The following is a 72,089-nucleotide window of genomic DNA, read 5'->3' on the forward strand; positions in this document are numbered from 1 at the left end:
GATGTATAAAAAGGGGCCATTTTCAGATAAGCTCTCACTTTTCGGCCATAGAAAATTCAGAGATACATTTAAGCCATATGAAACTTCTGATGTGTTAAACCACATTTACAGAGAAGAAAGAAAGCAAAACAAAAATGAAATTACTGACTACTTACGATAAGTAGTGTAAACATTACATTTAATGTTTAAGTCACTAGCTTACACGTAGAGTGTTTGTATCTTGATAAATCTGCATTAGTTACTTGGAAATATAGCTCAACTAGTTGTCTTAACAACATATTGCATACCGGGGTGCCTGGGTGGCTCAGTCGGCTGGCCAGCCGTCTGACTTCAGCTCAGGTAATGAACTTACAGTCAGTGAGTTGGAGTCCCACATCAGGCTCTGTTGAAAGCTCGGAGCCTGGAGCCTGCTTCACATTCTGTGTCTCCCTCTCTCTCTGCTCCTTCCCCTCTTGTGCTCTCTCAAAAGTGAATAAATGTTAAAAGAAATTTAAAAACAAAACAAAAAAAAAAAAAAACATATTGCATACCAATTTGAAACTGGGTTTCTTAATGACTTTAAACCATCCTATAATGAGCAGGACACATATTGTAATTTTTCATATTGGTAGAATAAATATACACTTAGGTACGCAATTTTTTTACAATCATTATGCAAATGCATGCATTTTTCTCATTTTGAATATAGTAATCATGTTTAAAATTAGATTTCATTCAGGGCACTGATTTGCACAGAGGATGACTTAACAAATATTTTTAATAAATGATAATAAATATTTTGGAAATAACTTGCAGGTAATGAAGATTTTACATACTTTACTTAATATGCAATTTAATAATAATTATTATTAAATAATAACTGTGAATTAGATATTATTGCTATGTCCACTTTAAAATAAATTTGTTATATATTATGTCAGGTCACATAGTCTGGGCATGAAACTCACCTCTGCTATTAGTAGCTGTCTGATCCATTTTTGTACTTCTATATGCCTTAATTTTCCCATCTGTATAGTGGGGATAATAATAGTATCTATCTCATTACTAATATGAGAATTAAATAAATTAAAAGATGTGAAATTCTCTGAACAACATATTTGCATACTAAGCACTCACTATATGTTAACTTCTATGGTGGTGGTGGTTAGTGTCATAGGTAAGAACCTGAAGCTTAAAGAAAATAAGATGGCATAACTAGAAACCAGCTGAACAAAGACACAAAATCAACTCTCTTACCTTCAAATCTTTTACCTTTCCAAAGTTCTGTGTGACCCATTACAATTTGGATGATTGAAAAGTTGAGTTTGTCCAGATGTTGAAAAAATGTTTATAGGTGTATGTGTGTCATTGGGAAGCTCTGTAAAATTAAAAGTCTATTTCAGGGGTACCTGGGTGGCTCAATCAGTAAAGCGTCCAACTTCAGCTCAGGTCATGATCTCATGGCTTGTGAGTTTGAGACCCATGTCGGGCTCTGTGCTGACAGCTCAGAGGCTGGAGCGTGTTTCAGATTCTGTGTCTCCTTCCCTCTCTGCCCCTCCTCTGCTTGTGCTCTCTCTCAAAGATAAATAAACATTAAAAAAATAATAATTTAAATTTAACAGTTAATTAAAAATAAAAGTATATTTCAAAATTTAATTTTACTTGGGGCACCTGGGTGGCTCAGTTGATTGAGCATCTGACTCTTGGTTTCAGCTCAGGTCATAGTCTTGCAATTTGTAGGTTCGAGTTCCGTGTTGGGCTCTGTGTTGACAGTGTAGGGCCTGACTGGAATTCTCTCTCCCTCTCTTTCTGTCCCTCCCCCACTTGTGCTCTCTCTCACGTCTCTCTCAAAATAAACTATAAAAAAGCATTTAAATGTAATTTTACTTGAAATTTTTCTCATCTTTTGAGAAATGATTCTTTATCAATTTAATTTGCCTGTGCCTTTATTACATCATTGTTCCATCACCTTTGGTAAATTGGATTCAAGTATGTAATATTTTAACAGAACAGAATAAACAAAGAAACATCACTATATATTAAATTAGTCTTACATATTTTCTTCATTTGGGTAAATTAGAAATGAACTCTGAGACCTAGAAGCGGGTTGACATGAGTGTAATATACACTTTCCTTCGTGTACTTCTCTTTGATTTAATTTTTGGCACTATTTTGTGATGAGATGTATCCAAACAGAAGACAATACCAAGAACTCACCATTACTGACAAGCATTCTGACCTTCAAAGAGTGTGAGTGGAGTAAAGGAACACAGGACAACACACAACTCTATTTCCACTTTCCCATCTTTCTCTTCCACAAACTGACGGCATGACAAACCAGCTCCGATTCCTTCTTTGTCAATCTTCCTGACTACTTTTATTGACCTGGGTTATACTGAGTTCTGGTTCACAAAAGTAGACGATATACAACAGTTCTAGAAAAACAGTGGTCTAAATGCACAATGCCCACCCTGGGAAGGTACATGAACTTCTGAAGACTTTACATTTCTTTTCACTAGTGATATCTGACAGATGTCTACCTGTAAGATTACCCTGCAAAGTCTCACAAATTTATTTCATAGCTAAGGCTTCTACCTGAGTCCTCTTAAATGTGTAAAGTTTTGACTCTAAGTCTCTTTATCTTGTGAGGCCAATTTTTATTATACAGAAGCAATAGTATTTTATTAAAGTGTGGAGCATCAACTATGATTTATAAAAGTCACTACTTGAGGGGCACCTGGGTGGCTCAGTGAGTTATGACTCATGATCTCCTATTTCTTGAGCCTGAACCCCATATCAGGCTCCTCACTGCCAGTGTGGGATTCTCTCTCTCCCTCTCTTTTTGCCCCTCCTTTGTGTGCTCCCTCTCTCAAAATAAACTTAAAAAAATAAAAAATAAAAGTCATTACTTGAAGATTTTAGTAAAATCTTCAAATGTAAATTACATTTTATTACTTAATTTAATCTGACCAGTGTCTTTGGTTGTTGCCCCTACTGAGGGACATGAATGTGAGAAAGAAGGATCATAATTTTAAATCTATATGACAGATAGTTAGATGATAGAGAGATAAACAGATCTTGCCTTATTCTTTAAACTTTTCTCCAATCTATATTTCTAGACAAAGCATACAAAATTTTGGATAGATTTCAACTCCTGTCTTTCTTGTCTCATTTCCTCTCTATAATCGGTCAGCAAATTTACCAATTCATTGTTCTTTGCACACTTTTGCATTACTGATTTGTATACCCTTTCTTCTTCTGACTGTATAATTTTGTTCGTGACATTTTCCTTTCTATCTTTTCTTCCAGCACAAAATGGCTTCGTGCATACTTTTACTTCAACATTTGTCTCAACTATTAGTTTTTCAAGTTGTCCTTCATAAATGTTGCCCACTAAAATCCCTTTTTTAGTTCATGTTTCCTTGGGCATGTTCTCTCACCACTCACAAGCACAGTTTATATTATGTTGTCTTGTTCTAACTTGATCTTACTTTTAATTGATTTGAAGGTTGGCAAATTCTGGGCATGTCGTGGCTTACTACAGTGGGCAAATGAAGCCTTAGAATTCTTTCCACACATCCTCTGATGCGAGTGGGCAGTGGCAAGGCTGATATTCTTGCTGAAAGCCAATCTAGCAACTCAAAATTAACCACTCTGTAAAGCCCAAGTCATATTTCCCTCTCCTGTGATACATCTCCTCAGCTAAGTTTCAACTTCCTTAGGGATCCCAAACTATAATGTGTATGAATGTAAACTGTTTTATAAATATCTCTTTAGACATCTTTTTTTCCCTCTTGAATGTAGACTCCTTTTTCAAATTCAGCCCCCAAAGCTTAAACAGCATCAGGTATATGTTGTTTAACAGTTGGTTGGTTGTTGGACTATAAAGTCTGTGGAATTAAAGCACAAATAAAGATCCCTCTGGCAAGAATATTAACTTGGTGACAAGCCCCAAAATCCTGAGTCAGAGTTCCTTGAGTTCTTCTGCCCAATACCAGTCTGAGATCAGGCTGAGTTTAGAATTAGCTGTTCTCCTTTATACGGGAAAAACACTATAGAGCAGTTCTCCTAAAACATATGAGGAAAAAAATGAGGAATAAGGCTACAAATTTGGGAAAATATTGAGAACAAAGGAAAGGAAAAGAAAAAGTAGTCTATAGCATCCCAGAGAGAGGAACACACATGGAGAGATGCTTAGTCACATGGATGATAAAGCCTTGCAGATGCTGCTGAACTATCCTGGAACCCCAAATGTGGTAAAAAGCTCAGGAAGCCTGGCTGCAAGGCAGTCTCTGTGTTTCCATCAGGTCTTTATTGTCCTGTTACAGCTCATATCCTTACAATAAACCATCCTTTATTTTTTTTTTAATTTTTTTTAACGTTTATTTATTTTTGAGACAGAGAGAGACAGAGCATGAACAGGGGAGGAGCAGAGAGAGAGGGAGACACAGAATCTGAAACAGGCTCCAGGCTCTGAGCTGTCAGCACAGAGCCCGACGTGGGGCTCGAACTCACGGACTGTGAGATCATGACCTGAGCTGAAGTCGGACGCTTAACTGACCAAGCCACCCAGGCGCCCAACCATCCTTTAATTAAGGTATCCTTAGAGAATTTCAACCGCTCACCAGGCTGAGAAAAGTGTTAATTTATTTAATCATTTAATAAATAGAACTACATATTGTGTTGGGTTATGTAACGGTTGCTATAATGTGCATGATGTGTTTCTAATACCTGCCAGTTAGGTCATAATTACAATTTTATTCTCCTTGTTCAAAAATATAGTATCTAATGTTATATAGGCAGAGGATTAACAAGTTCTTTTTCAGTAAACTATGAGAGAGCCATTGATTTACTATTTTTATAACCCTCTTTCTCCAAATACGACTTGAAGACCCTCTTTCTCCAAATGTGGTTTCTGATGGCAGCAACCATTTTTATTTATGCTGATTTCCTCATTTAAGCAATTCTCAAAGTATTATTCAAAGATACCTTCATCAGAATCACATGGAGTGCTTGAAAAGATATGTATTTTGAGACTCTGTGCTGAACGAATCAGAAATTTAGGAAAATGGAACCTAGGAATTGCATTTAACAGACTCCCCAAGTGAAACTTACGCATATCACATTTTGCAAACTCTTACCTGAAGATATTGCCCACAATACTTTAAAAAGAGACAAGCAGAGTGACGCCTGGGTGGCTCAGTCAGTTTGAGCATCTGACTCTTGATTTTGGCTCAGGTCATGATCTGAGGGTCGCGGGATGGAGCCTCATGTCAGGCTTCATGGTGAGCATGGCGTCTGCTTAAGATTCTCTCTCTCTCTCTCTCTCTCTCTCTCTCTCTCTCTTTCTCTCTTCTCTCTCTCTCTCTCTCTCTCTCTCTCTCTCTCCCCCTCTGCCCGTCTCTCTCACTCTGTAAACAAACAAACAAACAAACAAACAAATAAAAGACAAGCAGGGAAGCACTCAGTTGCTGGGCTGTACAGTACCATTTCAAACAAGATCACTTACTAACAAACACTGAGAGACATGACTGCCTGAGACTGTCTCTCCAGTTTAGGTCACAAAAGGTAGGGAAGTTAGATCTCTGCTATTTCAAAGGTATGAGATTTGGGATATAAAAAGTAGATTATATTTCCAGAGCAGATTTACCTCACTCTACTCTAATGGGGCAGAGTGCCCACATAGTAGAACGCGATGTAGAGCCCCCAGATAGGAGTTAGTTGAACGATGTATCCCAAGACAAAAGTAATCACCAATGGGAGACTATTTATAAATGAATGTCTTCCCAGTAAGGTTTTTGCTTTTCTTATTGACTCTGTAAACCACAAGATAGATGAGAGATGATGACCATCTTAAAAAAAGACCACGACCTCACCACCCCCAATGTGTGACCGGCTGCCCATGTTATAAGTCAAGGAATCAGCTAAATTGCCATGGACACCCAAAATCAAACAGTCTCCTTTCCCTCTTCTTTCTTGTCCCATCTTCCCCTTGGAGTAAAGACATATGAGAGAGACAGTTAAGAGAAGCAGACCAAATTCACCTATCCCATGATATGAGCTACTGGGGCCTCACTGAAACTACAAATGTAGAAAAGCAAGAGCTCTAAGTCCACTACAGAGCCTTGTTTTATGACACTAACGCTCTGCCCACTGTGCTAACAAGGTACCTTAGATCTGTGTTTCAAAATGTGTAGAATAGATTCTCACTAACTGAATCAAACTGTCTTAATAACCCAAGGTGAAAAGGAACATCTGGAAATAGAGTAAGATATCAAACAATAATCTTGATGCCCAGTAAAAATGGTAGTAATAGAACAAAGTGGAAAGCAACTATAAATAAAACCATTTTCTGTTTATACCTTAGATGAAACTCTTTACAGAGCACAGCAAAAAATTTACAGAAGCATACCATAAATGAAATGGTTTCATTATCAGGCTTAAAAGCTGACTCATGATCCATATAGGCTACCCTTAATGACAGCAGCATGATAGACACCATATCTCTAAGGGTAACAGCAGTTTCCAAGCAGTTCTAAGTCACCAATTAAACACAGCCCTCACCTCAATTCCCCTCAGGATTATAGAGGCTGGTTTACTTTTCACTGGCTAATTAAGAAGTGAATACCAGGAAATTAGGATGCCTGAAAACACATCCTGAATTCTGCTGAGCTTTTCGAATTGGGATGTGGAGGGTGAACTGGATCTTGTGTAACATTTGCTTACGCTTGGGAAAGTGCATGTCTTAAAGATGCTTCTTCTCAAGATTGTTACATTGACAAAGGCGAATCACAACTGTAGTGAGAGATAATGGGTGGCTTTAAATGAGCCATAAAGCCAGTCTATTGACTAAAACTAATTACTTGGCACCAGTGGTTGCCTATGATAACAGAGTATTCATTGAGTACAACATAGAAAATTAGAATTATGTGATTACGTCTTCAAATCAGGTAAGAAACTAACCATTGTTTTTCTATTAGAAAAACTGATACCCACTTTAACACTGTGGATTGAATAATAACTTATTAACCCCTTGCCAACCAAACTGTTAAATTCTTTACTGTGCCTATGCTCCAGAAGACTACATGAGGCTTTTAAAGTAGTAATTTGGTTAAACATGAGAAGGACATGAAAATACAGCAATGATATTCTAGAGTATATGTATGTGGTTTCTCTTAATGCAGGGAAGAATAAACTTTTAATTTTGAGAAGGACCAAAATCTTTGGCAGCATCTTGTGAAATATTCATTATTTAGTATTGGATGACAAAAGGGTTTATTATAAATTTAAGAGAGCCTATATAATTCTAATGGCTAACCAGGTAATTCTTTGGGCACAAATTCTTTCTTTATAATCATTACTATGAGAATCTGAAAGCAAATGTACTACTACCTCACTGGCAATTACAAGTGCCAAATTATTAAGCGCATTAACGATTTTAGGCAATTGGAGCCCCACTTAATGCACTGGAGTAGCAATTTACTAAATGGACTTGAGTGGCCTGACAAATCTAATGCACCCCACAAGGGTAAGCACTCAATCACTTTATTTCCATTTAGATCATCTCTATATTCAAGAAGAGCAGTATTTTGGGAGTTAAAAATTATCACTGAGAAATGAAAAGGAGAAAAATATACCATAACATGAGCAATTTAGGAGTTGCATTTTCTTGAGAAGTCAGAGATTTTAAAAGGCTCTTTTTAGAATATTAAAAATTTTTAAGTCAGTTGTGACAAATTATAGTCAACAAAGCAAAGATTCAGAGTAAAAACTATCTTGAAATCTTATCTGCAAATGATAAACACTGGAATGTGAAGTTGCTCAAAGGGGGAAAAAAGTCTCTCATAAGTAAATAGCTAAACATTCAAGGTCATTCAATTAACAAGCAAACAAAACATTTGACCTTATGAACCTAACACAACAGTTAACTTTTGTAAAAACATGCAAAACACAAGACTGTAAATATAGTCTATGTATTGACTATTTAAGAAAGTTTTTTTCATTAATTTGGTTGGTTTTAATTTGTATTTCAGTTCAGACTTCAAAGAGAACACTGCATACAATCTCCCCTGAGTTGCTTTTCTAAGTGAAAGTAAGTTTACTCTAAGAATTCTTGATACAGAATCTTGCAACTAGCTATGTTTATGCAAATATTTTTTGAAATGCAGTTATAATTGATGAATGCCAATGGATACATTTAATAATCAAGTCTCTTGTATGAGTATTCCTTAGTTATGGTTGTACAAGTTCACCATATATTAAGTGAGGTCCAAAATGATTTCAAAAGTAGATTTTATCAATGCTTCATTTCATAGTGTGGAAAGTTTCTTGTGTTTTTGCTACACAATGTTGATCATAGGAAATAAGGACTCACATGGGATATTTCAGGTAGTGAAGGATAAGAATAAGGACAGAGATCTCAGGAAGATGGCGGCGTAGGAGGACGCTGGGCTCACCGCGCGTCCTGCTGATCACTTAGATTCCACCTACACCTGCCTAAATAACCCAGAAAACCGCCAGAGGATTAGCAGAACGGAGTCGCCGGAGCCAAGCGCAGACGAGAGGCCCACGGAAGAGGGTAGGAAGGGCGGCGAGGCGGTGCGCGCTCCACGGACTGGCGGGAGGGAGCCGGGGCGGAGGGGCGGCTCGCCGGCCAAGCAGAGCCCCCGAGTCTGGCTTGCAAAAAGCGGAGGGGCCTGACGGACTGTGTTCCGACAGCAAGCGCGACTTAGCGTCTGGGAGGTCATAAGCTAACAGCTCTGCTCAGAAAGCGGGAAGGCTGGAGGACAAAGGGAGGAGAGCTGCTGAGCCCCCGGACGACAGAGCTCAGTTTGGTGGGGAACAAAGGCGCTCGCCAGCGCCATCTTCCCCGCCCATCCCCCAGCCAAAATCCCAAAGAGAACCAGTTCCTGCCAGGGAACTTGCTGGCTCCGCGCGCAAACACCCAACTCTGCGCTTCTGCGGAGCCAAACCTCCGGCAGCGGATCTGACTCCCTCCTGCTGCCACAGGGCCCCTCCTGAAGTGGATCACCTAAGGAGAAGCAAGCTAAGCCTGCCCCTCCTGCCCCTGTGCACCTTGCCTACCCACCCCAGCTAAGACGCCAGATCCCCAGCATCACAAGCCTGGCAGTGTGCAAGTAGCCCAGACAGGCCACCCCACCCCACAGTGAATCCCGCCCCTAGGAGAGGGGAAGAGAAGGCACGCACCAGTCTGACTGTGGCCACAGCGGTGGGCTCGGGGCAGACATCAGGTCTGACTGCGGCTCCGCCCACCAACTCCAGTTATACACCACAGCACAGGGGAAGTGCCCTGCAGGTCCTCACCACGCCAGGGACTATCCAAAATGACCAAGCGGAAGAATTCCCCTCAGAAGAATCTCCAGGAAATAACAACAGCTAATGAGCTGATCAAAAAGGATTTAAATAATATAACAGAAAGTGAATTTAGAATAATAGTCATCAAATTAATCGCTGGGCTTGAAAACAGTATAGCTGACAGCAGAGAATCTCTTGCTACAGAGATCAAGGGACTAAGGAACAGTCACGAGGAGCTGAAAAACGCTTTAAACGAAATGCATAACAAAATGGAAACCACCACGGCTCGGATTGAAGAGGCAGAGGAGAGAATAGGTGAACTAGAAGATAAAGTTATGGAAAAAGAGGAAGCTGAGAAAAAGAGGGATAAAAAAATCCAGGAATATGAGGGGAAAATTAGAGAACTAAGTGATACACTAAAAAGAAATAATATACGCATCATTGGTATCCCAGAGGAGGAAGAGAGAGGGAAAGGTGCTGAAGGGGTACTTGAAGAAATAATAGCTGAGAACTTCCCTGAACTGGGGAAGGAAAAAGGCATTGAAATCCAAGAGGCACAGAGAACTCCCTTCAGACGTAACTTGAATCGATCTTCTGCACGACATATCATAGTGAAACTGGCAAAATACAAGGATAAAGAGAAAATTCTGAAAGCAGCAAGGGGTAAACGTGCCCTCACATATAAAGGGAGACCTATAAGACTCGTGACTGATCTCTCTTTTGAAACTTGGCAGGCCAGAAAGAATTGGCACGAGATTTTCAGTCTGCTAGACAGAAAAAATATGCAGCCGAGAATCCTTTATCCAGCAAGTCTGTCATTTAGAATAGAAGGAGAGATAAAGGTCTTCCCAAACAAACAAAAACTGAAGGAATTTGTCACCACTAAACCAGCCCTACAAGAGATCCTACGGGGGACCCTGTGAGACAAAGTACCAGAGACATCACTACAAGCATAAAACATACAGACATCACAATGACTCTAAACCCATATCTTTCTATAATAACACTGAATGTAAATGGATTAAATGCGCCAACCAAAAGACATAGGGTATCAGAATGGATAAAAAAACAAGACCCATCTATTTGCTGTCTACAAGAGACTCATTTTAGACCTGAGGACACCTTTAGATTGAGAGTGAGGGGATGGAGAACTATTTATCATGCTACTGGAAGCCAAAAGAAAGCTGGAGTAGCCATACTTCTATCAGACAAACTAGACTTTAAATTAAAGGCTGTAACAAGAGATGAAGAAGGACATTATATAATAGTGACAGGGTCTATCCATCAGGAAGAGCTAACAATTATAAATGTCTATGCGCCGAATACCGGAGCGCCCAAATATATAAAACAATTACTCATAAACACAAGCAACCTTATTGATAAGAATGTGGTAATTGCAGGGGACTTTAACACCCCACTTACAGAAATGGATAGATCATCTAGACACACGATCAATAAAGAAACAAGGGCCCTGAATGAGACATTGGATCAGATGGACTTGACAGATATATTTAGAACTCTGCATCCCAAAGCAACAGAATATACTTTCTTCTCGAGTGCACATGGAACATTCTCCAAGATAGATCATATACTGGGTCACAAAACAGCCCTTCATAAGTTTACAAGAATTGAAATCATACCATGCATACTTTCAGACCACAATGCTATGAAGCTTGAAATCAACCACAGAAAAAAGTCTGGAAAACCTCCAAAAGCATGGAGGTTAAAGAACACCCTACTAACGAATGAGTGGGTCAACCAGGCAATTAGAGAAGAAATTAAAAAATATATGGAAACAAACGAAAATGAAAATACAACAATCCAAACGCTTTGGGACGCAGCGAAGGCAGTCCTGAGAGGAAAATACATTGCAATCCAGGCCTATCTCAAGAAACAAGAAAAATCCCAAATACAAAATCTAACAGCACACCTAAAGGAAATAGAAGCAGAACAGCAAAGGCAGCCTAAACCCAGCAGAAGAAGAGAAATAATAAAGATCAGAGCAGAAATAAACAATATAGAATCTAAAAAAACTGTAGAGCAGATCAACGAAACCAAGAGTTGGTTTTTTGAAAAAATAAACAAAATTGACAAACCTCTAGCCAGGCTTCTCAAAAAGAAAAGGGAGATGACCCAAATAGATAAAATCATGAATGAAAATGGAATGATTACAACCAATCCCTCAGAGATACAAACAATTATCAGGGAATACTATGAAAAATTATATGCCAACAAATTGGACAACCTGGAAGAAATGGACAAATTCCTGAACACCCACACTCTTCCAAAACTCAATCAGGAGGAAATAGAAAGCTTGAACAGACCCATAACCAGCGAAGAAATTGAATCGGTTATCAAAAATCTCCCAACAAATAAGAGTCCAGGACCAGATGGCTTCCCAGGGGAGTTCTACCAGACGTTTAAAGCAGAGATAATACCTATTCTTCTCAAGCTATTCCAAGAAATAGAAAGGGAAGGAAAACTTCCAGACTCATTCTATGAAGCCAGTATTACTTTGATTCCTAAACCAGACAGAGACCCAGTAAAAAAAGAGAACTACAGGCCAATATCCCTGATGAATATGGATGCAAAAATTCTCAATAAGATACTAGCAAATCGAATTCAATGGCATATAAAAAGAATTATTCACCATAATCAAGTGGGATTCATTCCTGGGATGCAGGGCTGGTTCAACATTCGCAAATCAATCAACGTGATACATCACATTAACAAAAACAAAGAGAAGAACCATATGATCCTGTCAATCGATGCAGAAAAGGCCTTTGACAAAATCCAGCACCCTTTCTTAATAAAAACTCTTGAGAAAGTCGGGATAGAAGGAACATACTTAAAGATCATAAAAGCCATTTATGAAAAGCCCACAGCTAACATCATCCTCAACGGGGAAAAACTGAGAGCTTTTTCCCTGAGATCAGGAACACGACAGGGATGCCCACTGTCACCGCTGTTGTTTAACATAGTGCTGGAAGTTCTAGCATCAGCAATCAGACAACAAAAGGAAATCAAAGGCGTCAAAATTGGCAAAGATGAAGTCAAGCTTTCGCTCTTTGCAGATGACATGATATTATACATGGAAAATCCGATAGACTCCACCAAAAGTCTGCTAGAACTGATACATGAATTCAGCAAAGTTGCAGGATACAAAATCAATGTACAGAAATCAGTTGCATTCTTATACACTAACAATGAACCAACAGAAAGACAAATAAAGAAACTGATCCCATTCACAATTGCACCAAGAAGCATCAAATACCTAGGAATAAATCTAACCAAAGATGTAAAGGATCTGTATGCTGAAAACTATAGAAAGCTTATGAAGGTAATTGAAGAAGATTTAAAGAAATGGAAAGACATTCCCTGCTCATGGATTGGAAGAATAAATATTATCAAAATGTCAATACTACCCAAAGCTATCTACACATTCAATGCAATCCCAATCAAAATTGCACCAGCATTCTTCTCGAAACTAGAACAAGCAATCCTAAAATTCATATGGAACCACAAAAGGCCCCGAATAGCCAAAGTAATTTTGAAGAAGAAGACCAAAGCAGGAGGCATCACAATCCCAGACTTTAGCCTCTACTACAAAGCTGTCATCATCAAGACAGCATGGTATTGGCACAAAAACAGACACATAGACCAATGGAATAGAATAGAAACCCCAGAACTAGACCCACAAACGTATGGCCAACTCATCTTTGACAAAGCAGGAAAGAACATCCAATGGAAAAAAGACAGTCTCTTTAACAAATGGTGCTGGCAGAACTGGACAGCAACATGCAGAAGGTTGAAACTAGACCACTTTCTCACACCATTCACAAAAATAAACTCAAAATGGATAAAGGACCTGAATGTGAGACAGGAAACCATCAAAACCTTAGAGGAGAAAGCAGGAAAAGACCTCTCTGACCTCAGCCGTAGCAATCTCTTACTCGACACATCCCCAAAGGCAAGGGAATTAAAAGCAAAAGTGAATTACTGGGACCTTATGAAGATCAAAAGCTTCTGCACAGCAAAGGAAACAACCAACAAAACTAAAAGGCAACCAACGGAATGGGAAAAGATATTTGCAAATGACATATCGGACAAAGGGCTAGTATCCAAAATCTATAAAGAGCTCACCAAACTCCACACCCGAAAAGCAAATAACCCAGTGAAGAAATGGGCAGAAAACATGAATAGACACTTCTCTAAAGAAGACATCCGGATGGCCAACAGGCACATGAAAAGATGTTCAGCGTCGCTCCTTATCAGGGAAATACAAATCAAAACCACACTCAGATATCACCTCACGCCAGTCAGAGTGGCCAAAATGAACAAATCAGGAGACTATAGATGCTGGAGAGGATGTGGAGAAACGGGAACCCTCTTGCACTGTTGGTGGGAATGCAAATTGGTGCAGCCGCTCTGGAAAGCAGTGTGGAGGTTCCTCAGAAAATTAAAAATAGACCTACCCTATGACCCAGCAATAGCACTGCTAGGAATTTATCCAAGGGACACAGGAGTACTGATGCATAGGGGCACTTGTACCCCAATGTTCATAGCAGCACTCTCAACAATAGCCAAATTATGGAAAGAGCCTAAATGTCCATCAACTGATGAATGGATAAAGAAATTGTGGTTTATATACACAATGGAGTACTACGTGGCAATGAGAAAAAATGAAATATGGCCTTTTGTAGCAACGTGGATGGAACTGGAGAGTGTGATGCTAAGTGAAATAAGCCATACAGAGAAAGACAGATACCATATGGTTTCGCTCTTATGTGGATCCTGAGAAACTTAAGAGAAGCCCATGGGGGAGGGGAACAAAAAAAAAAAAAAAAAAGAGGTTAGAGTGGGAGAGAGCCAAAGCATAAGAGACTGTTGAGAACTGAGAACAAACTAAGGGTTGATGGGGGGTGGGAGGGAGGAGAGGGTGGGTGATGGGTACCGAGGAGGGCACCTTTTGGGATGAGCACTGGGTGTTGTATGGAAACCAATTTGACAATAAATTTCATATATAAAAAAAAAAAAAAAAAAAAAAAAGAGAGGAAAAAAAAAAAAAAAAAAAAAAAGAATAAGGACATACATGGGTACAAGAGACCCTGAATTTCACATACATCTAAGAGGAACTTACATGTGACTGAAAACTAGAATTCTTTTTGCATCCAAGGCTTTGGCAAGCCCCTGGCCAGCAGGACTTCAAGGCGTGCATAATAATGCTCCCCACTTACAGTGGCTCAACTCTTCTGTATGTTTCTGTATGAACCTATCTGTGTCTCCTTCTGTTACCAGTTGGCTCCCTTATTCATGCAACAAATACTTATGAAGTGTCTACTATATACCAGAATCTGTTCTTGGCATGTAGAAACATCAGTATAAAAGTATAAGAACATCAGTGAACCCAACAAATAAATACCTAGACTTTCTGGAATGTCTATGCAGTTGCAGCAACACTGAGAATAAACAATAATTTTTAAAAATTAAATTATATAGCATATTAGAAGATGATACACATTATAGAAAAAGAAGAAACATACTATACATTTGGGCAAACCATTAAGAAAGCTTGGTGCTCATTTTTTTGGCATGGATGGGTAGTTCAAGCCACATAATCCCTGGCCTACATAAAGTAATCTTCACCTTGGCTCTACCCTTTAACCCCAATAAAAGCCAAGACTAGTCACCCCTTCTTGCTAACTCAAGCAATTTTTAGACATACTTGAGAGCCTCGTTTTGTTAGCAAACTCTATGTATCCTTTTAGTGTGTGTGTGTGTGTGTGTGTGTGTGTGTGTGTTGTCATCAGTCTTGACATCCTACCAATTTTGGATGGAGTTCCATCTCTCCTCAGAGGAGTGAACATGACACCATATGATCAACCAGGGACATGCTCAAATGTCTTACATTTATGACTCACTTTCCTTTTCACTTCAGGCAAATTAAGCATTCTAGGTCCTTATAAATATCTGTGATGTTTCTTCTAGGCTAGTAAACATGATCAGGACATTGTTTTGATTATATTTATAACTTAAATATATCCTATTAGATGTTATCTTCTACTCTTAAAACCATCTCAGATTATACTCGGTAAAGTTATCAAACCAATTTATTTAGAGAAGACTACAGAATGTGCTAAAGAATGGAATACTTGCAATGGAAACTGTGCCCAAATACACACCCTTCTCTTAATAACTGCTAACATTTCAATGCCTTGCTTCCAAAGAAATATGAAAATTACCAGATATTTGTAAAGTCATTTTCTTTCCCACTTTTTTCTCAATCCCCTGACAGAGCAGACAAAACAAGAGGGATTTCTCAGATTCCTGATTAGAATCAAAGTTTTGTTTTGTTTTGTTGTTTGCTTTCTTTTCCCAGTGGTTGAGGGATGACACAACTTCCAAGAGAACTAATGCTGTCTCTTCAACATGCACCAAGCTAGAACAATTGGTCTTAAATTATCCCATGCATTTCAACATTCCAGATTGCCAAGGAGAAAACAGAATGCATAAGAATATTATATCAATCAACATTCACAACTTTAAAATATCACAACCATATATGCAGGTCAATACCACTCAGCACACTACTACTAATGGAAAAATTTCATAGCAATATACAAACATAAATTATTATGAGTAGTAATTTTTGTTATTAATAAATATGTTATTAATAATTAGCTATCTGGAGATTTAAAAAAAAAGAAGCTGAAGTGTCTATTCTTCCAAAGACTCAAATGAGCAAAAATTAGTTAAATTAAGCAAGCTGAAGTCATATATTTCAAAATACCACTTTAGGGGGTGTCTGGCTGGCGACTCTTGGGGTCATGAGGTCAAGCCTTACATTGGGCAGAGAGATTACTTTAAAAAATACCACCTGAAAAAAAAAATACCACTTAGCAATCATTTTAGAAGTTATCCTATTTCCAGCATATATAATATTTGACATATTTTGAGGAACTGAGTGAGCTCTGTTTTAGGAAATACTGGATTTTATTTCTTTCTTTTTTTTTTCATTGCTTCCCCAAACTGATAAGTTGGATTCTTAAAGACAAGCACATTATTCAAACTGTTTCTCATTTTTGACATGATGATACAATAAAAAAAAAATCTTCCCTATCATTTATGATAAACGATCCTAACCACTTTTTTTTTATCCATGCCTATGGTAAAATAGAAAATACACATTTGGGGGCTGCCTGGATGACTCAGTTAGTTAAGCACCCAACTCTTGATTTTGGCTCGGGTCATGATCTCACAGTTCCATGGGATCAAGCCCTCTGTCAGGCTCTAAGCTAGCAACCCAGAGCCTGCTTGGGATTCTCTCTCTCCCTTTCTCTCTGCCCTTCCTCCACTTATACTCACAACAGAAAGAAAAGAAAAGAAAAGAAAAGAAAAGAAAAGAAAAGAAAAGAAAAGAAAAGAAAAGAAAAGAAAAGAAAAGAAAAGAAAAGAAAAGAAAAGAAAAAAAGAAACAAAAGAAGGAAGGAAGGAAAGAAGGAAGGATGGAAGGAAGGAAAGAAGGAAGAAAATACATTTGGTCTTTGTCCCTGGCACACAGCTCCTAAAACTCCTGAAATATCCTGAGTAATAAGACTGGCTTTGGTATGCTAATGAGATAAACTTAGTTGAGGGACTATCAGTAAACTGGGAATTCCTCAACCTGATGAAGGATGTCTATAAAAAACAAAAACAAAAAAAAACCTCTACAGCTAACATTATATATAATAATGAAAGTCTATTTCTTCTAAAATAGTGAATAAGGAAGGGATGTCCAATCTCACCACTCCTATTCAACATTGTGCTAGAGATCCTAGCCTGTGCAACAAAGCAAGAAAAAGCAATAAAAGGCATAAGTTTGGAAAGGAAGATCTAAAAACTGTTTTTATTCACAGCAATATGATTGTCTACATAGAGAAACCCCCCAAAATATACAAAAATAGTTGTTAGAAATATATAATAATTCAATTATGTTTCTATATAATAACAATGAAAAACTGGAAATGGACATTTAAGAAACAGTAAGATTTATAATAGTACCAAAATATGAAATTTAGCTATAAATTTCACAGAAGATATCTATTTGCTGAAAAGTACAAAACACTGGTGAAAAAATTCCAAAAAGCTGAAATAAATGGAAAGATTTTTAAGTTCAAGGGTTGGAAGACAATATTTTGTAGATTTAAAAGTCCCAAAATTGATCTGTGGATTTAATGCATCCCAATAACAATCCCATAAGGATTTTTTTTAGTTGACAAGCATTTCTATAAATTACATGAAAAATACAAAACAACTATAATTTTCAACACAATTTGAAAAATGAAGAGTAAAATTGGATAATACAGATCTTTCTTGACTTGTGATAGGGTTACAACCCAATAAACCGATCACAAATTAACGAGAGTGTAAGTCTAAAATGTATGTAATACATCTAACCTACCAAACACTGTAACTTAGCCTAGCCAAAGTTAAATCTGCTCAGACACTTAAATTAGCCCATAGTTGGGCAAAACCATCTACTACAAATTGTTTTGCAATAAAATGTTGAATATTTCATATATTTTACTGAATACTATACTGAAAGTGAAAGTCAGAATGGTTGTCTGGGTACAGAATGGTAGTAAGTATATTGCTTGTTTACCCTGTGTTCACATGGCTGACTGATGGCTGTGACTGCCACTGCCCAGCATTACCTGAGTACAGTATCACATATTGCTAGTCTGGGAAAAGATCAAAATTCAATATTCAAAGTACAGTTTCTACTAAATGCATATCACTTTCGCACCACTGTAAAGTTGAGAAATCATAAGTTGAACCATCACAGGCTGAGGACCATCTGTACACAGTATTTGATTTCAAGGCAATGTTAATTAAAAGAGTGTAGTATGGTGAAAGCATGGGTACCGAGATCATTGTAACAGAATAGAGTATTCAGATATATACCTACACATCTAAGGTCAATTAATTTTTGACAAAAATGACAAGGTAATTTAATGAAAAAAGACAAATCTGTTTAGCATATGGTGCTGTTGCCTGATCATAAGTTATTTATAATACTATGGCATGCAAAATATTTCTTCCCTTTCTAAGTTTGCCAAAAGTCTCATCCCATAATATAGCCAGCAAAAAAATCCATAATCTTGCTTTCTGTATCAAATCCAGATGGACAGGACTCTCTCTATAATTAAGTTACTTAGATACAGCTACTAAAGTGTAACCTAAGACATAAAGAGATGTGCTGGCTCTCTACCCACACTCAACATACAGTTGTGGGACAGTTGTAGGACAGTTGTAGGACAAGGTTGCTACTAAAAACATCGTCTATCCATACTAATTCTGAAATCCATGTAAATAAATGTTAGAAGTTCCTCAATACCCATAAGCTTCTTTAAAACTCTACAGTTTGATTCAGAAGATCCATCAGATGATCCATTAAATTCTTCAGAGGGCCTTTTGTGTGAAGCACCACAATTGATGTTTCTGAGGCCCTAAAAAAGGCATTTTGCATTTATATTCTTGGTTTCATATGTAGACAATGATTTCCTTGCAGTGCCCTACATTTTGTCTTTCCTTGGAAGCTTTTGCTTAATTTTACCATTGTTTGTCTTCTGGAAAGCCTGAGAATTCTCAAAGCTATACTCCTGATCATTCACAGGGAACAGTCCCTCCATTGTTTGTTCCTTTCACATTTTACTGTAAGCAGCAAGACACGACCTAGGCTGTATGTCCATCATGTCAGCTAGCAACTTCCTTAGCAAGACCATTCAGTGCATTAAGTATATTTTATGATGCTCTCACCCATAACAAGTATCTGCTTCCCTTTGATTTTTAATAAGATTTTCTTCACTTTCTTTTAAGTCCTCACCTATAGCCTCCTCAAAAGCCATGATACTTCTACAAAGGATAATCGACTATGATAGTTTTTCAAAATGTCTACAACATTTTTGACTGTCCTGCAACAAATCTAATTACTCTTTCCTTGAATAAAAACTTTTTTTTTTCAACGTTTCTTATTTATTTTTGGGACAGAGAGAGACAGAGCATGAACGGGGGAGGGGCAGAGAGAGAGGGAGACACAGAATTGGAAACAGGCTCCAGGCTCTGAGCCATCAGCCCAGAGCCCGACGCGGGGCTCGAACTCCCGGACCGCGAGATCGTGACCTGGCTGAAGTTGGACGCCTAACCGACTGTGCCACCCAGGCGCCCCTAAAAACTTTTTTTTTTTTTTAATGAATAGGAGGCAGTACAATTGATACAGCATGGTTTCTTGGGCCAGATTTTAAAGATCAGCGCAGTTTCTGCCCAGCTCTGTCTCAGGACTATCAACATTGGAATTCACTCACTGGTGTGGGGAAGCCCAAATCCCATGGAGAAGGTTTCCAGTGGGTGTTTTAGTTTCCAGTCTCTGCTAAAGCTGCACCTGATAACCAACATCAACTGCCTTGCATGTAAATGAGAAAGACTTTGAGGAGACTCCAGCCCTGGCCACCATCTGACTGCAACCTATGAGAGGCTGTGAGCAAAAAACATCCACCTGTGTCATAATCCCCTTGAACCATAGAAATAGAAATGGAGGATTTTTATTATAGCAAATCTAAGTCTAGGATGGTTTGTTATGCAACAACGGATTAGAAAATCACTTAGTTCAAAAAATCAATTACTCCTATGCATGACATTAATAGAATAAAGGACTATGTTCATTTGAGTAGACAAAATGGTTCAAGATACAAACGTACCTAAAGCCAAAGAAAGAAGCTTATTTTCATGGGTTTTTTTCAATGGTATCTGGGAGAAAAGAGGCCTTTTATCATTGATCACAAAGCTGTGAGTATGTGATCCTAGAGTTGCAAAACTGAATGCATGTAGTTTTTGAAGAAATACAGTTAAAGAGAATACAGCCAGAATACAGATGGGTACAGAAATAAGAGCTAGAGAGACAGCTCTGAATATATTTTAATCTGAAGTTCTGATCACCAGTGCTTTTCCTTTAATTTTCTTATGTGTACCAATAAACTATCCCCTTAATGCTTTTCCACCAAAGATAGCTCAGGTTGAGTCCTTGCACTTGCAAACAAACTTCATTCTTTCTCATGATCCTTTCTAATTTCAATGTCCTGTTTTATTTATAAATATATTCTATATAAGGACAGAGCAGAATATTTTAAAAAATGACAGTATTTGATCGTGATAATGTAATCTAATATTGTTGTAGAAGAAAAAGACATTATCAGAGGATTAAATAAATTTTGCACAGAAAAAAAGGAACACAAAACTGGTACACATTTTCTGTTTTGTTTTTTTTCTGATTTGAAGAAGGCAAGCCAGAGAAGGTCTGGGCCCTTGAAAACATACAATGCTTAAGATTGCTTTTCTTCAGACATTAAAAAAAATCCTATGTAAGAATTTTAGACATATTGGGGGGCCTGGCATAACCTTTTACTTCTTTTCCCCCAAAGAGAAGCAAACATAGATGAAAAGATAATTTTGTGAAAGCAACAATAGAAGGGGAGGCATGGTGAAGACAACACAGAAACAGAGGAAGAAATGGTGCCAAGGCTTTAAGAGTCTCACAAACGTGCTGTAGTAAAACTTAGTGGAAGGTTCACAAACAGGTGAAGAAGCCAGAGACTTCAAATGGACAGGATTCACACTCTAGAAGCAGGAAGACTTGACGAAGAATAGCATAAGTGTGAGGGATCTATAAAGTCTATAAAATGAATTCCTTGCATATTGAAAGATGGGCTTTCATATTTGTTCTTGCTTGTTGCAGTTTTTCTGAAATGTCACTTAAAATACACACACACACACACACACACACACACACACACGTATTTATATAACAACGCCATTGATCCATTCGAAAAAAATAAAAGTTTACAATGTAATATTCACCTTCTCCCTGGACCAACCCCCTGAGTACAGATTATGGCTCTTGAGTACTGGTTCCCCTCTGTGTTCAAGGTTAACTCTTATCAATGATTTCTCCTGGAAATAAGATTTTAAAATGTGCTTTTTCACTCAGGGTAGAATAGCAATCCATCGCTATGTCCTGTTATTGTGCCAATGTTTAAGAAGAGGCACACTATGTGGGAGCTATGAGTCCATTAGTTCTTCATAGTTAATTTATGCAACAAAAAAATGACAACACCAGCAGTAACAGGCACCACAAAGATGATGTGTGTCCAACGGCCCCTACAGAGATGCAGTCATGAGGTTGTGGGAACCAGAGACAGCTGTGTCTTATAAAATCACGAAACTCTTTAACCTAATGAACAGTTAGATCTCAGTTGAAAGCACTTCAGATTGACCTGATATTGCCTCCTTTATGCAAGGGATTGAATGGACCCCCATGGCATGCTCCGTAGCCTATACAGCTGACTATGACAGCAGAGGGTGCCTTTCTCTGGAATCTGTTGTGCAAGTATCTGCTTCAGAATGGAGTCTAGAACCCTTGATGGGAAGGAACTCAGCTGTCTGTGCTTGAGACCCATCATTATCCTTGATGAACTTTTCTGAATACTGCCTTCCCTACTACTGTCATATCATGCTTAGTGCTTTTCTTTGGACTCACTTTTTATAACTGAAATGAATATATTTTAAAGCAATATGTTACTATATCCAAACTTAAAAAAAGATTTATTTATTTTTGGGAGAGTGCAAGTAGGAGAGGGGTAGAGAGAGGGGGACTGAGGATATGAAGTAGGCTCTGCACTGGCAGTCTGACAGCAGTGAGTCCAATGTGGGGCTCAAACTTACGAACTGCGAGATCATGACCTGAGCCAAAGTCAGGCGCTCAACTCACTGAGCCATCCAGGTGCCCCAAATTTTTTAAAAAATTCCCTAACACCCTCCAATGTAAAGTTGAACAGCACTCCTTATATTTACTCACACTTTTATCTTTTACTTGTCATATTGCTTTGCAATTAATTTTACATTCTACTGTATCTGACTGTGAGAGGCTTATGGAACAGAAATTTGTCTCCTTTCTTTCCCTCTCTCTTTCTCTCTCTTTTAATCTGTGCGACTTCAGTGCCTGTTGGAACTTAATAGGTGCTTAATAACTATCAAAAATTACTCAGAAAATATTAATTAATAAGACTAAAGACTCAATTTATTCTGTCAAAAAATGGGTAAAGACAATAACTGGTATCCTAACAATGGAGTGTTAGCTGTTGGATTGCAGATCTTTCTGAGGAACATCTGATTGGATAAGATTATGCATCTTTCATTTTTTTGACTAGGCTATTTTATATCCTGAGGGATAAAGCAGCTTAGATTGTAGAAAATTGATGGCAATGGAAATGCTTCTGATATGTAACAGTCTTTTTCTTATATGTAATGTTATGTCCAATAGAGAATATATATATCCATATATGTGTTAAATTTTTATTTGAACTCATACTGGTTCTCCCAATAATTAAGAAGACAAAATTTTTGACATGCATTAATTTTACAGTACTACTTTTATCATTTTGAAAATAATACCATATCAACTCATATATAGGGGAAATCATTCTCAATAAAGGTCCCAACTCCAAAAAGAGGCAAAGGTGAATCTCATTAAGGGAAAGCTCAAAATGTTTTTTCAACAAAAAGTAATTGCTCTGTTTAGCCAAGTTTGTGGCTGACAGGATTAGTGACTTCCGGAGAGTGCTTAGGTGGCTGATTGCTGACTTGTCAACTCTTAAGGGATGATTTCCCCAAGTACACTTTGTAGCAAAAGCACACCAGAATAGTCAACCAAACAAAGGGGGAGTTCATTAGGGTGGTTAAATACGCATCTCTTAATTTTTTCTAATATGAGTTATCATAGTATATCTCTCCTGTCATGATAGAAAACCACTTTTAAGAGCAAAGAGTGTAGCTAGAACTGAAATTTTGAAATTTCAGCATAAACAATACAGAAAAATAAGTATATATTCTTCTGTATTAACTACAGGGAGTTTGGGAATCCAGAGGATAATCAGCCCTTATATTGTCAGGCAAGATTTTATGCAAAAGATAGTGCTTAATTGAGTCTACAAAAATGGGATAGACAAGTACAGGAGGTGGTATTTTATGGAAAGAAATATAAGTAGGATCACAGCGACAAAGGATGAGTTAGCCTAGAATAGCAGACTGTGAAGCCAGAAGCCTGCGTATTCTTATCAGACTTTCTGGGATGAAAGAAAACCTGGGGGTAGAAAACGGATAGTTTCATCAGAAAAACAATGGAAAGTAGCTAAGTGTGTAGGCATAAGGCAAAGAAGTAAAGGAGATGTTGGGAAAAGCAGCCTGGACTGATGACTAGAAAGATAACATTTAAAAAGCGCAGGAGGTTTCTTTTTGGGAGCAGAGCATGGAGTTTTTACACTAAAAATCTCTGCAGACAGATGAGAGTAGAAAATCAAAATGAGTTGATGCACAGTAGAGGGAAACAGTTTGCTAGGAAAACAGCAACCATAAGAATGATCTGAGAATGGCACGTTATTTTTTTCATATTATTTGAAATCTAGAATAAGCTTTTGAGAGTAGGAATAGTATCTAGTCAATGGGCATAGAGTTTTGAATTTCTTAATGCTTATTATTTAGATGGTAATGTCTGTGAATAAATTTTCAAATTTAAGTTAAATTAAGTCGTTTCTTCCAAAAATTTCAAAATGACTGTGAAGATGACTTGCTACATTTTTGTTGAAATAAGTTACTAATAATGTTGATGCAACTTTTTCTATTAAATTCTTTATTTTTGGAAGTGTGTGTATATGACTTCTTCTCATTTAAAGAATCGTTATAATATAGTATATCTTTTTGTTTTAAATATGTATACATATATAGAGAGTGACGGAATGTATTTATCTGAAACCAAAGATTCTAAACACAGGAAGGAAAGCAAGGACTTCTTAAAATAACATCTGGGTGAGAAAAATGAAAACTTCAAAGTGTTCTTTGATGTCCAAATATTATATTTGCAGCAATGAACACAAGCTAGGGCTTCCAGAAGCTGTTAGCTGAGTATCCCTGCTTGTAACTGCCTCCCTTTATCTCTCATCAAAATACCCATAAAAATGTTAGAAAACTTAAATGACAGATAAACAAATGTGGAGGCCCTTTTCTTACAGATGCCTGTTATGATTCTGAAAGCACTTGGAGAGTCAGGCCACTTGACCTGCAGGTCTGTTCTGCAGAGGGAACAACTTTCCTTTAAGTGAGTTGGTAAAAGTCACCATCAGTTCTGGAACAAAATGGACACTCTGGCAGTTATTAGTTGAATGCTACAAAATTGCATTAGTGAATGGTTGCAGGTTGAAGAATACAAGCTATGGCATTGAAGACTCAGGATTTTATATTAAGGTCTTCCATTGGCTAACTAAAAGCCCAGACTGGAAAATTTAGGTAAAATATCTGATTCTCAGTTTCATCAATTGAAAGGTGAGTATAATAAAACCAATTTTGTAGGGTTCTTTTAACATTGTAATAAAGTAATATAAATAGATTATTTGGCACTAGTACTCAATGGTTTACTACATCCAGTTTCTAATGAATAGCAAGATAATTGCAAGCTAACATTAGCAAAGTGAAAAAAATGTATGAACCCCAATAAAAATACCTATAGTATTTTTAAAAATAAAGAAAAGAATGCAGAAAAATTTCAGCCCTTAATGAGAACTCCCACAGGTAATGCATGAATACTGAGGAAAAAAAACAGAAACAAACTTTTGTTTATTCATAAACAAAAATAGGAATATATGAGTCATCAGTTTAAAAGATGAATGTGTTGAATTTTGTGGCAAAACAATTAAAATAACCAATGCAACAAATAAGTAAAAGAATTGAAGCTGTATACAGTTTCATTTACAAACAAGCATACTTTCTGATTGTGAAAGGCATTAGTAAAGGAGTGAAAAATCAGCTAGAACATGACACACTAAAAGCACACAAGACGAAGCATATAGATATAATAGTAAACAACAGAAGAGCTTTAAAAATATATATCTAAACAAATAAACAAACAAACAGAATGCTAAGTCAGGAAATCACTGCAGTGTCTACAGAAGCTCAGGAACTGAGACTAGAATTAGAAAGGGTTAATTGCCTTGGGGAAAATTAATTATTAGAAAACAATACTGGGACATCATCTAGATTAAAGTCAATTCGCTTTGGCAAACCTTTGTGAAGCACTAACTACATGGAAAATATTGTCAGTCTTCTGCCCAAGACATCAGAAATGGAGGCAGTTTCAAATGGGTCAGTTTCACGTTTGGTCACAAATGCAGTTAGGGGTGTTTTTCTCCCAAGTTATATGCAGTTTTATAGCAATTCCAACACCTCACAGCTGCCCTTCATGACACTTCCCTATAGAAACAGGCATCATGAAAATGAACTTCACTCATTCCTGCATGTTATCAAGTTTGTGAGTCCTAAAGAACATCATATCTGTTAGTCATGCCTTCAAATTCATCTGGAATAAAAGAATTCCTTAAGCAAAATAAGATGTATTATAAAAACTGTTCCTGCAAAATAGTCACAAGTCAAAATCAACATATTTTAGGGGCTCCTGGGTGGCTCAGTTGGTTAAGTATCTGACTCTTGATTTGGCTCAGGTCCTGATCTCACAGTTCATCAGCGCTGACAACATGGGGGCTGCTTGGGGTTCTCTCTCTCTCCCTCTTTCTCTGTCCCTCCCCTGCTCATCTGCGGGATTTGCAGTCTCTCTCTTTCTCAAAATTAATAAACTATAAAACATCAACATATTTTATAGGATTAACTACAAAACACCACAAGGACCATATTCTGTTATGGATTGCATTACTCCTCTAAATAGGCTTCTATTTAAAAGCCTGCATGTTGAATACTTGCTTTAACTGTTCTCATTATTCTTTTGATAAGTAATTAGAAATCAGAGTGAGTGCTAAAAAAAAAAGAAAAAAAAATCTATGCTTTATGTATGTTTTATGCATCTCTGGCCATTCTAAGAACAAATTTTAATAATATTTGTAAAATTTGGTTTAATAATGAGATATGTAAATATAAGACATTGATTTCAAAATAATTATAAAGCATAAAAGAGAACAATTTACTACATCAAAATCAAAACACAAAATGCACAAAAACTTAAAATTAAGCCTAAAATAATACATCGTAAAACTGTGTAACAATGTATAGGTACTCGATATTAGTATTATAAAACATTTATTGTGTACTTGTATATGTGGGAAATTATATCAAGATATATATTCACTTACTTCTCACTAGTATTTGATGTAGGGACTGGTAGCAACTATCTACAAACTTGGGAGTACACGAACACTTTATTTGAAAAGTTTCATTTTGGAGCCGCCTGGGTGGCTCAGTCGGTTAAGCATCCAACTTCAGCTCAGGTCATGATCTCACAGTTTGTGAGTTCGAGCCCTCTGTCGGGCTCTGTGCTGACAGCTCAGAGCTAGGAACCTTCTACAGATTCTGTGTCTCCCTCCCTGCCCTTCTCCCACTCATGCTCTCTCTCTGTCTCTCTGTCTCAAAAGTAAATAAACATTAAAAATTAAAAAAAAATAAAACATATAAAGTTTCAATTTGAACTAATTTTAGAATTACAGAGTTGCCAAAGTTGTACAAAGATTTCCATTATATTTCTCACTCTGCTTTTTCTAATGTTAACGTCTTTCAAGACAATAGTACAGTTATCAATAGAGTACCTAAAAGTGAAAGAAAAAGTAAGTCCCAGACATGGATACAACAGAATTTTTTTTCACAATTTTCTCCTGAGAAGAAATTAGTAGTCCTGTTGAAATCCTTAAATATTTTGTGGATAGTTTTCACAGAAGTAAGACATGTTCGGAGGAGGAGCCAAGATGGTGGAACAGCATGGAAGTTTTTTGTGTGTCTCACATCCATGAAATGCAGCCAGACCAATAGTAAACCATCCTGCACACCTAGAAAACTGACTGGAAGATTAACACAACAATCTGCACAACCTGAACCACAGAATTCAGCAGGTACGTGGCACGGAGAGGTGATGTGGAGGGTAGGGAGATGCTTTTGTGGATGGAGAGAGGATAGAGATGACAGGGTGGGGAGAGAATACGGGAAAAGCATCCCTCCCCCCCCAGAAGCAGCTGGAAAAAAGTGGAAAATTGGAAACAGCTGCAGGGACTAAACTAAAAAGGGAGAAAGGAGAAAGGAGAGGGTTTATATTCCATTAAGACTGTAAAGAAGGGAAGCACAAAGTCTGCAACTGGGCAGCTTGATACCAGGCGGTGCTCTGGTGGGAAGGGTGAATCCCCGGGAACAAAGTAGGGTCCGGAAGGTTCGTGGGCCACACGGAGAAAAGCGGTTCCACTGCTAGAATGGCATTTGGTAGAGACTGTTGAAGCCACCTGGTCCCAGCAGACCCCAGAAGGCGGCCACATTTGCTGGTGCTGGAACAAAGTCATTAAGGGTGAAGCCTGGTGCCAGATGTGTGTTGTGATTTTCCATAATCCCTGAAAAGCTGCTGCTACACTGTCTCAGGAACTTTTTCTGGGACAGGCTGGCACCTGGCTGCAGTCTCAGGGCAGCAGGGTCCAGCAAGTGTTCCTGGGTGCAGCCGGCATTTGGCCATTGCTCATTCGGCCATTGCTCAGTTGAGACTCTCCTGTAGAGGGGCGGAGCGGGTCAAAGCCGTAGTCCCTCAGAAGTAAGGGGCCGCATGTGAGACAAAACTCAGGAGAGAGGTACTGCCTGGGGCCTGGTCACAGACAGTGAAAAAGCAGGGAATGCACGAAAGCTGAAGACAGAGGATGGGTTGGCAATTGCTGATCCGGGAGAACAGAGTTCCAATACTAGAGACTGGGTAGCTGCATGGCATCATTTTCACTGCTCCTGCACATGTGAACATGCACCTAAGAGCACCACAACAATCCACCCCAGTAGACTAGCAGTGCCATCTAGGGGAGAATGGAGCTGTTACACTGAGCCCCACCCAAATGGGCCAACCTGGCTCTTCAAGAACAGAAGTCTCACCGTCTACTTAGTTTATGGACTATAAAGCGCTACATAGTCTGACTTCTAGGGGAAAATGAAGTAATTTCAGTCCTACTTCAATCTGTTAGCAGGTCCATCTATTCAATTTTCTTTCTTTCTTTTTTTTCTCTTTTTCTCTTTTCCAATTCTTTTCTTTTTCTTGAATACAGAAAGAGAAAAAATTCATTTTTATTTTCAATTATTATTAAACATATTTTTCTTTAACTTTTTTACTATATATTTTACTTTTGTGTAAATTTTTTCTAATTCTATTTTAACTCTATTATTTTATTTTAGTCTACTTCAGTGTATTCAATTTTTCAAATTTTCAAACAATTTTCTTTTTTTCTTTTTCTCTTTTTCATTTCTTTTTCTTGAATGCAGAAAGAGAAAAACTTCATTTTTACTTTCAATTTCTATTAAAATATATTTCTTTAATTTTTTTTACTATATTTTTTGCTTTTATGTAAATTTTTTCAAATTCTATTTTGTGTCAGTCATTTTATTTTAGTCTACTAGTGTATTCACTTTTTCAAATTTTCAAATGATTTCCTTCTTTCCTTCCTTCTATGTCTCTAATTCTGTCACTTAGACACATTTAATTTGAATCTAGAATTGGTCATTTACATTTCTTTTTTATGAATTTACTGTAAACATATGTATATCCAACCTTACATTATGGTGACAGTTTTCAAACATATAAGACTGAAATTATTTAAAAGATAGAATCCATATACCCTACCTGAGTTTCTGTCATTAACACATTACTGTATTTGCTTTCTCAAAATATCTACCCCGTGTCTATTCATCCTTCATTTCATTAGTATCCCTTCTGCTAAATACTTCAACATGCATATCAACTTTTATTCAATATTTGTTTATATATTTCTCTTGTGAAATCACATTTACATAAACGAAAAGCACAAATCATAAGTGTACTTTTCCCTCATGCATGCATTAAAAAATTCATACACTGCTGTAATATAGAAACCCATCAACATATAGAACTTCACCATAACACTAGAAAATTCTCTGCTACCCTTCCCAATAAAACCTTGCCCTGCTTTCGATGAAATAGTCATGTTTTCATATTTTACCACTGATTGTTTCTCTTTTGTTACAAATCTTGATGTAAAGGATATTATATCAATATTTATATTTGCCACAGCTAATAGATTGATGATGATAAATACATGATAGATAAATAGATAAAGAGCTCTATCTGTGTTGTTGTAGGTAGCAAGATTGTGGATGATGTGCCACAGTATGTTTTTTCATTCTCTTAATGATAGGCAACTAGTCTACTTCCAGTTTTTGCCTATCGAGAACAAGGCTGCTGGGGCGCCTGGGTGGCGCAGTCGGTTAAGCGTCCGACTTCAACCAGGTCACGATCTCGCGGTCCGTGAGTTCGAGCCCCGCGTCAGGCTCTGGGCTGATGGCTCAGAGCCTGGAGCCTGTTTCCGATTCTGTGTCTCCCTCTCTCTCTGCCCCTCCCCCGTTCATGCTCTGTCTCTCTCTGTCCCAAAAATAAATAAACGTTGAGAACAAGGCTGCTATAAACATTGTTTTACAAGTTTCTTAGAACATTTGTTTCCATTTCTTTTGGGTAAACACCTATAAATAGAATCCCTGGGCTAAAGGGGATGCATATGCTGAAGGACATTTAGTGGTATCTCACTGTTTTACTCTACAATTTGTATAATATATGCTAAAATTAAAAATTTCATAAAATGTAAGTACATAGAAAAAAGTTAACTTATATACAATAGTGATAACCACAGCTATCTTTTTGACATACGTCTTCCAGAATTTCTTCTCTAAGTATATAAACTTCTCTAAATTTATAAATATATATAAATTTATACTGGGATTAACTTAATTAATTAAAATAAATTAACAATCATCCAAAAATATTATTAAGAACCAATTATATGCAGGGATACAGTAGAGAATAAGACAGGGGCGCCTGGGTGGCTCATTCAGTTAAGCATCCGACTTCAGCTCAGATCATGATCTCACGTTTCGTGGGTTTGAGCCCACCCTCAGGCTCTGTGCTGACAGCTCAGAGCTGGAGACTGCTTCGGATTCTGTCTCTCTCTCTCTCTCCCCCTCCCCCTTTCATGCTCTGTCTCTCTCAAAAATACATAAACATTAAAAAAATAAAAATAAAAAGTAAAACAGAATTTGCATGGGGCTTGAATAAAAATAATAGTTAACTCTTATACATATGGGTGTCAAGCACAAAATTTGATGTGCATTTGCTTGAGTTAGTCATTTAATTGCCACATCAACTCCATCAGGTAAAAAATAGCTTGCTTAAGTTTGTACACTCAGATGTGGAGACAAGTAATATTTCATTAGAAAATAAATGAACCCAGGAAGTCTAGACCCAGAGCCCTTGCCCTTCACCCTGTACTACAGATGTTCACCAGGATGCCATTCACATTATATTGTATGTAAATGGTGCTTCTGGATTATGCAAAGCAGTGACCCTTACTGCCTTTCATACTAAGAATAGTGAATATATATGTAATCTGCTCCTCCCCCCAATAATACATAATAAATATAATCCTGATGACTTTTCATAATTTTAAAGAATGTCACTCTAATATAATTTATTTTAAAAATAATCTTTTAGCAAAAAAGTCCCTTTGTTAGGAATCGTGCTTACTATACCTATTAGAACACATATCTTTTTACTCATGTTCTATTGCTTTCGTAGCATAAATTTTTACGAGCAGAAATGCTGGGTGAAGGATATTCATATTGAAAGATGTCATAAATGTTTTCATTTTCTCCTCCAAAAATATGTCAGTATACATTAGTTAACAGAATGTTAGAAACCCCTTACAATATCAATATTATTAGTACCTTTAATCTCTGTGAATAAAATATTTGAAATTTAATTTTACTTAACATACATTTCTTAACTTTCTGCCAGAAGACTAATATCTTTTTCTGTAAAGCAAGTATTTGGTTCTGGGCCCATTTTTAAATATAAGTATATATACATGATTATCATTATTTAGTAAGTTACAAGCATGAAACAATGATTTTAACACTTTGTTCATAAGTACAAAATTTTTTCATTGAAAAATGAACAGATCTGAAATATTTTTATTATCTTTTTTAATGTCTATAGGATTTGTAGTAATGACTCCATTCTGTTATTACTTTTATACTGGTTATTGACATGCATATCATTTTAGTAACAGATACATTTTGTCCCCCATTGACATCAGTTACACCAAACCTATCACCTACAGTCTTGAGACTCAAGAGGCAGAAATTAGAACTTAATTTCCATGAATTACTCTAACTTCTGTTTATTGGACTCATTCAGTCACTTATATTTACTGAATGCTAGTAGGGACCTGGCATTGTTCTCATTGTTTTCAGTGCTGGGCATATATCAACTAAAATAAAAGAAATTAACAAATCCCTGTCCAAGGACCTTACACTTTAGTGAGAGAAGATGGAGACTGAAGATGCTAAATAAATAGATTATTTAATAGCTTATAAGGTGACAAGTGCTCCCAAAACAGGAAAGAAAGAACAGAGTAAGAAGAATAAGGATATTTGATGGGAGATGAAAAGGTGGTAGGGTTGCAATTTTAAGTAAGGAAGATCAGGAAGGGACCCACTAAGATTGGTTTTCTTTTTTTTTTTTTTTAATTTTTTTTTCAACGTTTTTTATTTATTTTTGGGACAGAGAGAGACAGAGCATGAACGGGGGAGGGGCAGAGAGAGAGGGAGACACAGAATCGGAAACAGGTTCCAGGCTCCAAGCCATCAGCCCAGAGCCTGACGCGGGGCTCGAACTCACGGACCGCGAGATCGTGACCTGGCTGAAGTCGGACGCTTAACCGACTGCGCCACCCAGGCGCCCCTAAGATTGGTTTTCTAACAAAATTTGAAGGAAGTACATTATGGGGAATGTTTATCCAGTAGTGGTTTGAGTTATTAAATTAAGCTAACCGTCCAAGTCTTTTTATCTCCTTGGTGTTTATGTGGGAGACAGGTATGTCTCTAAGAGATAGCTTTTTAAAATTCATTTTACAATTTATTTTTTGCAATTTGTTAAGCTTTTTATAAAACGCTGCATCTAGACCAGGTATAATACCTTTTAGATGCTCTAAGATTCACAGAGAAAATGAAAGAAATGCATATTTGTGGATAATATGCTCTAAAAATAGCATAAATTCTAGTAAAATTCCAAAACATTTCCAGTCATTTTAAGGCATAAAACTTATAGATCAAGTATTGCTTTCCTTGTTTCAATGAAAACTTTTGTTTTATGTGAAACTCTATTACAAAATTCTTAGTAGGAATCTATTTTTCACTTAAAGAGTGTTCACAGTAGCATTCTGAGGAAGCAATTTGTTATGAATTCCCCTCTCAAGCTGAACAGTAGCGTATACTACTACCAAATCTCCACTGCATACATTAAGTCACTTATCAAGCTCAAGGATAATTTTAAAGGAAGTATATATTATTAGAAACATTCTACCACTTGTCCAGTATTTTAGAAACTCTATAACAATAGTGCTTTTATTTCTTTCTGTATTTCTGATTTTAGTTATCAAATGTAATTATAAATAAAACTTGAAAAGGCATTCAAATTTTTACATATTTTTAGTCCCTTGGAGTTCTGCTAATGAAAATTGGTATTAAAAATATAGTGTGAATGAAACACTAATTTCACTTGTGCATCTCTGCAAAATTGTATGGGTTCATTTATAGTACACTGAGCATTCTGGAATGAAAATATGACATAATCTCTATACACCTGTAAAGAGATATGCTGGTTGTAATTTTTCCTGAACCTACAATTTGAAATTAGTTTATGTAAGTGCAACATATTGTTTGTTTTTCTCATGCTGCTATGCTGAAAAGGATGACAATCCCTCTGAATAGAGTTGGTAAGCTTTCTTAGACAATTAAACACATGGAAAATAACTTATGCCCCAACTCCCACAAGATACAGATCTTTTAAAAAACGGGTATTAATTGAAGTTTTTACCTTAATAATTAAAAAAAATACAAATTAGATTCAACTGGACACCATGTGCTGCTTGATGGAAGAACACAACACTGCCTATGAATTAATCTTGCCAAAGTACCAATTTATAGAAAATATAGTGACAGAGAAATCTATTAAATAATACCATGGGATGCAATCAATGGAATCCAGAGGATGGAAAAATATACTGGACAAACAACAAAGGTTTTTTCATCAAATAATTTTCAACAAAAAACAAAAGAAAGAGAGGGGATAATGACAGATTAAAGAAAGGTTTACTTGGTATGAGGTCTGAGGAAATAGGTCAGGATGTGCAGTCAGCAAGCTTGGCATGAGTTGACAATTACTAAAGCAAGGTGATTTGTTTATGGGTTTTTATGTTACTATTTCTTTTTATTATACATTTAATACTTTCTATAATATTTTTAATGTAAATTAATTAATGGAATTTGATAAACTCACCCAAGAATTGTGATTCTGCTATGTTGCACATCCATTAACAAGCAAAAAAAAAAAAAAACATTCATAAGAAAATGTATATTTATATTATATAAAGTACACTTATATTATTTAATGGATATTTATTGAACATCATTGGCCAAACAGAATTTCTCTTCAGGAGATTATCTATAGGAAACTGCATCTTAGAAACCACTATTTTTATAAAATAAACTTCCTAATGAATTCTTCATGAATATCATTTTGGATTGGTTAGAAGAAATTGCTTACAACACAATATGCTGAGTGTTATAGAAAACATAACATTATGTGTTTTGTATACCATGTGCTTATTTGGTTGTCAAATTAGAATCTAAAATAACATTCAGTTCTATCTGTGTGCAATATGAGTAAAATTACATCGAAACAAATGACTTAGTGACAGTGATATATAACATATAATCATAAGTCTTATATTTTCAACTCAGAGTTTCTGTAGGTTAGGAGACTAGGCACTGTTCAGTAAGTTTATCTCTTAGGTTGAAATCAAAGGTGTCAGCCTGAACTGCATAATCATCTGATGCTTGACTAGGAAAAGATTGGTGGTTACTTTATTCATGCATTTACTTACAGTATGTAGTTACTTGCAGACTGGCCAGACTGAGTGCTACATATACTTAAGGGGAGGGGATTACCTTAGGGCATAAATACCAGGAGGATTATATGGAAAATGTAACCAACATATTAACTAAATCATGAATATGTATAAAACTTAACAACAAATCTATAATAATAAAACAAGCTTATCTCTTTTTATTTTGCTTATAAAGTTCAGTTACCCAATCTGTTTCACATGAAACTCATTTTTAAAATAATTTTATATTTTCATATATCACTCAAATATTTTGTGGAGCATTTTTTGGTCTTTTTGGCTCTTTGATTCTATGTAATGAAAGTGGAAATGATTGTTACATAACTTATTTTTTGTCTCTCAACAAAATTATTGTATTTTTTTAAAGTCAATCATTTTCATTTAGATCTTTTATCCACTGTGATCATGACCATGAATTTTCAGTTATATTCAGGGGATACAACTCAATATTAATACTAGATCTTTAGGGATAATTTTTCCAATTCTTTTTCACTATATCTAAAAATATTTAGTTGCAAAAGCTTACAGAAAATATATACATATAGTATTTAAAAATCATAACTTTTCACTCTGAAAAAATGACTTCTCACTCTGGCTGTGACTTCCAAGGGAAAAGAAAGAAAAGAATAACCAAATACAGTTAAATTTCTTTGGAGGGCCTGAAATCACCTACTCAATGCTTCATTTCATGTTGTTTACGAGATGACAAATCTCATGTTATTATGCATTCATTTACAGCAACCCTCAAGTCATTTTACTATGAGAGAAATTTGGAATAAAATGGGTCTATTCTAAAAGACAATGGGCTATAGGTATTAAAATACAACAGGACCTTTGGATTGCATTTGCAATCAACAAATCCATTCTAGCTGGTTTTAACAAAAAAAAGTCGTAGTATGGAAAATTAGTTACTTGCACCATTCTTTAAAGACCTGGAGAAGGCTCTAGGCTGAACTCCCAAGACTCTTTGAAATGAGAAGCACTTTGTCTCTGACATAGTTGAAAAAGTTTCAAAATCTGATGAACGAGAAGCTAAGTGGTAGGAAAAAAAAAAAAGTCATTGCTATGGATTCTGGCTCCAGAACATTACAACCTAACTCAGAAACTACATGCTCTACATTTTGCCTTTCCCCTCTTCTGCCTCCTTTCTACATCAAAATCTCTCATAAATGCGCATAATTGACAGGCCAGAACCTAACTGCAAAAGGGCATTGAGGAAATATAATTTTTTAGTTTACAGCTAACATGAAGTGTAATTTTTTACTTTCATGCTAGAATGGAATATTGAATAAGCCAATTTATATATGAATGTATATCAATATCTGTGTAGTTGTATATTTATGAACTAATTCAATAGTAAAGAAAATAAACCCTAGTTATGCATTGAATTCTAATTTAAAATAACATCAATGTCTTCATTGAAAAAACCCTCAAAGAATCAATGTATGGAATTAGTTTTGTTGAAAACTTTTGGAGGTTCATTCAAAATAACAATCATTATTTTAGCCACTCTGACTGGCATGACAAATCAGGAGACTATAGATGCTGGAGAGGATGTGGAGAAACGGGAACCCTCTTGCACTGTTGGTGGGAATGCAAATTGGTGCAGCCGCTCTGGAAAGCAGTGTGGAGGTTCCTCAGAAAATTAAAAATAGACCTACCCTATGACCCAGCAATAGCACTGCTAGGAATTTACCCAAGGGATACAGGAGTGCTGATGCATAGGGGCACTTGTACCCCAATGTTTATAGCAGCACTCTCAACAATAGCCAAATTGTGGAAAGAGCCTAAATGTCCATCAACTGATGAATGGATAAAGAAATTGTGGTTTATATACACAATGGAATACTACTTGGCAATGAGAAAGAATGAAATATGGCCTTTTTTAGAAATGTGGATGGAACTGGAGACTGTCACGCTAAGTGAAATAAGTCATACAGAGAAAGACAGATACCATATGTTTTCACTCTTATGTGGATCCTGAGAAACTTAACAGAATACCATGGGCGAGGGGAAGGGGAAAATAAAAGTTACAGAGGGAGGGAGCCAAACAATAAGAAACTCTTAAAAACTGAGAATAAACTGAGGGTTGATGGGGGGTGGGAGGGAGGAAAGTGTGGGTGATGCGCACTGAGGAGGGCACCTGTTGGGATGAGCACTGGGTGTTGTATGGAAACCAATTTGACAATAAATTTTATATTAAAAAAAGAAAATAATAGAAAAAAACAAAATAACAATCACTAATCATGTAATAATACCTTGAATTGTATGAGCTACCTTATTTTAAAGCATCTTCCTAATTATAACCCATGTTCATCATTATTAATTTGTAACAGTTAAGAGGGAACGGTCACTGTAGAATCTATTCTATATATGGGGATAGTGAGGCATCCAAACACCCAATGTAACTTGCTTACTCGTTACCTAGTAGATCTTTGTCATAAATGTATTATCTTATATGGGGAAAAGCATCTTTATATACTGAAATCCTGATGTTCAAGCTGTTTTTTTTTTTCAAGTAAGATTTTAGAATATGAAGTTGGGCCTATTCAGAAAAACTAATTTGAAAAATAAAGAATGCAATAAATTTAAAAAAGCAACCATTGCTACCTATAAAAATCTTTACAGATGAAACAAATATAAGGATAATACGATTATAATTGTATACCATTACAATGAGCATGAAACTTACAATCCAAATCTGAGGAAAGCAAGTATAACTTTTTAAATTCATCTATAACCAACTTATCTTTGTTATTGAAGCTCTATTTATACCAATTGAAAATTGAACTTTGGACTTTAAATAAACTCAGCAATTTGAAGTTTAAAATTTGGTCAATTTTGGTAAATATTCACTGAAAATATTCTGGCCCTTCCCCTGTCCTTGCCCAAGCATTGGGGCAGGGACATTACTCTCCACTATGGTCCTATGAGCCAAGACATTGTTTCTTACATGCTCACTGGCCTTGACTCTGGGGTAGCTCCATTTCAGCTTATTGGTTTCAACATGTGAGTTGTGAGGAAACAGCAAATAAGAGAGTCTTTGTCTGAACTGAAAGGGCAGATTCAGGTAACCATTGCCAGAAATTTGCCAAATGCTTTGATATTTTGAGAGCAGAAAAATATATTCCTTTGTAATCGTGTTGTTTTCAAATGTTGGCTCATTATTTTTTAAAAAGTAAGGATCTGTGAAGAACATATAAAAAAACTTACATGGAGATTGTTGTTGGTGGCCAGGATGCTTATTGACAGCATCTGACATTTTATTGTTTTTACAGATATTTGTATCTTAATTTTAAAGTTAATATGATGCTACAGTATTTTATTTTACACTGAAAAGATTGGCGTCTTTATGATGGTACTAATACTATAATTTTTCTTACAAGCTGTGATACGTGTTTCTTGAGTTTCAATCATTGGTCTCACTAGAAGTCATCTGTTATATTTATCTACTAATTATGATTAAATAATTCAGATGACTTTCACTTCCTCCCATTTCTGGCTATCATTTTCTGGCAGCATCTGTAGGATTTTTTTAATGTTTATTTATTTTTGAGAGAGAGAGAGAGAGAGAGAGAGAGAGAGAGAGAGAGAGAGAATGTGAGCAGGAGAGGGGCAGAGAGAGAGGAAGACACAGAATCCAAAGCAGGCTCCAGGCTCTGAGCAAGCTGTCAGCACAGATCCCAACGTGGGACTCGAACCCAAAACGCGAGATCATGACCCAGGTCAAAGTCAGATGCTCAACTGACTGAGCCACCCAGGCACCCCTGTAGGGTTTTTTAATAAGAAAAGAAGTATTATTCAGGTTTCCACTTAATCATGATAGACTCAAAGATCTCTGTTCCCTCTAAAAATCGCTACAGATACAGAAAAGGTCTAATTTTTTAAGCTCATTTATTTATTTTTAGAAAGAGGGAGCAGGGGAGGGGCAGAGAGAGAGAGAGAGAGAGAGAGAGAGAGAGAGAATCCCAAGCAGGCTCCACACTGTCGGTGTAGAGCCCCAAACAGTGCTTGAACTCACCAATCATGAAATCATGAACTGAACTGAAGTCACGAGTCCAACACTCAACTTACAAAGTCACTCAGACACCCCACAAAGGTATAATTTTTAAAGGTACTGGTCTGCAAACACAAAGAACAGAATCCTAGACAAGAGATGTCAACATATTTTCTCTTGGAACATGGAAAGCAGAGGGAAGATAGAATGATGAACACGGCAGGGCAGAGAACAGTGAAGTGTAAGCACACACGGGGAGAAGCCACTGAATAGCCAGCTGCTTCACACTCTAGAAACTGACTCAAAAATCAGTGCATAAGATGCTAAAATAAGTGGAGAGAGAGTAGAGCTGAGAACTGGGAAGATGGTTGAAGACATTTTAAGGAACAGTGAGACTTCCAGTTTTCTCCAGTTCTTTGCAGGTAGAAACCACCAATCTTCCACTTCAGGAAAAAAGGAGGCTGAGACTCAGAAGAATGACATGTTGAGGTATTTTACTGCAAAAATGGCAGTAAACGGAAGGCAGTGTATACTAAATGTTGATCCCTTTCCTCCAGCCCTGTCTTTGGCTCAGTTCCCAGCAACCTAGCAGTTGAGTATGTAACTCTTTAGGTAATATATTACAGTATTCATCTCTGGAAGAACTGAAAGATCCTGGGGAGAAAAAGACCTGTGCATAGTGAAACACTGTAATATTCCAATGAAATCTTAGCAAGATACCATCAATGTTCCTTCTCCCTCACTCCCATGCATACAGCTCTCTCTCTCACCTTCTCCCTCTCTCTGACACACACACACACACACACACACACACACACACACACACACACACACATACACACACACACATCTATTTTAATATTTTTCAGAATCTCATTCTAAATGAGTGAGAAATGTGAAAATAATAGTGAAAGAGAAAGAATGACATAAAAAAAATGAAAGAAAGCCAAGTAAAACCAGGGACTGAGATTGATAAACTATTTCATTTGCTGCAAACATCTACACAAGCTTGTAAAGAGCAAGAATGCTAAAAGTAAAAGTTTTTAACAAATTAATTACTGATACATATCATATCTGATTTTTGTTTTGCAAAAAATAAGAACTAACTCCAATTGAAAGAGGAAACTCATCCACATTTAAATCAGCTGAAGGTTTCTATATGTTCCTGAGTAAACTTATTGTCTAGAATTATTTTGATAATTATGGAACTTTTTCATCCCCATGTGGCACTTGAAATAACCAAGACTCTCCAGAAGTAGTACCAATACACCCAAGTTTCCAATTCCTACCATTGATTCCAGATTGGTCATTGTTTAATGGTGCATTTTGATACTTTTAGATTGGCAGGAACAACTTGAAATATTAACAGATTGAACATTAAATGAATTAATAATCCTAGTTTATATGAATACTTGTATTTGAAAAAAAAAATTCCCAAGAGACATGACACATATTCACAAGATACATTGTAATACAAAAGTAGTTATAATTGCACTGTGCCTCTTAAAGTAGTTGACTCTGGATATAAATCTTTCTCAAAAAACCTATTAGTCTTTTCTATACTGGTTAGATAGATAGTAATAAAATCCCACAGGATATAAATAATAACAGTGCTTTTGATCATCGTGGCTGATAATTTGAAAAGAAGAGCATTTTAAAATGGAAGTGGCTTATTTCTTAAAGGAATGAAAATATAATTTGGTCTGCGCTAAATAGGAATCATTTAGTAGACACCATATAGGATGTTAGCTTGTAGTGATAAGATAAAATGTTTGTAATCCCAATGGATCATTTAAAAAAGAAAAGAAGCTTCTTCTACATGCAGACATGACACTTGTTTTATTTTGCAGCATTTACAAAGCTAATACATATGTTCAGCAGAAATACAAGCTAATTTATAGAAGTTAAAAATATATAAAATGCATTTAAGTGTGTAGTTATCATTATGTGAAAGAAAAAAATAGATTTATCGGTGAGATAAACAAAATTTTGGAAAAAAACACTTAAATGTTTTTAAGAACATGCCTTTAATTTATACCTTGATGATCTTTCTTTTTTTTATACCTTGAAGATCTTTCTTTGTTGTTGTCCAATGTAGCATAACTTTAGTATTTAGTGCATATTTAATAAATCATTACAGTTGACTCTTGAACATGATGGGTTTGAACTGTACAGTTCCACTTATATATTTTTTCAATAAATACAATATCATAAATGTATTTTCTCTCCCCTATGATTTTCTGAATGACATTTTCTTTTCTCTGGCTTATTTTATTGTAGGAATTCAGTTTCTAATGCATATAAACATACAAAATATATGTTCATTGACTGTTTGGTTTACTGGTAAGGCTTTCAGTCAACTAGTGGTTATTAGTACTTAAGTTTTGGGGGTGGCTCAAAAGTTGTGTATGTATTTTTTAATGTTTATTTATGTTTGAGAGAGAGACAGAGAGAGAGAGCGAGAGAGTGAGAGAGCATTTGCAGTGGATGGGCAGAAAGAGAGGGGAACAGAGGTTCCAAAGCAGGCTCTGTGCTGAAAACAGGCAGCCCAATGTGGGGCTTGAACTCACAAACCACGAGATCATGACCTGAGCCGAAGTCAGGCACTTAACCAACTGAGCCACTCAGATGTCCCTGCATGTGTATTTTTGATTGAGCAGGGACTCAGCACCCCTGGCTGCTGCATTGTTCAATGGTCAATGTATAATGAAAATAAGTCAAGAAAACTTTGACAGTAAGTTATCAGAGACCATGCCCTGATACTGAAATACACTAGTATTTCGGTAGGATAACTTGTTTTTAGAATTAAAATTAAATGCCTTAGGCAGTACACATACTTTCTATCTTGCTTCATTCCCCACTATTAAGGAATAGCCTTATAACCTTTTGCTTCACTCATTGTCTTCAAAAGTATACGAGTCTGTATTCTAAATTATTTTGCACTTGCAAATATGGAACAAACTTAGAGAATATCTGAATCATGTCACAAAATCAATTATTTTATTTATAAATCTGGAGTAGCATCCATACACATGGTAGTCAAACAATTTTTTGGCAAATGAACATGATTATTGAATTTTCCTTGTGTTTGAGAAAATTTCAAAATATATGTATGATGGTAACATTTCATCATATAAGTTCTATTCACTTGTTCTGTTGAAAAGTTCTGAGGCAAACACAATCTTGTTTTATCATATTAATTAACTTGCCCTATTCATTAAACAGCCTAACAGAAATAAAAAAAAAATCAAAGCGCTTTCCCCATATCAAACCTTTTCAGTGAACAGAACTAGGACTCATATGTATATGTATATTAACACATACTTCCACACCTACACACGTGCATACATATGCCAGAAATATACATTATTGTTATGGGCTGAATGCTTCCCCCAAAAGCATTATGTTGAAAACCTAATCTTAGTACCTCAGAATTTAACCATATTTTAAAATGATTAAGGTAAAATGATGCCATTCGGGTGAGTCCCAATCCAGTGTGACTAGTAACCTGATAAGAAAAGGAAATCTGGACACACTGAGGGACACCAGAGACATATGTGCACAAAGGAAAGATCCTGCGGGACACACAGACAGCCACGCGTGTTCATGTTCAAGTCAAGGAGTTAAAACTCTGGAAAAACCAAACATGCTGACACCTTAATCTTAGACTTGTAGCCTCCAGAACTGTGAGAAAACTAATTTTTGTTCTTTAAGCTTCCCAGTTGCTGGCATTTTGAAAATGGCAGCAGTAGCAAATTAATACAGATGTAATAGCACTAATTCTAACCTGGCACCACAGAGTTCATTCTTTTTTCTTTTCTCCTTTCAATATTTATAACTCCTTTTTTTTTCTGACAGTGAGAAATCAGGTTCCCATTACCTTTAACATATTTACATGTTTGACAAATCCCCCTATGAAACCAATTCTTTATATCTGCCTTTACACCTTCCACTGCATAGATGCCCTCCTTGCTTGCTTTGAACTGTAGGACATCACTGTTCTGTGCGAATGCCTTCCTCACCCTGTTTGGGTTCTGGTATCTCTTGCTAGGCCATCTCAGCCAGATCACCTGCTCACCCTGCTCACCTCAGATAACTCACATCATGCCCTTTCTCTGCTTAGGTGTCCTCTTTACACTGCCCTGCCTCTGACACCACATGGCCGGCCCACGAACATCCTTCTGCCTCCATTTATTCTGTGACACAGTGCTGGAGTCACCGTGGCTTTTCTCACCACCTCCACCATCCAAATGGTCATGATGCCTCCATTTCACTGTCTCATTTAAAAGCTTTAGTACATAATTATTTAGTAAAGGAAAGCTACAGAAAAGAGAGGAAGGGCTAAACCCTTGTTCTGGAGTTGATAACCTTCAATTTAAAAAGTAGATATAGGGGCACCTGGGTGGCTCAATCAGTTGAGTGCACAACTTCAGCTCAGGTCATGATCTTGTGGTTTGTTGGTTCAAGCTCCGCAATGGGCTCTCCATTTTCAGCGAGGAGCCCACTTCGGATCCTCTGTCTCCTCTTCTCTCTCTCTCTCTGACCCCTACCCTGCTCTCTTGCTCTCAAAAATAAACAAACATTAAATTAAAAAAAAAATTAAAAGTAGATATAAATGTTGAAGCAGGAAGTTCATGTAATAAAAACCATCAAATCGATAATTTCACTTAATTTCTTTTTCTGGCAGTTTCTGAGAAGGTGGCAATCCTAAAACAAAGAATAAATTTATGCCATTAATAATTTGCTGAAGACTAGGCAAGACTTTTAGCTGATTCTCCACCATTAGGTTGTGTAGGGGGGTTTAGACATTTGAATGATGGAGCAAGGAAAATGATACGACCATGAGATGGCGGTAGCACACAGAAGCTTCGCTGGGTGATGATGCTTTGACAGGTTTATATTTGGGGGAAGCCAGCGGGGCAAGCCCCTCACCACAGGAGTGTCTCCAAAAGCTAGGGTACGGGTGTCTCCACTCAGAAGGGGAGAAGGACAAAGAAACTCCTGGGGATGGGGATAGGAGAGAAGGTCTGCATGTCTAGTGATGTCACTTAGCAGTATGGAAGTAGAGGGGACTCTGGGTCAGACTGCTCAGAAGAGCAGTAGCTCCAAGGGGTCTTATAACCACAGGGATGTAATTTATCGATGGCCAGCAGATGCTAGTTGATGTTTTGTAGGGTATCTAAAACACACAGGATCTAAACAGTTAAGAAAACATCTGCTTAGTCAGGTATTTTAAAAAATAATTGGATGTTGTGCCTTAATAAGAAATACATATTTGGTCTCTACCCCTGCTTTGTGACACAGAGTTCTTAAAACCCTTATAATTTCCTGAGTGGTACGGATGCTAGGAGTATCTTTTGTTCTATTATCCTTGAGTCTTTGACCCAGTTCCTGACCCTAAGTTCCTGAAAACCTTGTACTTTCCTGAGTGAGAAGAAATATAGGAGCATCTTTATATAGAGCACCTAAATCCCTTGGAATTTCCTGGGAGATAAAAGTGTCTTTTGTTTTAATTAAGCAACTCTTCATGGATAGCTGTAGCTTCAGTATGGGGGCTGGTTGCCAGAAACCCCAAACCATGAGTAGAAGCTTGGAACTTTCAGCCCCACCATCAAACTCCAGGAAAGGGAGAGGGACTAGAAATCAAGTTAATAAATGATCATGCGTACATGCTGAAGCCTCCATAAAGATTCCTAAAGTATGGGGTTTGAAGAACTTCTGGGTTGATGAAAGCATCCATGTGCCTAGGGTAGCACACCCCAACTCCATTCAAAAGCTACTGAACTTGCAACCCTTCCAGACCTTGCCTCGTGTACCTCTTACCTGGCTGCTTATTTGGATCCTTTATAATAATTTTTATAATAAACTAGTAAACAAAAGTAGTGCTTTTCTGACTTCTGTGAGCTATGATAGCAAATTATCAAATCTGAGGAGAGGGATATGAAACCTCTCAATTTACAACTGGTTGGTCAGAAGTACCAATAACACCCTGGAACTTGTGACTTGTGTCTAAAGTGGGGCAGTCTCATGGGGCTGAGCCCTTAACCTGTGAGGTCTGTGCTAACTCCAGGTAGTTATTATCAGAATTAAATTAAATTGTAGGATACCCAGTTTGTGTCTGGAGAGTTGGAGAACTGACTGCTAGTATGAAGGAAAACCACACATATGTGGTGTCAGATGTGTTTTGTGTGTAGAGAAACGGTTTTCCTCTGATGTACAAAAGTTAGAGTTTGGAGCCAGTGGGCTCTTGAGTTAGTGGGTCTCAGCCTACAGTGAAGAAACAAACAAGCTAGGGGCCAATACAGAGTGGCCACATTTGGTTCATTTACAGAACAGTTTGTAAGACTTGTGAGGGCAGGTACCATTTCTACTTTTGTTCACTGTTTTCCTCCTTGTGTGTGGTACATGGTGAATACCTAATAATAATTTATTGAAGAGGTGAATGATGTACGATCACTCATTTTTTCAAAATTTTTCAATTTTTTAAAAATTTATTTCTGACAGAAAGACAGAGTATGAGCAGGGGAGGGGCAGAAAGAGAGAGAGACAAAACACAGAATCTGAAGCAGGCTCCAGGCTCCGAGCACAGAGCCCAACTCAGGGCTCGAACTTGTGAACCGCAAGATCATGACCTAAGCCAAAGTCAGACGTTCAACTGACTGAGCCACCCAGGTGCCCCATAAGATCACTCATTTTTAAGACTAGAACTTTGCAGTTATATTATCACCTGCTTTTCTATTTGTGATAATTTTGGCTGATTTGAAACATAAATTATTCTCTTCAGGGGCAAGATACCTCAAGGCTTGCTATGGTCTGATGCTTATGTCCCCCCAAAACTAACATGTTGAAACCCAATGACAAATACAAAATGATGGCATTAGAAGGCGGAGCCAATGGGAGGAAATTAGGTCACAGGGACAAAGCCCTTAGGAATACGATTAATGCCTCATAAAAGAAGTCTCAGAAAGCTAGCTCACCCCTTCTACCACATGAGGATACAATCATAAATCTACAATAGGAAAGAGGATTCCCCACCTGACCATCTTGCACCCTGATCTTGGACTTCCAGTCTCCAGGCTGTAGGCTGTGAGAAACAGATTTCTGTTGTTTATAAGCCAGCCAATATGAGGTATTTTGTTGTAGCAGCAAAATGAACTAAGACAGGAAATTGGTACTAAGAAGTGGGGGTGCTATAATAAAAAATATCTAAAAATGTGGAAGTAGCTTTGGAAGTGAGGAAGGGATAGAGGCTGGAAGAGTTGGGAGGTGCGTGCTAGAAAAAGACTACATTGCTGTGAATGGACCACTAAAAGCAATTCCGATGAGGGCTTAAGAGGAGAGGAGAGCTGTAGAGAAAGCTTCGGTCCTCCTAGAGAATACCAAAGTGGTCGTGAACAGAATGTTGGCAGAAACAGGGATGGCAAAGGCCCTTCTTTTGAGGTCTCATATATAAATGAAGAACATGTTGAAAACTGGAGGAAAGACAGTTCTTAATAGAAAGTGACAAAGGGCTTGGCTGAGTCGTGTTCATGTCCAAATGTTTTTGGAAGATAGAACTTGTGAGCAACGAAATTGGATATTTGTGTGAGAAAATATCTAAGCAAAGTGTTAAAGGAGTGGCCTGGGTCCTCATTGACTGCTCATAGTAAGATGTAAGAAGAGAGAGAAGATTGAGAATTATTAATCAAAAAGGAAGCAGGGTTGAATCACTATGTTGCACACCTGAAAAGGAATACAACACTGTTGTCAACTAAACTTCAATAATATTTTTTTAAAAAGCAGAATTTTAAAATTTGTACAACTTTGAGCCTAGTCATATTAAAAGGAAGGTAAAACTTGCTTGGGAGAGAACAAGATGGGGTAGCCAAATTTGATAAGGATATGAGAATGGGTTGGCTATTTCTTTTTAAAATTTTTTTTTTCAACATTTATTTATTTTTCGGACAGAGAGAGACAGAGCATGAACGGGGGAGGGGCAGAGAGAGAGGGAGACACAGAATCGGAAACAGGCTCCAGGCTCTGAGCCATCAGCCCAGAGCCCGACGCGGGGCTCGAACTCACGGACCGCGAGATCGTGACCTGGCTGAAGTCGGACGCTCAACCGACTGCGCCACCCAGGCGCCCCAGGGTTGGCTATTTCAACAGAAGCTAGGAGCTATTCAGGAAGACAATGGAAGAATGACCTGAAAGGTATCTGGAGATCCTCAGGGCTACCCTTACCATCACAGGCTGAAACTAGGGCAAAATGATTTCAAAGGAGGGGCTGCTGCTGCCTGGACCATCCGCATTCTGGTGCCATGCTCCTCCACCGTTCCGGTGGGCCATTACACAGTTTTTGCTGCACCCAGCAAACCACCTGTAGTGTGGCTGCCTCTACCTAGATTTTAAAGGATTGGGAAGCCTGAAGGCATGGGTGTGCAGCTCAGGCAGAAGGCTGTTTCAGGAATGCCTGTGGCAGGGGGTCTTCACTAGGGTAATGCCAAGCAGAGCCATGGCAAGGGGTTGGGGGTGGGGTGGTGCCCCCACAATCTAGGACCATCTGGAGGCACCAAAGTGCAATCCAGCTAGGGAGAGGTGCATCATGAGCTGTTCCCAGCAAATCCATGCAGGTGGGGTGCCTGGAGTATTGGGGATCTGACTCTTGCCCTAGTGGGTCCAGAAGGTGAGACATGCAGCCAAGGAGGATTGGGATTTATTGCTGTTTGCTCCACTGGGTTTTAGATTTACTTTGGGCCTGTTGCTCCTTTTTTCTTTTCTATTTTTTCCTTTTGGAGTGGGAATATCTATTCTATGCCTATCCTACTTTTGTGCTTTGGACATACATAACGTGTGTTATTTTAAAGGTTCACAGCTATAGTCTCTTCTATATATAATTTAGATGATATTTAGATGAGGCTTTTGCCTTAGACTTTTGAGTTCATGGCATGTGATAAGGACATGGATTTTGGAGGGTCAGGGACAGAATTCTCTGGTCTCAATGTTTGTGTGTGTGTGTGTGTGTGTGTGTGTGTCCTTCCAAAGTTCATATGTTGAAAACCTATTGTGCAAGATGCCAAGGCCTTACCTAGTCTTAGTCACCAGTAGATCAGAAATTCCCATTTGTTCTATAAGGACAAAAGGTCTTTCATTTCCCAAAGGCACTATCTTCAGGGAAAGCAGTGCTGTCACATCCACCAGTGTAGATGAGGAAATGTCGTGGCTACTGGCCCCCTGCTCTATGCTGAACACTGAAAAGAAAGCATGTGTACCTTGGCAATTAACCTTGTACATGACTTTCTCCTTTTGAGGTATGCCAATTTAATTTTCTTAATGATACCCTATGCACTGTTTTTTTAGTTATTTATTTACATCTATTTTTCTCCTAGACAGTGAGATCAGGACACATGTCTTAGTCATTTCTGCTTACCTGGTATCTAGTTTCCTGATATGTTCCTGAATGAATGAATGAATGAATGAATGAATGAGTAGATGGATGAATAAGTGAAGTCTGCCAGATGAGGCTTTTTTTTTTAATCTTTTTTTTAACGTTTATTTATTTTTGAGACAGAGACAGAGCATGAACGGGGGAGGGTCAGAGAGAGGGAGACATAGAATCTGAAACAGGCTCCAGGCTCTGAGCTGTCAGCACAGAGCCCGACGCGGGGCTCGAACTCACGGACCGTGAGATCATGACCTGAGCCGAAGTCGGCCGCTTAACCGACTGAGCCACCCAGGCGCCCCTGCCAGATGAGGCTTTAAGATTGATCCATTTCTCTTCGATAAGACAAGTGTTTATAGAATTACTTAGTGAACCTTGGCCACAGGATGATTAACATAGGCTAATATTTCATGTAGCTCAATGGCATTGAATAAAATTTCTAGCCTGAAAGCATTATGATGTTGTATAATCCTGGCAAAAACTCTGCAATAACCAACTACATTTGCCAGAATTCCTTCACTTATCCTGCTAAGCTTCAATGCCATAGCTACGACTAATGCATAGGAGTTTCATCTAGAACAAAAATTTGTCACCCATAGTCATATAAAGGTTACTAAACTTGAATCGGATTTGAGCTTTAGTTCAGAGATCAGAACTCAAGTTTATTTCAAACTAAATCAGTAGCTTCATCAGTAAAACAGGGTGGCTCAAATGTATTGTGTATAAATTTACATTTCAGTAATTACATGATTCTAGGTAGATCTCTTTCATTAATAGAAAATCCATTTACTTGACTATGTTCCTTAGAGAATGAAACTTAGAAATTTTCTTTTTTTCAAAAAAATTTTTTAATGTTTATTTATTTTTGGAGAGAGACAAAGTGTGAGTGGGGCAGAGGCAGAGAGAGGGAGACACAGAATCCGAGGCAGACTCCAGGCTCTGAGCTGTCAGCACAGAGCCCAATGCAGGGCTCAAACTCACAAACCATGAGATCATGACCTGAGCCGAAGTCAGATGCTTAACTGATTGAGTCACCCAGGTGCCCCGAAACTTAGAAATATTCGTATCTGCAATATACTACCACAATATCATAATATATTTAAAAATTTTCTTACAACAAAACTCTACTAAAAACATGGGCATGACACCTAGAAATTTACTCAATATATGATAGATTTTGTGCCTGATCAAAAAAATCATCTGTAGTGTGAAAAAAGGTATGAAATGGTAAATTACCAGCACATTAGCACATGCAAATTAGAGGGAAAGCTAGCAGATTTTTTGATAAGACGTTGTATGTTTTTACTACTAGTTAAATTTTATCACACTTCTCATAAGACAGTGAAAAATTTATACAGTAAGATACACAATTGATGAGCTACTACATTCTTAAGCAGTTTTATATTTCCAACAAAGTGATATCTACATTAAAAATTGCAGCAAATGAAAAAGGTTACAGCAAATGTTAAATCAACAGCTTATTTCAAGAAACATTTTCTTTTATTAAAGTATTTATCATCTAATTCAAATTTAAACATCTGGGCATTGAAACATCTTTTTTTAAAAACAAAAATTATATCCTACAGTTGATAGGCACACATGATATGCAAACCAGGAATGATAACAATATGCATGGTAGCAAAATTATATAAATTTTAATTGGAAAACGAAAGAATTCCTCAGGGGCACCTGAGTGGCTCAGTCGGTTAAGCATCTCGCTCTTGATTTCAGCTCAGGTCATGATCTCATGGTTTGCAACATTAAGCCCACCATTGGGCTCTGCACTGACAGCAGGGAGCCTGCTCGGGATTCTCTCTCTCCCTCTCACTCTCTGCCCTTCCCCCCACAGTGTTCTGTCTCTCTCTGTCTCTCTGTCTCTCTCTTAAAGTAAATAAATAAACATAAAAAAATTTAGAAAGAAAGAGTTCTTGATATCACCACAGTTCAAAAAAATATATGTCACTGAGTTTTGCAAAATCATTCTGTTTAAAATGGGTATCACCTTAAGTGAAAATGCATACAGGTAATCCTTGTCTAAAGGAGCTTATCTTCTGATCTCCTGATTTTCCCAAAGAATTTTATTTTCATCATTTTATTTTACCTCTTGACATCTAAAAGTTTGAATCAGTAGCATATTCCACCATTTGTTTAATATCAATCTAGATGATACTTGAATTCCCCCTCTCTAGGCTCTGATTAGGAAGCTATCCCTGGAACTTGTTTGCTGTTTCTTTGTCTTGATGTTCTAGGAAAATTATATCCACTAAAATGATGTCTATGAAGTCAGATATTTTGAATTCTGTTTATTGCTCTATAACTAGTACCAAGAACAGAGTCTCACACACGATAAGCATTCAATAAATAGTTGGTAAATACATTTTCTGAACAAACTCTTTTCTGATGCAAAAAGCACTCTCCATTTCAGTAACACTAGTCCAAATTAGTTTAAGCTAATAAGACATAAGAATGTAAACACACATATCATTGGGAAGCCCAAAGTTGAAACTACTTTCCAGCACAGCTAGATCCAATTGAAACGTGATTATCATGGCTTTCTTTCACACTCTGTAGTTCTTTTCCCCTGGATACATTAGCAGGTCAATCCTTACGGCCCCACAGGATATGCACTACCAAATTCTAGAAAATACAGTTCACATGGACTATGAAGTGAATGCTAACCTGTGAAATAGTGAAGTGTAAAACCTACAAATCATATAAGGTAATCTAAGATTCTGGACTCATTCTTTTCCTTCGTTTAGGCAGATTAAATGGCTGTTAATATTGGTAGTAAACAACATTAGTCAATATTAGTAGAAAACATTCTGTGTGTGTGTGTATGTGTGTGCATGCTTGCACACCTACATGTGTGGTTTATCTTAAGATAAGATTCTTATTATCCTTGACCACATGCCATATTGTCCTCAGAGAAATGGAATAATGAATAATGGAATAATGAAATGAGTTATTTTTCCACTGCTGTGGATGTGGTCAATAAAGTATACTTCTGAAATAAGGGGAATGGAAGAAAAGTGATAGGCAACCACGGATAATTGCTGAGTCCAGGGGAAAAGTACTATCTCCTCCCACAAAAGATATCTGCTTCTGATTCTTAGGGATTGCAATAACCAGTTAAATCCCTCCAATGCAAATCCTTATGAATGGAACTACTTACTAAATAGACTGAGTAGATTCAACAATATCCCAGGATGCTAGAAACATCATGCTAAATACAAAGTCAATACAATTGGTTGTCTATAAAGAATTGATTAAAAACATATTTGCAGTGTATGTGTGTGTGAATTCATTGAACACAATTCCAGTTATCAAAAAAAGGTATAGTAATTGTAAGTATTATTATTGACAACTTAATTACAAAAAAAAAATGGTGTAGCAATTAAATTATGGATCTAAGGAGAAGAACTAACATGATACTTCTCTCTCTCTTGTCTTTTTACTATTTCCCCCAATTTATCTTTCTCCGTTTTATGCTGCTTTTGATTCCTTTTCTTCTCTAAACAATAAATATTCTCAATTCTATTTCAATTCTATTCTAGTTCTAGTTCTGTTCCCAATTCTCATAGCCTGTCATACATTCTTTCCTAGCACTACAAGCTCCTCCTTATCCTATTAATTTATGTTTATTTAACCACCCTATATACATTAAGGATCCCCAAACACATACCAGATTAACTCCAAATCCTATTTAATTCACCTCCAGTATGTTACTAAGATCCTTTTCTTACCACTGGTTGTATTCCACTTCCTCATCATTTCTTGCCTAAAATATTGAAATGGTTTTTAAATAATCATTGCTTGGGGTGCCTGGGTGGCTCAGTCGGTTAAGCCTTTGGTTCAGGCTTTGGTTCAGGTCGGGCTCTGTGCAGACAGCTCAGAGCCTGGAGCCTGCTTCAGATTCAGTGTCTCCCTCTCTCTCTGACCCTCCCCCATTCATGCTCTGTCTCTCTCTGCCTCAAAAATAAATAAACATTAAAAAAAATTTAAATGTTCAGACTGAGAAAATTGATTTTATTAATACATCTTGAAGTAACTGGGTTTTGTGACAACAGACAGGCTAAATGACATCCTGAAACACTGATTTTTATTCTTAAAATGTATTAGTTTATGCTGCTAAGTATAAGTGACAACTGGATAAAAACTTCACATAACATTGCCTGATCACTTGTAAGGAACTCTACAAGGGAAACAAACAAAATCAGAGACTGTTTGCTAAGCGTGTGTATAGTGAAAAATCATAACCAAGGTTGTAACAACCTTAGTCATCATAGAGAAACCTGATAAACTCTCTGGTTAAATTTGTGAAGAGGATAATGATAATGACCTTCTAAGTTGGACAAGAAATTTTCTATTCTGAATCGATGTGGAAATATTATCACCTTTTAACTAACTAGATTTTTCTTATGCAGGTTAGTGGTCCTTTGCTTTGTCAAAATAACAATTACATAATTTATGTAGCCAACAGTTCTGTTGGTTGAGGTGTTTCCAGGAATTCCCAGATTCAATAAAGATGACAAAATATTCTTATTAAGAATGGATATTGTCTCTTGGAACGTGATGATGCTGGAAATCATAAATATCTTTATGTGTTGATTTTTATGGTTTTAGAGGAAAATTTTTGCCTTGATATTTTTTGATCCTAATTGGAAGGATACATAAGAATTTTAAGGCAGGGAAACTTAAAATTCTGCTCCGCAAAGAAGAAAGAAAATGATTTACACTGTTAAGACAGGGTGGCAATATAATTAAGTATTATGGGGCAAAATGACTAAGTATATATTTAGACTAGGTAATAGAATATATTTCATCAATAAGAAATTTATTGGATCATAGAATAATTTCTCTTGGGAATTTCTGTGGAAAAAAATGAGTTTATTTGCAGTATTGATTTTCTTGCTGCCTAAGCAAGTGACTCATTGAATTCTATATTAAGAAAGAAGTAATCCAAGAAAAAGCTGTGATAAATCTAATATTTGGTTGCATCTATTATAAGAGTAAAATGATTCACTAGAGAATAAGGTAGACTATGATAAAAATTTTTGGCCTAGTTTAGTTATACACTCCAATTTTTATCCAATAATCAACCAGACCACCATTTCTAAACCAAGGTAGCTATTTTTATATTTGTTTTCCTAAGAATGTATTCTTTTTAATTTAAAAACAAATGTGTCAAAAGTAAAAGCATAAAGAAATGTTACCAACAGAGTTCCTTAGATGGTCGACTTTTTTTTTTTTTTGATATTTTAGCACGAGTCAAGTCATCAAATTAATTGTGATATTCTTACCCAAGAGAGCTGCCATGTAATGCATGACCTCTTCTCTTCCATATAAAAATGTAGCAAGTTTTCATTCAATTAGTTTTATAATATATATGTGCTACTATACATTTTAGATTCACGTTACTTGTGAAAACTATTCTGAAAATAAAATGAGATCACTGCTGAGGTTTTAGAGAAGAAAGCTGTTTAATGTATGTTCTAAGTTAAAACTAACCATATGCCTCCAGCTAGAAAACATCTGTGGTCACAGCTAGACCTGATCCATTGGGTTATATTCCCCATATGGATAGTGAAATATCTTTTGATTTCCTCTCCATGAATTCTTTCTACTACTCTTACATTACAGATTTTTTCTTAAGTGACACTAATTAAACATAACTTAAAAAAAAAAAAAGAAGTTTCCACTGTTTTGCTTTCAGTGAAATTTCAGGAGAAAAGATATTATTGAAAAACGGCAGACTGTATATGAATAAACTGTCTTGACCTTAACATCTCTTTCTCTTCTTTCCTCAATGTTTTCATTGTAAAATATCACTGTTCTTACTCCCCAGTGAAAAATAATTTCTTCCACAAATGTTGTTGTTTTCCAAAAATGTATTATTATTTCAAAGATAAAAGGGATAACAGATGAAAGAGTCCATAATCTTGTTGGGTAAAGATATATATATGTATCTCGTAGACAGATCACCAGTGAACTTGGTTCCTTTTATTGTTATGTAAAGATTTTTAAGCCAATTTTCTCTTTCTCTTTCTCCCTAGAGTCACTATATATAAATGAAATGGCCAATAGTCACAATATTTTACTATGACTACATGGACTTTGTATTTCGTAAAAATCACATCTTCTTGAAGGTCAACAACTAATCTGTTTCAATACAATACACCACTGACATATGTGGCCAGTTAAAAAGAAAGACATCTATTCTCAAAATGTTACACCTTATTAAAATATATATCTTCTTATCTATCTCATATATGTTTCTTGTCTATGACAAAACTATTTAGTTGTCAGATTCATAGTATAGAAAAATAATTGTAAGGTACATTTTAGATTTTAAGAGATCACAGTTCATTTAGTTCGTGTTTGTATTTTTGTTCTCTTACTCTAAAAATGTTTTTTTTTCCATATGATTAGAGGTGGAAAACTCGGTTATAGACTTTTAAAATATGCAAGAAAATGTTCATTGAAGAGCATTAGGATTCTTTAGATTTCTGTTATGTTAGATACTGCTGAAATTAAAACAAAACACAGACCTCAAAATCTAAAACTGATACTAAAAGTTGTTCAGTCAAGGCACATGAAAAGATGCTCAACGCCACTCCTCATCAGGGAAATACAAATCAAAACCACACTCAGATATCACCTCACACCAGTCAGAGTGGCCAAAATGAACAAATCAGGAGACTATAGATGCTGGAGAGGATGTGGAGAAATGGGAACCCTCTTGCACTGTTGGTGGGAATGCAAACTGGTGCTGCCGCTCTGGAAAACAGGGTGGAGGTTCCTCAAAAAATTAAAAATAGAACTACCCTATGACCCAGCAATAGCACTGCTAGGAATTTACCCAAGGGATACAGGAGTGCTGATTCACAGGGGTACATGTACCCCAATGTTTATGGCAGCACTTTCAACAATAGCCAAATTATGGAAAGAGCCTAAATGTCCATCAACTGATGAATGGATAAAGAATTTGTGGTTTATATACACAATGGAATATCATGTGGCAATGGGAAAGAATGAAATATGGCCTTTTGTAGCAACGTGGATGGAACTGGAGACTGTTATGCTAAGTGAAATAAGTCATACAGAGAAAGACAGATGCCATATGTTTTCACTCTTATGTGGATCCTGAGAAACTTAACAGAAACCCATGGGAGAGGGGAAGAAGAAAAAAAAGAGGTTAGAGTGGGGGAGAGCCAAAGCGGAAGAGACTCTTAAAAACTGAGAACAAACTGAGGGTTGATGGGGGGTGGGAGGCAGGAGAGGGTGGGTGATGGATATCGAGGAGGGCACTTGCTGGGATGAGCACTGGGTGTTGTATGGAAACCAGTTTGACAATAAATTTCATATTTAAAAAAATAAAATGGTGCAAAAAAAGTTCAGTCAATATGTAAAGATTTTAAAATAAGTTAAAGGGAGGAAAAGTTAAGGAGGACATTTGGTAATCATAAGAAATAAGGCTTTTTTTTAATGTCATTTTTGAGACAGAGACAGAGTGTGAACGGTGAGGGGCACAGAGAGAGGGAAACAGAATCTGAAGTAGAATCCAGACTCTGAACTGTCAGCACACAGCCTGACGTGGGGCTCGAACCCACGAACCATGAGAACATGACCTGAAGTCAGACATTTAACCAACTGAGCCACCCAGGCACCCCAAGAAATAAGGTTATTTGATGCAATTTTTAATAAGCATATATTTAGATCTTACGTTTATTGACATATAAGCTACACAAAGTTATCTCTGAAATTTGTTAATCATAAACTAAAATAGTTTTAGATTTAGCAACACAAAGATTGCCATTACTACTTTGATCCTAAAGCAGGTACCCTGTTTCCTACTATTTGTTTCAGTACTTGGAGAAATTTCAATACAAGAAAAATGTCACTATGATCTCATGTCTTATCTTCCAGAGAAATAATGCTATTGATAGACCATGACATTTTATTCAAACACTTAAATTTTCTTTTTTACAGCGTTTGATTGTTTCAGATAGCAATATAGAATAATGGTCATATAAAACAAAGAAGTTTTATGTCTACTTGAAAATGACATTTAACTTTGTAAAATAGCTAAACTATAGATTTTGAAAGTGTTTAACTGTTAAAGGCATTTCCTAAACACAAAAAGTGGCTACCTTATTTATAGAAGTCACTCATAAGGTTTAAATGAATGAATGAATGAATACAATTTCTACCTATGCTTTTATAACATTAGCATACATTATTGTGTTTGGGGGCCCCAAGACCACCCCCAAGTTCAATGATTTACTTGGAGGACTTAAAGGACACAGCATAGATACAGTCTTATTCATGACTGTAGTTTATTACAGTGAAAGGATTCAAAACCAAATCAGCAAAGGGAAAAGATGCATGGGGTGAAGTCCAGAGGAAATCAGGCACAAGCATACAACAGTCCCCTCCCAGTGGAGTCACACCGAGTGAGCTTAATTCCGTCATCAGTTAGCTGTGACAACATGTATATAGTGTTGTCTAAAAGGGAGGCTCTCTTGAACCTAGTATTCCAGGAATTTTACTGGGAGTTGGTCACGTAATTGACCGTAATCAATGAAATTAATCATAATTTCATAACCATATTCACAGAAAGAAAGCAGATACATAGCATAAATTGCATTGCACAGGTTAGGCACAACGAGCCACTCCTGTCATTTAGCAAAATTATAAGTCACTGTGAGAAACTTTTTCTCAGCCAAATTTCTAGACCATGGCCGAGGGCCAATCTGACAAGCGGGCCTTTCTAAGGATAGCAGTGACAGGCCTGCTATGTTGCTCTCTGTACTTGGGTGACGAAGGAAAAGCAGATGTCAGCATCTGAATTAGACATTTCATAATGAACATGGTGATTTTCCTATCAAGGAAGAAAACTGAAATCAAATATTATGTTTACAGCTCAGATAGTAGGTGTGTTGGATATCTTCCACTTTTCCAGATTCATCTTCCCCTTTGTAACTCAGAGGCATCAATGGACAGTATCAACTAGCTCTCTACCCCTTGGCTTCCACTTGGGTTTGGCAATAGGGAGGCACAGCAAAAGACTGAAAGACAGGAGGGGGGTGAGTTTGTGAAGTTGATGAATATTGTATCAAGTCCACAGGACTTCTGCCAGGGCCCTGACTGATGGCAGTGGTAGGAGGCAATAATCGCCCTAGGACAAGCTCTCAGATGGAGATTCTGGGAGCCTTCTCTGGGAAGCATATCAGCAGCTTCCTTTCTGAGAGATAATTGCATGTCTGGAAACCATGCCACCTAGTGAGACCATTATTGCTCAAATTATCGCTAGTGGTGCATAAGCTAGCATATACATGGAGGACAAAGTACTGGGAGATAAAGTAGCTATGGCAGTCAGTCACTATGGCGACAAAAATGACTATAAATATTACAGCTTCCTCTGAAAGCCCTAGAGAAGAAGCCCTAGGGAGAAGGAGACAGTTAAGGCTGTAAATATCCAACACAGAACACAAATGGAAAATCAGAAAACTTTGAAAGTAGCTTTCAAGAAGTACCCCATCTCCTACTGCAATAGGGCATCTAGAAGTGAATATTGCACTCATGTCTTGATTCTAAGAGTTGCAGAGTTGCAGCACTAATTAAATGCTCAGCCATTCCAGGACTTTAAGTGAAAGGAGTGGGGGATTATGACACATGTCTGATCATGACATGATAGGAGACATAATGAGGCTGAAAACTGCACTTTCAAATCCCCTGAACTTCTGCTGGTAGAAATAGCTGCTATCCACACCCACTCTATTGAAATCACCAGCCTTCTCCTGTATAAGACTTTTATTTTTTTTATTTTTATTTTTTTATTTTTTATTTTTTCAACGTTTATTTATTTTTGGGACAGAGAGAGACAGAGCATGAACGGGGGAGGGGCAGAGAGAGAGGGAGACACAGAATCGGAAACAGGCTCCAGGCTCTGAGCCATCAGCCCAGAGCCCGACGCGGGGCTCGAACTCACAGACCGCGAGATCGTGACCTGGCTGAAGTCGGATGCTTAACCGACTGCGCCACCCAGGCGCCCCGTGTATAAGACTTTTAATACCTGCATGTATGTAATTTGCCACATATGGAGGTTCACACTCACCACTGTGCAATATCTTCTGTCCCTTTCTTTCAGTGGACAGACATGACTAGTGCATAGACGTAACTAATTATCTTATGATACCTTATTCCATCCTTTTAGCAGGGAATGTGCAGTCCTTTTGTCAAACTCAAATTTTAAACTAATATTTTTCTGTAACAAAAAAGGAGCCAATAGAGATTTTGTGGGGGATGGGAGGGGCAGAAGGATGGACATAAATACAAGGTCTTTGTTGACTACATTTCTTGAGCTTGAGTTATCTATCTTTTTAGTTTCATAGAACTCTTGGTATCTCTTTCCTCCTGGGCACTCTGAAAATGCCTTCTTCCAGTGACTTACTTCCTGGAAATGTTATCTACTAAGTTAGCACTGTGGTATTCTGTTCTCTGTCTCTCTTAGACATATTTGTGCCCCTGGCCAGATTCTTGGGTGTTCTGATGGAGTTGTATTATATCTCAATTCCTTTGACAGAAAGATTAAGTTCCATATTGGTTTTAACCTCTTACAAATCCTATGATACAGAGACATGAATGCCATGTGACTTTCTGTGTAACACCATTAAAAACTCTCTTGCACTGTAGCAAACTGAGATTTGACCCTGTAATCACCATCTTATTGACTTATTTTCCCCTACATTGGGTGCATGTTTCCTTTTTAGACTTCATAATTCCTTGAAAGTATCAAGGACACAAATGAATATTCACTGGACTCTTTTTCCTTACTCTGACATGGGTTGGATTTCATTTATTCTAGGTACCAGGAGACCATCTTCCCTTAAGGACAGTGCTCATAAAAGTTTAATATATACCAGAATTACTAGGGGACTTGTAAAAACATAGATTTCTGGGCCACACTTTCAGAGATTCTGTCTCAATAAGTGCGTGTTTAGGTTTAAGAATTTCGGCCTCTAGCAAGTTCTCTGATGATGCCAATGGTTTTGGTTGGGGATCTCTCTTGGAGAATTGCTGCTCTAGAATGATGCCTCACTTCAGCCTGAATAACCTTATTAGAATCCATCCTGCCAGGTAAAAGTGAGTTTCAAAATTAAAATAGGGTCCTACTATCTTTTTAAAAAATGTTTATTTATTTTTGAGAGAGAGACAGAGGACAAACAGGGGAGGTACAGAGAGAGAGGGAGACACAGAATCCAAAGTAGGCTCCAGGCTCTGAGTTGTCAGCACAGAGCCCAAGGTGGGGCTCAGACCCATGAACCATGAGATCATAACCTGCCAAAGTTGGATGCTCAACAGACTGAGCCACCCAGGTGCCCCAAGAACATATTGTTTTTTACAAGGCCAGATTTGGAGAGACTCTTTTCAAATAGACATAATACTAAATGCTACAGGAATTAGGAAAGCATTTTAACAGAATGAGGTGTAAATACCTTAATTCCTACCTGGGTAATGAAGAGTTCGTAAATCTCAAGTCCTTTATCAAATCCTTGTAGTAACACCTCCTGACCTCATCTCCAGCTGTACCAGACAGGTGGATTGGAACTGGCAACACACCAGAGGAATACCGTTCTCTCATAGTAAAATTGTTCTTTACTTAAAGAGATCATGGTCCAAGCTTAAGTTGGACGCTCAACTGACTGAGCCACCCAGGTGCCCCAAAACAAGGTCCTGCCATTGACACAAAGGTATAGTTTACCTTGTGTTAAATATTGTTCAAATCTGAAAATTGGTCCTGGGGGTGCTATCATGCCATCAGTGGTCTCCTGAGGCGCACCAAAGGATGAAATGTCCTGGATATGTTGGAGAATTTGTATTCTCTGTAATCATTCAGGGACTCCTATTTCTCAGTGAGACAAGCCCACAGTGCTTAAAGTCCTTTTTCAAATAAAAGGGGCCAAGGTCAATGTCCCCCACCCAAATGTGCCATGTTGGCTTGTTGACTATTTTAAATAAAAGTTACTTAAGACATAGCCTGTGCAAGAAGGACACTGAGACCCTCCTCTGTACCCTCCCCTGTGAAGGGAACCTTTCAGGTACCAGGAGGTAAAGAGATTTTCTTATTTCCAGAGATAAGGTGTGTAAAGTATCAGAAGGCTATATAAACAAACTTTGTTACTTTTCATGAATCAAATTGTGATAATCACGATTTGTAGCTAATCAAAGCTACCAAACACAGGTTTTCTTTGTCTTGCCAAATTCCTCACAGGTTTATTATCTTTTTGCTTCAAAAGTATAAAAACTGCCTGCCGGTGGTCATTTCTTTGGGTTGCAATTTCAGTATTAGGCTTCCATGCGCGTATAAACTTTGGTTAAACAAAGTCAAACTTTGTTATTTTTCTCCTATTAATCTGACTCATGTCAATTTAATTCTTAGAACAGCTAGAAGAAATTTGAAGGGTAGAGTAAAAATTTGCCTCTTCAACAAATTCAATAGAAGCTCGTAAAAAGCATATTTGAGGTGAGATATGGTGACGATTGTGACACAAGCTGTGGAAAGTTCAGCAATGTAATGTTTAGAGCAAGCGAGAAGTAGCATTTGCTTTTTGTTGATGTGGGTGTTTTGCATAGGAAAAGAATGATAACATATCAGAGCAAAGGCTATAGACATATTACAGATACAGAACCAAGGGTATTTGAAAATGGCAGGATGAAAAGATCTTGGTCTCTCAAGAGGTGGAAAGAAATGGGATAGTCAAGAAAATATAAACAGAATCAGACACTGCTAACTTTAGGTTTAAAACAATCTTTTCCTGGACCATTCTTGCTGTTAAACTATTTATCTTCTATTGCATGCAATCTGCAGCAAAGAAAGCATCTTTTGTTTTCACCTGCAAGTGAGAAAAGATAAGATATACTGGGATATTTATGGAATTTTGAGAATCATGGACGAGAACAGTGTTTTTTTTTTTTTTTTAAATTGACTGCACACTCAAATAAACAGTTATCAAGAGAAAATTCCCATGCCCAGGATGCACCTCAGATCAATCCAATCTGAATCTGCATGAATGGGAACCAGACATTCATTTTTTTTTTCTTAATGTCCCAGATGATTCTACTATAAAGCCAAGGCTAAGAACAAAACTGACTAAATTTGCAGAAATTAGTCCTTGCCAAAGTGAGCAACAGTACTTGCATTGTCCTCTGTCTTTTCATGAAATTTCATTTCAACCATTTGGCATATTTGTAGTAAAATAAAGAATTTAAAAGGCAAAGATACTTACATTACAACCAATTTGTAAGTAGGAACGTTAAGGATAAAGCTAAAGTGATTAGATCTGGGACTTCAAGTGTCTCTTCCCTTGTTTTTCTTGAAGTATTTGCTTGAATAAAGTGATTGATCTCTATCAGCCTAGAGTTGATACATTTATTTTGGTTGAAATTGGCTTTTCAAGACATTGAAATCTGACCCATTTGAAAACACTTAACTAGCCAATTAATCTCAAGAATCAGATTCCTGTATAATTCTTAAAATCAGTTTCTAGAATCACACTTGTTTCCCATAATGTGTTTTTTACAATAAAAATTAACTGCTCAAGAACTGGAAAAATGTATGTATTTTCAGCAAATGATATCTGTACAATCTTTTTTTTCAACCATTTGTAAATGTGACTTTGTTCTACTTTGTACTAATGATGAGAAAGTTACAACCATGATAAGTGCTTTTGGAAATAATCAAAGCTTATTATCTAAACCCCAAATATTTTTCTGCTGTTGCAAACCATGAGTGGGTCATTTATTTTATATATTTGGTAACAAATATCTACTGGATATTTACTCTGTGCAAGGCACCATGCCAAGCATTACAGAATATTAAAAATGATCCAGACACATTCTTATCTGTTCATTTAGAGAAAAAATATACAGGAAAATGGTTTAAATTTTTTTAATGTTTATTTATTTTTGAGACAGAGAGAGAGACAGAGCACGAACAGGGGAGAGGCAGAGAGAGACAGAGACACAGATTCTGAAGCAGTCTCCAGGCTCTGAGCTGTCAGCACAGAGCCCAACGCTGGGCTTGAACTTCCCCATGGACTGTGAGATCATGACCTGAGCCATAGTCAGATGCTTAACCAACTGAAACACAACTGAAACCAACTGACACCACAGGAAAATTGTTTTTAACTGCAAAATTCTATAGAATTGAAAGAAATTATTTTCTTTCTGTCTCTGAGCAGTCATTTGGCAGTAATATTACAGATTGTTTTTATCACCCATTTATTGGAAATAAGACTGGGATTCTGAATGCATATTTAAAAATAATTATAATTTGAATATTGTCTTGTATGAAATATTGATGTTAAGCTACCTAAGGCAAAATAATCTGACTAAATAATCCACTTTTACAAAGGTTTAATTTAAGGGTCACAACCTAAAATGCCTTTAAGATTGTACTGGTAAACTGAATGGAAATAGGGCAACAGGGATTACTGGGGACTATGGCAAACTAAAGCTACAGGTTGTTATATGAGAATATACATACCGTGTGTCTTCTAATTTTTATGAATAAGTAATAAGATAGACATCTATAGAAAATATACTAATTTTAAAAACACTGTATAGATCAAAGAACGGCCATTGAATGGCAACATTCAGTGAGTCCAGTTTATAATTTTTGGCTAAAACCAATAAGAAACCTAGTAAGTTGATGCAGGCATCTTAGATGACTATAGTTGTAAAACCAATCCATGAATAGCTAACGTTTGCTCAGTCCTTGAAGCATCGTAGGCACTAAGTACTAAGAGTTATATTCATTAATTGGTTGATTCAACAAATATGTGTTTTCCTCTAATGAAGGAAAAAATAAATTCCACTTTGGAAGCTCTGTGAACCAGAGGTCAACATGCTGGCGGTACTCTGGTTGCTTCCCTCACTGACAGCATCCCTGACCTACTATCCTTCCACTTTTTCCTTCCTCTACTTTGGAAGGATAGGAAGACATTTTCATAGAAAGGACTATATCAACTTTCATAGTAACCTCAAATACCTATAATAAGCAGTAAGTACATTGGTTCAAACTGTCAGTATTTAGAAAAAACTATGTGTAAACTAAGAAGACAAGAAAAAAAAACGGTTTTAGCGTAATAAACAAAGTTATGTCAAGCAAGGAGCCATCTTTAAACTTTATGTTGAAACTTTAGAGTCATATCCGTAAAAATTAAAACAACAGAAATAATGTCCACCAATTATATTTAATATTGTTCTGGAAATATTAGCCTATAAATAATGCAAAAAGAAATCAGATTATTCAAAATCAGAAAAACTATATAAATGTAAAAAATCTACTTAATCTATGTACCTGGAAACCTCATGAAAATAAAATACAAAACTGTTCAAATTAGTAAGAATTCATTATACCAGCAATAACCAGTTGAGAAATGTAACAGGAAAGTATTTAATTCATAAAATAATGAGTACTACATGATAAACTACAGAGGAAACATGTAGGATCTATATAAAGAAAGATGCTAAATTTTATAAGAAACTTAAAAGAAATCTAAAAAATTGCATTCTATCACTAGGAATAGAAAGTCATAAATTCAATATTGAAGTCACATTGAAAGTTACATATTGTATTCTCTAATGAGTTCATGTATTATATCCAACAAAATTGCAATGGGTTTGTGGGAGAGTTGCTTAACAAAATAATTCTGAAGTTTGAGGGAAAAAAAGCAAAATACCTTAAAATATTTTGAAAGGGAGACTTCAAGGTTCTTTCCTTGTCAGATATTAACATTTGGTGAGTACATTTTTATAAGTAATCTACTTTAGGCACTGGCAGAGTGCACACTACAAAGTCCCTGCCCCCTTGGAACTTAAAGTCTAAAGTAGATATAAGAGAACAGAAGAATACCAAGTTACAAAGTTACAACACATGGGGTTAGGTAATAAGATAGGACAAAAAGTGCTATATGAGAGCACACAGGAGAAACTACATTAGAGAAAACAATATTGGATCTGATAGAGAAACAAACCAAGGAGACAGAAAGCTCAGAATCAATAATTACGAACAATTGAACCCAAGTATGGAGTTTCCTTAAAAATAGAACTACCATATGATCCAGCAGTCCTACCACTGGGTATATATCCAAAGGAAATGAAATCAGTATCTCTAAGAGATACCTGCACCCTCTTGTTCTTTTTTCTTTTTTTTTTTTTTCACCCTCATGTTCATTCTAACATTATTCACATTGGCAAAAGTATGGAAACAATATAAGTGTCTGATGGGTGAATAAATAAAGAAAATATCCTATCTATCTATCTATCTATCTATCTATCTATCTATCTATCTATCTAATATTTTAGAACTTTTTTTCTAAGAACATTTTCATGAAAGAACAAATCATAAAATAAGTATGCTAAATCATGAGAATAGCATCATCAATTAAGAGGTAGTATGATTTAAAAGATGAAAACGAAGAAATGAAACTTTGCCATTTGCAATGACATGGATGGAGTTAGAATGAATTACGTTAAGCTAAATAAATCAGTCAGAGAAAAACAAATACCATATGATTTCACTTGTATGTGGAATTTAAGAAACAAAACAGATGAACATATGGGAAGGGGGTAGGGAAAAGAACAGAGGGAAGCAAACCACAAGAGACTCTTAATGATAGAGAACAAGCTGAGGTGTGATGAAGGGAGGCAGGTGGGAGACAGACTAGATAGGTGATGGGTACTAAGGAGGGCACTTGCTGTGATAAGCACTGAGTGTTGTATGTAAGTGATGAATCACCAAATTCTACTCCTAAAACTAATATTGCACTGTATGTTAACTAAAATTTAAATATAAAAAATGTTCATAGATTAAAAAAAAGAAAATGAAGAAGTGGTAATACTGATGTTGTTTATAACCATAAATAATCTGAAATTTATATTTTTAAGTGCTTAATACTTGTCTTCAAGGATCACTGGCATACAGTTGGCATGTACTATTCAATGGTTTTCTTTTAATGAGATTATAACTTTTTCAATGTGCCTTTTCGTTCACTTCACAAGAAACCAATGTTTTATTGCCACAGAAGTCATTGAAAAATTAACTGTATACCAAACCATCTTATGCCTAATTTAAATAAAATTATTTTTATAAACGTTTTCCCCTTTTCTGTTTCTCTTGTTAGTATGAACTAACTAAACAGATCATATAATTTTGAGATCTTAAATTTAGGAACTGATTAGTTCTCAATTGTTTTTCTCTTGTATCACTCAAGAATATACACAAATTGTATGTTTATATAATATCTCAGATATTAATGATACATTAACTGTATTTAAGTCTTTCAGACAGTTGTATCCTGTGTGTGTGTGTGTGTGTGTGTGTGTGTGTGTGTGTGTGTGTAAACTACAAATAATATTAGCAGTTATTCTAGGAAGTAGAACTTTGTCTGTGTCTCATCGTAGACATCCATGTTGAGGAATCCTTCATATTCCATGAATGGTCACATAGTAATAGAGTAAAAATTTTGGCTGTTGGTGTTTGAGGCAGTAAGTTATTTTGCTTAGATTCCTTTGCTTAGTTTGGATGAATTATTCTCCATATCATTTACAAAAGTATTAATCATAAGTAAAAGGCCAAATATGATATTTCCAATTTTAATCTCCTCTTCAGCCAGTGCTATTGCTAAACGATACTTTGATTATACTCAGTCTATAGCCCACTCAGCCTGTTTTCACAAGATCTTTTTGTCCATTGTGACTTTGATCTCTAAAAAATGTTTTTTTTTTCCCCAATGCAGAAATTGAGTTTTACATTCGTGGCTGTGCTTATACAAGATACATACAGTAGTTATCTAACATTAGTTAAAAAAAAAAAAAACCCACATGTTTCAGTGTGTTTAATATTCCTTCAGTTACAATAAACTATTTATTTAACAAATAGCTATATTTTATTATATACACATTTGGAATATAAAATCATGTTCAGGAAACTCATTAATAAAATATTACAAACTGATCTCAGGGACACTAAAATTCCCCACGTGTTATTTAGAAAACTACTATAGCTTCTTGCTTATAAAAAATTATTTTAAAGAGTAATTGGAGGGTGCCTGGGTGGCTCAGTTGTTAACTGCCCCATTCTTGATTTCAGCTCAGGTCATGATCCCCCTGTTTGAGCCCCGAACCAGGCTCTGGGCTTCCAGTGCAGGGCCTGTTTAGGATTTCTCTTTTTCCCTCTGGGCCCCTCCCCTGCACAAGTGTGCTCTCTCTCTCTTTCAAAATAAATAATTAAACTTAAAAAAAAAAGAATAATTGAATATCATTTTATGTATTTTTAGCTAGATGATCTCATGATTTATAGCTAATTTAGTAAAAATATATTTCATATTGTAAATAATATATATTTTTAAAAATATATAAGTGCTCTTAAATGTGAGTTTTTAAAATATCAGTTTGCATGTCTACACAGAAATATGTATAATATTATGCTTTGTCATTAAATAATAGAAGTCATAATTGCTATGGGAAATATAAGATTAGGTAATATTCCATAATTTTAATTTATAAAGTACTATAAATCTCATTAGTTCTTTGCAAACTACTCTGTTGCCTCAACAGCATTTTAGCATAAAATAAACTACCAGAATAATGAATATGTGGGGATTCCCGAAGAACTTCAAATAGGAATATAATACATTCATATAAATACTTAACCTGTTTTCATTTTATTTCTTTTTACGGGCTTTTGACAAGCTTTACTAACTTTTCTCCACTGTTCACACTTTTAACGCCATGTAATTTAGTATCAAAGGAAGGGAAAACTCTCTACACTTAAGGTAAAAATATTAAGCAATTAGTGAAATGTTGCTGAGGAATACAAGCTATATGCAGAAGACAAGAAAAATGGGTTGCCCTGGGTGCAGGTCAGGAAATATAATTACGTATATGATTCAAAGGTATTTCAGATCCAGATTTTGCCATCTTTAAAGATCTTTCAAGGAGGCCCAATGAAGACCTCCTGCTTAGTTAGCCTATAAGGGTTGAGTTGAAAACAGTATGTTTGTATGTGTGCATGTGTGCATGTACCTGTGTGTGAGTATTAAGATGATAGCGGTTATGATCAAAAACCATACTATGGATACAATGTAGAAACTTGATTAGACCGGTGTATAGGGAGGTGTAGTTAACAGTGGCATAAGAAATAGAGACATTATTGGTGTGCCTGGGTGGTCAGGCAGTTAAGCATCTGACTTTGGCTCAAGTCATGATCTCACAGTCTGTGGGCTCTGTGCTGACAGCTCAGAGCCTAGAGCCTGCTTCTGATTCTGTGTCTCCCTCTCTCTCTCTTCCCCTCCCCTGTCTCTGTCTCTGTCTCTCTCTCTCAGATATAAATAAACATTAAAAAAAAAAAAAAAAGAAGCAAGGACATTATTGAAGGAGTTTTAATGTGCAGTGAAGTTTCTGAGCTGAAATGGATATCAGATGTTTTAAGGAGGAATGACAGAGAGGGGCGCCTGGGTGACTGTTTGTTGGGCCTTTAACTTCTGCTCATGTCAGGATCTCACAGCTCGTGAGTTGGAGCCCTATGTTGGGCTCTATGCTGACAGCTCAGAGCCTGAAGCCTGCTTCAGATCTGTGTCTCCCTCTCTCACTGCCTCTCCCCAACTCACGCTTTGTCTCTCAAAAATAAGTAAGCGTTAAAAATTTTTTAAAAAAGATGCAACGACAGAGAGACATAACAAAATGAAGACTTGAGAGAATTCAGTGAAAAATTCATATGAGGAATTAAAAAGGAAGACTTGAAATGTTTGACATGTACAAAGTAAAATTTTCAAAATTAATTAAATGACTGAATAAAATAATAGATGTCACAAGTGAGGGGAGGAGATATTTTTAAAAAATATATTTTTAGGGGCGCCTGGGTGGCGCAGTCGGTTAAGCGTCCGACTTCAGCCAGGTCACGATCTTGCGGTCCGTGAGTTCGAGCCCCGCGTCAGGCTCTGGGCTGATGGCTCAGAGCCTGGAGCCTGTTTCCGATTCTGTGTCTCCCTCTCTCTGCCCCTCCCCCGTTCATGCTCTGTCTCTCTCTGTCCCAAAAATAAATAAACGTTGAAAAAAAAAATTTAAAAAAAAAATATATATTTTTATTTTGAACAAAAGAACTCTTTTAATTTTTTTTGTTCTGTCAAAACTACATTTAACTTTTGACTTTGAACAATTTTAGAGATAGAGAAAAGTTACAAAGATAGTACAAAGTCATATGTAACCTTCTTCCAGCTATGTTAACATCTTATGTAACTATCGTGTATCAAATTTCAGGAATAAATATTGTTATGATATTACTTTTCAAGTTTATTTATGTACTTTGAGAGAGAGAGAGAGAGAGCAAGCACAAGCAGGGAGGGAATGAGACAGAAGGAGACAAAGAACCATGAACTGTGAGATCATGACCAGAGCCAAAATCAAGAGTTGGGCGTTTAACCAACTGAGCCACCCAGGCACCTCTTGTTATGATATAATTAACTAAACTCTCTTTATTTAGATTTCAGCTATTTTCCCCACTAATGTCCTTTATTTATTTCAAGATCCAATCTAGGATACCACATTGCATTTAGCAGTTAGGTCTCCTTAGGTAACTCCACAAACTATTACTGTTTCTATTACCATCTTTTCTTGTTATTTTTTATGAACTTGTCATTTTGAATTGTGTTGGTCAGATAATTCGTAGAATATCTCTCAGTTTGGGTTTGTCAAATATGTTTTAATGATCAGAACTAAATTATGGATGTTAGGGAGTACCACAGAGAAGAAGATACCTTCACAGAGCATCATACCAGGGGTAAAATACAAATATAACTAATTAATGATGATGTCAATCTTGCTCACTTTGGTAAGGTCGTGTCTGCCAGGTTTCTCCACTGTACAGTTACCATTTTTACCTTTCTTTAAATCTTGGTTAGAACTGAGTCTAACCCAAAATCAAAGGGAGACGGATTAAGCTCTTCTTTGTTATAGGGATAGTATCTACACATATTATTCGGAATTTGCTTATAAAAGCGATTTATCCTTTCTCTCTCATTTATTGGATTTGTCCAATCATTTATTTATGCCTGCATGGACTCATGCATATTTATTTTATATTTGGGGTTATAATTCAACACTACGATTATTTATTTTGTTCCACATTTGACCACTAGGAGCTCTTATTTTTGATACTTTTTAAAATCGTATTTTAAAATAAAACAAAATTAGAAAAACACACACAGCAAACACATGGCATCACTAATTAGTATATGGTAACCATCCTTGCAAACACCACTGAGAATAAAAAATAGAATTTTGCTAGCTACTCCCTTCTTGAACCCTGTCCCATCACAGCCCCTATGATCTCTCTGAAATAACCACTATCCTAACAGTAATCCCTTTCCTGCATTTCCTAATAATTCTGTAATCAAATGATATATTTCTAGACCCTATACCTTAGTCTTTCCCATGTTTTTTTTAACTTGGTAATTGTTTTTAATCTTTTTGTAGGCTCCAATGAATTTTTCTTTTCATTTAATTTTATACCTATTAAGGAACTCAGGAGATTAACTATACCTAGATAACTCAGCAGATATTACCTATAGAAATTCTCAAAATCTGTACTTTGCTGATGACATACTCATAATATAGCTCTGCATGTTTATGGGTCCTCTGTATTTCCAATAAAGTGGCAGCTGGATTCAGACTTCATTAGGCTTGTATTAATTTCCTTTGGCAAGACTATAAACTGTTAACATTTTTTCATTCTCAGGCACATAGTCTGATTTTTCTCCTTTTGTAATGTTGGCACTTTTAAATGTTCATTGCCCAGATGCATTAATTCATTGGAACCGGCAAAATTTTTATATTCTAATTCTGTCATGTTATTTTAAAATTTTTTTAACGTTTATTTATTTTTGAGACAGAGAGAGACAGAGCATGAATGGGGTGGGGCAGAGAGAGAGAGGGAGACACAGAATCGGAAGCAGGCTCCAGGCTCTGAGCCATCAGCCCAGAGCCCGATGTGGGGCTCGAACTCACGGACCGTGAGATCGTGACCTGAGCTGAAGTCGGATGCCCAACCGACTGAGCGACCCAGGCGCCCCTAATTCTGTCATGTTATTATCTGGAATAATTTTATGTGAAAAGATAGAAAAAGTGACTGATATTTTTTTTCATTTTATTTACAGTTTCCAAGATAGTAACATTCATTTTTTGTTGTCATACAGTAGTTAACCTATTTTGTTTTTTTGAATATCAAACTGAACTGAAGATTATAACCATATGTGATGGGCATCTATACATTTTAATTCATATACCAATTGAATTGCAATTTGTCCTATCTTTGGCCAGTAGGATACTCTTTAGTTTGGCTCTTGAGTTCTATTAATATGACCATAGTGATCTTCTATAACTTCCTTGAGATCTTATTGTCAGATCTTGTACAATTCCTACCTACTTTTATACATTTTCTGCTCCAGACCAGATATAAAAATATTCCAAGAAGGCTTTGTTTCTTTTAAAGGAACCGATATTTTAAGACTACAGTTTGGGTGTTTAGAATATTGGGTTGGTCATGTTGGTAAATATTTAAGTTATATATATAAACTTATGCATGAAATATATATGTATATATATACACACACATATGTATATACACATATATATACATATATATACATATATATTACATATATATGTATATGTGTAAAGATAAAATATGTGTGACTTATACTAATAATTCCAACTCAAATTCAAGACTACAGGTTTTTACCTAACTTCTTCATCTTATTAGTATCTCCTTTATTCCACACCAAGAATTCTGATTCCTAAGGACACGGGTAATGACAGAGTTAGAATAGCTTATATTTAAGCATTGTCTTATTATATATATATATATATATATATATATATATATATATATATATACATAGTAAGATAATTTTTAGTTTTACCCTGTAGATGCTGTTTTTTGTTTATTTTTTAACATGGAAACCTGAGAAGTTTCAAGATCTATATTGTAATTGCTGCTATCTTTCTAGAATCTTCCCACTCATTTGTTTAAAAAGTGCAAACTTATTTTGAGACAATATTAGTGAATGATTAAGATCTTACAAACAGGCGTGATCTTAGTGTTGAAGAGATGCTTTTCATTTATCACCCATATGACCTTGTGGAATTTCCTTGGCCTCCATTATGTCTCATTTCCCTATCTATAATGTGGGAATGTTCGTATCTACATCAGATCAAACTCGGCAAAGATGAAGTCAAACTTTCACTTTTTACAGACGACATGATATCATACATGGAAAATCCGATAGATTCCACCAAAAGTCTGCTAGAACTGATACATGAATTCAGCAAAGTCGCAGGATATAAAATTAATGTACAGAAATTAGTTGTATTTTTATACACCAATAATGAAGCAACAGAAAGAGAAATAAAGAAACTGATCCCATTAACAGTTGCACCAAGACTCATAAAATACCTAGGAATAAACCTAACCAAAGATGTAAAAGATCTGTATGCTGAAAACTATGGAAAGTTTATGAAGGAAATTGAAGAAGATACAAAGAAATGAAAAACATTCCATGCTCATGGATTCAAAGAATAAATGTTGTTAAAATGTCAATACTGCACAAAGCAATCTACACATTCAATGCAATCCCAAACAAAATTGCACCAGCATTCTACTCAAAGCTAGAGCAAATAATCCTAAAATTTGTATGGAACCACAAAAGACCCTGAATAGCCAAAGTAATATGGAAGAAGAAGACCAAAGAGGGAGGCATCTCAATCCCAGACTTTAGCCTCTACTACAAAGCTGTAATCACCAACACAGCATGGTATTGGCACAAAAACAGACACATAGACCAATGGAATAGTAAAGAGACTCCAGAATTGGACCCACAATAGTATGGCCAACTAATCTTTGATAAAGCAGTTAAGAATATCCAATAGAAAAAAAGACTGTCTCTTTAACAAATGGTGCTGGGAGAACTGGACAGCAACATGCAGAAGGAGAATGACACTAGACCACTTTCTTAAACCATTCACAAAAATAAACTCAAAATGGATAAAGGACCTGAATGTGAGACAGGAAAACATCAAAACCCTGGAGGAGAAAGCAGGAAAAAAACCTCTCTGACCTCAGCCACAGAAATCTCTTACTTGACACATCTCCAAAGGCAAGGGAATTAAAGGCAAAAATGAACTATTGGGACCTCATGAAGATAAAAAGCTTTTGCACTGCAAAGGA

This window comes from Puma concolor, chromosome B3 (assembly GCF_028749965.1).
Source record: "Puma concolor isolate L17-30 chromosome B3, mPumCon1.1.hap2, whole genome shotgun sequence".
NCBI lineage: Eukaryota > Metazoa > Chordata > Mammalia > Carnivora > Felidae > Puma > Puma concolor.